This window comes from Microtus oregoni, unplaced genomic scaffold, assembly GCF_018167655.1.
Source record: "Microtus oregoni isolate MIOR12 unplaced genomic scaffold, Mior012 000011F_ref0000422, whole genome shotgun sequence".
Classification (NCBI taxonomy): Eukaryota; Metazoa; Chordata; class Mammalia; order Rodentia; family Cricetidae; genus Microtus; species Microtus oregoni.
In genome coordinates, this window is record NW_024543070.1 from 32,680,853 (window position 1) to 32,739,634 (window position 58,782).

The 58,782-nt window shown below is 44.6% G+C and overlaps 1 protein-coding gene across 1 annotated transcript; it reads right to left on the reverse strand.

Moving 5' to 3' along the window:
- Window positions 1–246: 246 nt before the first annotated feature.
- LOC121453587 (desmoglein-2-like) lies at window positions 247–30,383 on the reverse strand. Its single transcript, XM_041660459.1, has 15 exons — window positions 30,357–30,383; window positions 29,885–29,920; window positions 28,143–28,277; window positions 24,092–24,253; window positions 23,819–23,963; window positions 22,546–22,712; window positions 20,018–20,155; window positions 19,735–19,920; window positions 16,606–16,871; window positions 13,413–13,555; window positions 12,916–13,143; window positions 10,361–10,588; window positions 8,668–8,789; window positions 5,818–6,162; window positions 247–3,388 (listed from the first exon to the last, which is right to left on the reverse strand). The coding sequence occupies exons 1-15, from the start codon at window positions 30,381–30,383 to the stop codon at window positions 2,372–2,374; spliced, it is 3,345 nt and encodes a 1,114-aa protein (XP_041516393.1). The 3' UTR covers window positions 247–2,371.
- Window positions 30,384–58,782: the final 28,399 nt, after the last annotated feature.

Consider the following 58,782-nt stretch of genomic DNA (forward strand, 5'->3'; position numbering starts at 1 on the left):
TATGTCATCAACCTTCAAAGCAAACGTTAATTGTTATGGAATTCTTCATTTTCAGTTGACAGAGGCTTTGACTGAACTCTGGAGTGAGGGCTCCTGCCTTTTCCCGGGTCCCCACAATTTCCCCCATCATATTGAGATCATATTAAATAAGGAAATCCAGGAACATCTGCCAAGGCAGCTCTCTTCCCCAGGTAGCAGCACCCCCTGTAATATATGACAGATCAGTAGGGAGACCGGCAGAAGGGCCACTCTGAAGGAAGACAGTCTTTTTATTGAAATATTTTACATGAACACACACGCAAATACAGTCCTCCGAAGGAACAAATGTAAAAACTGACAAACTACCCAACCACCCTTTCAGGAACGAGGAAGACCAACGAGGAAGACCATACATGTGCAGATGAGAAGCGGGGCCCCAAGCCTACCCACAGAAAAAGTTCTAGACTGAGTTTTGGTTTCCTAAGCACATGGACCATAGTTGTAGCTTCACACAGCAGGACGATCCCTGCTGCAGCATGGCGAAATAACAGCAATTACAACGAAAACGAAACGAAACAAAACAAACCCACACGAAGCTTGCTGTGCGGAAAGTAAACAGTTCTAGGTTGCAGAAATCAGTTGGCCTCCACTCCCTAGCAGACCATTTGTAAAAACCCTTCACCAGTCAGTTAGCGGGGTGCATGGTATAAATGTTTTCACAATGGGGCACATGTAAACATTATTTCAAAAATATCTACAAAAGTTTAAGTGGAGAATTTCCATTTTTCTAGCAAAATATTGAGAAATTTGACTGTTTTTAACAGTTTTTTTTGTGGGAAGCATACATATAAATTGTTACTGATATACATAGGTTTTGAAACATGGTTTTTATTTTTTGTTTTGAAACATTGTTTTCAGAAACAATTTTATTTATAAAATACTTTCCACTGATGAGCTGAACAAATCAAATGACTTCTTTAAAGAAACAAGGCAAGGAAGCAGAGTGAAACTGATCCAATAATTCAAGGTTTTTATGGTAAAATATTTACTTCATGTATATCAACTTTAGTTACGTTTAGACGTTGAGTGGTAAAAATCAGAATTTAGAATTGTGAAAACAGAGTCCTTTTGATGTTTGAATAGTTATAAGCAAAGAGTGGTTTGTGGGACTCAGCTTGACCCCCAGACACTGGCTTGGTACCTATGTGAGGCCCTGGGGATGAAGAAGCAGTGAACGCAGGGTGGGACAGGGCCAGCCTCTTGACTACCTGGAATTGTGTAGGTGCAGTGCCTCTGGAGGCCATTAGGGGGCATCAGACCCCCGAGTTGGGATTAGCAGTGGCAGTGAGCCATTGGAGCTGGACGGCAGAGACTAAACCAGTGCTCTCTGCTAGAGTAGTAATGTACTCTTAACCACTGAGCCATCAACCCGGCCTCTAAGTGCATTAAATTGTAATATATAACAAATATATGCTGAGTGTTTTAAAAAGACTATTACCACATTACAGAAAAACTAAGTATGAATTTTATCCTAGATTATTATTGTTTTTTTTTTTTCTTTGAGACAGAGTTTCTCTTTGTAGCTCTGAATGTCCTGGAATTCTTTATATAGACCAGGCTGACCTCAAACTCACAGATACCTCCTGCCTCCTAAATGCTGGGACTAAAAGGCACGTGTCACCACAGGTGGCTGTCCTGGAGTATTTGACTGAATGTGAAATGCTTAATATTTTATGACCTCTGAGAAACAAGGAGAACTATGCAGTCATTTTTTTAAGCTCACAGGACACGTGTACATACATGCCATGTGTAGAGCAAATACACAATATGTATTCTTAGCTTGTCAGCGTTCTAAAGGTCCAACAATTTACACAATTAAAAGGGCATCAAGTTTTTTTTCTGTTTCTGCCTTCTGGCCTCCCATGATACTCAGGGTTCCAGTGTTAAAGAGAACCTGCATCAGAAGTAGAGGCCCAGAGTGGAGATACTCCTCTGGGTAGATGAGCTATTTGGTACCTGTAACCTATGAGGTTTTATAATATAAGGGGTGGGACTGTCCCTGCTGGGTATCAATGCATTGTGCAGAGACCCATCCTTCTAGACTGCATGAACTAGAAACCATGCCTTAATTTGGTAAGTTCCTGGAAGCTAATTTTTCTTGTCTGGTCTGTGAGTATTGCTTGCATAGCGTGCTAAAAGGCACTCAGGGCCCAATATCTTCCCTCCATCCCCTGAGTATCACAGAGTATTTCTGAAATGCAGCCTTTCCAGAGACACTGTGGCCCTAGACACATCCGTGACTTCTTTCAGTGTGTAGGCCTTTGTACGGGGCATGGGGACACACATCCAGCGAAGCCGGTTAAGCTTGGGCCAGACTGCAGCTGGTTTCTGTTTAGGAGTAAGAATGCTGCACGGTGCTGTGCTTGGTGACCCTGGTGGAAGAGGTGGTTACGGTAGAATTGCGATGGCCAGATTCCTCTGAACTATGCAGAGGGCCCAGGCCTCCCACACTGGAAACCACAGTCTTCCTAGCCTTGAGAGAGGTTTCGCTAGGAATCTGGTAACCGGACTGCAGTGTGGAAGCAGGGGTCACTACTCTTTCTGTCACTGTGACGTTCTGTCCTGCTGCCACACTAGGCATTACCAGAGTGGGCTGCATGGCAGGGCTGGGGGCAAGGATGCTCTCCCTTTCACTCACCATGACATACCGCGCATCTTTCAGATGCTGGGTGACCTCGACGGGCTTAGGGACGCTGCCATTGGGCTGGATCAGTCGTTCAGTAACAACGACATTTTCGCCATTGGCATAATGCTGATCTACCAAGGTGGCGGCTGGAGCGTACACCCTCTCTGTCACAATTAGGCTCTGCGGCTGTCTAGGACCCAGGATCACAGTGCTGGGTGGCCCTGTGGCGCCTGTGGCATAGGAAGTTTCTGTCACTATGATGTTACCAGAAGCCACGGGATCAGGAGCTGGTGGCACTACCTTTTGACTCTGCCTGGAAGACACAGAGCTTTCAGTGACAATTTCCTGCATGACTTTCTCTGTGTGTGCTTCGGGCAGAGGTTTCGAGACTTGGAAGCCACGGTCAGAGGAGTATGTGCTCTCTGAGCTGACCGTCATTTGCTCATAGTGTGAGCCCGAAGCTGGCTTCACGCTCGCTTCTTGGACAGGCTTTTGCCTGTGTTCAACGTCCACATCCAAATTGATCTTTCGGCCCAGGCAAACTTCGGCTAGTGTCTTGAATTTAAGCCCCAGGTCGTCTAAGAAGAGATCATCACGTTCTCCTTCGATAAAGCTGCAGCAGCCAATGGAGCCTCGGAGAGAGTCCGTCTCTTCCTGGGAGTAAACGAGGAGGCAGTCTTTGGCCATGTGGAGGTCGTCGTCCTCAGCATAGGAGGCCGCTTTCTAACACGGAAAAAAGAATGGGGCCGGATCATTACCGACACAAATTCATTTAAAAGCAAGGCTTGATGCTCCTGTTTATAAGGCAAAAGCTAAGGAAAATTGAGTCTAATTACAAGAAAACGTAAGAGCAACACAATGAGACATCCTACATCACAGCTGGCCTGTCTTCTCATAAACATCAATACTATGCAAGATGAAAAACCGTCGGGAGCGCAATGCCAGACGGAAAGTGAATAGTATCACGGTAACCCAATTAGACATCACACAGGAAAGCTAATCGCTTTAGAAGACAATTACCATTATTATGGAATTTACCACTGACTAAACTGAGGTGTAAACTGTGTCAATTTCAGTTTCTTAGTTTGTTAGCTGTACTGTGGTAACAGAGACCATGTGTGTGTTTGTAGGTGTGCATATGTGTTTGTAGGTGTGCATATGTGTTTGTGAGAGTGTGAGACAGAGCAGAAAAAACAGGTAGAAAATAAAAGCAAACGGAATTGGCTAAAGCCCATGTAAGCAATGAATAGGCTTGGAAATTTCTGCTATCTTTCAGATATAATGCTATGTATCCCAGGCTGGCCTCAAACTCAGTATGCGGCTGGGTCTTCCTGCCTCTGCCTCCTGCACGCTGCAGTTAGAGATGTGTGTCTCCATATCCAGCCGTTGATTCCTCTGACAATCTTATGAAAGCTTTGAAGTTCTGGCTCCCATCCCTCTTTTGGGGGAGAGACTGGACTTTGAACCTAGAGCTTTAAGCGCTTCCATTGAGCTAAACTTCTAACCCCTGCAATGCTACCAGACCTATTCAAGCACTGTGATACCCAGCGCTCAACCGTGGCCGTTAGATTCAGTCAGTTAACAGTGCTGCTATGTTTCTTGCATCCTTGCCAACTTCCTCTCTACTCTGACAGAATAGGCTCCATCCTGCAACTATAATTGTGGGTTTGTCTATTTCTCCAGGAGTTTTGGCTTGATTTGAAAAAAATCAAGGCTTTCAATTCTTGTTGTAAGGCAAAGACATACTTAGGAGTGGTCGGCTTCTGCATGAATTGACTAGTTTTCGTTTTGAAACAGATTTGGTTCTAGTAATGCATATATTCTGGATGAATTCTGTCTACATGTAACACTTGTTTCCAGTCCTGTTTTCAGTCACTAGTCTCAGGCCATGATCTCTGACCACCATTTTTCATGGAACTTTCTCCATGGTTTCGTTGTGAATTCCCATCAGAATGACATGTTTTATCGTATAAACAGCAAACATGTGGAACTGAAGAGATAGCTCAGTGCTTAAGAGCACTTGCTGATCTTCCAGAGGACACAGGTTTGATTCCCACCACCCACATGACAGCTCACAGCCATATGTTCCTCCAGTTCCTGGGATCTGATACCCTTTTCGTTGCCTGCATGTGGTGCATAGACAGACATGCAGGCAAAGCATCTGTACACACAAAATCAATGAATAAATTAAAACAAACAAACCAAAGAAACAAAACTGTAAGTAGATCTACTAGCCTGCCTGTTTTAGGCTATGTTCTCTGTCCTCCTTCCCGTGTTTAATCCCCCCATGCCTGCTTCCTCATGGAGGTTGTATTTTTTTGACCCAGGGTCACTTATCATAGCCACATGACTTCCTTTGACCAAAGAAATGCAAGTGTAGAAAGGGAGAGAGTCCGAAAGAGCCTGTGATGATTAATCTTCATTATTGACTTGACTGAATGGAGAATCACCTTGCCTACATGCCTCTATGTGTGTCTATGAGGCAGTTTGCAAAGAGGTTTGAATGAGGATGGAAGGCTCACCCACACTAAATGTGGGTGGTGCCATCCATGGGCTGAGTTCCCAAACCAAAGAAAGGAAAGAAGACCGTGAGCCGAGCACCAACCTGCACCTCTGCTTCCTGATGGTGGACATAATTTGACTAACTATCTCATGAGTCCATCACCATGCCTTCCTGGTGATGGTCTGCAGCTAACTTCTCCAGCCACGAGCCCAGCAGAACGCTCCCTCAAGCCCTGTCTGTCAGGTGTTTTATCTTAATGAGACAAGTAGCCACCAGAGCCCACATCTGGTTCTGCCACTGCCGTTTGCCCTGCACCACAGAATGGCAGCTTCCGGGGCTCAATCTGCTTTCTTAGTGTGCATCTTAGAATGATAATGACATGGAACAGAGCAGGAGGAAGTTGACAGTAGAAACAGGGAGAAAAGGCCTTTGTAAGAACTAAGCGGACTATGCAGCCATTTGTGAACGCATTACTTGGTGATCACTGTCTGTCTCAATGGACCCCAGCTCTCGTTCCCATTGCCTGTAAACACAACAAAACAGAGCCCCCAAACTTTCCCACTAATTATACCTCTCACAAAAAAGCTCACCTAGTAACCTAGAATTTCACATTTTTATGTAAATGCTTCCCTCTCCCTTCAGGGCTTACCTCTGTGAAGTAGCTTCTTAAGAATTCCTCATTCATCGCCACAGCAGCTCCTCGAGCCCCACCCATGCCTCCGGAAGCCCCGGTGGCTCTTGTTATCCTTAGTGTTTCATTGGCTGCTATGACTCCTGCTGTCCCCACTTGATGAGTGGCCCCGGCAGTAAGGAGGCTTCTGTGTTCTTCCCATCTTCCATCCATATCGGACATCTCATGCTGTCCTTTGGTAAAGGAAGCTGAGCTACTGCCTTTCACCAGGCTTTCCTTGATCATCGCGCCTCCTGCACCTCCTAGTCCATTTCTCACTGCTGAATTCTCGGCGTGATCCGCCACCAGAAGCGAAGGCACCACCTAGGGGGAAACACGGCTCAGAAATGAATTTGAAGGACAGAGAGTCGGTGTACTTGGTGGAAGATGTGAGCTAAGTGAATGTAAGGCGGGAGAAACTATTTTCTCCTCAGCAAATTAGGAAAACGGGGTGGGACACATCTGTTGGGGTCTTGTGAAGGATTTCTTCTTCCTGCTTCAGAGCTGACTATAACCCATGGAGGACCCAAAGCCCAGATTTCCTTATGTGGTCTTGATTTACTCTTTACCAGAGTCCACCTCCTCCTTGAGGTTGTCTGTGACAGTTAGAACACTCTGAAGCTTCAGCTGGACACATGGCCATTCAAAATAAAGAATCTATTTCCACTGCTACCAGATAGGAGTCTCTCGCCTTCTGATTAAAGAGAATGAAGAAGAAGAAGCAGTATATGCAACTCGTAAAAACTGCCTTCAGGGCAGTTCTTCATGATGTCTCAGCTGCTACTCCAGCGTGAGGACTGGAACTAGTGTCTGGGATGGAACCCATCTGTGGGGCATCTGGAAGGAGGTGGGAGGGGAGCATGTTGAAGTAGCTCCATGGTGCTTGATTCAGGACTGCACGCATTTACTCATTTATGTTTGACACAAAATTTCACTGTATAGTCTAGACTGGTCTTGAACTTGTGACCCTCTGCCACTGCTCTCCCAGGTACCGGGATTATAGGACTGTGTTGCAGCTTGAATATGAAATGAGCCCCATAGACTCATGTGTTTGACCACTTGGTCCTCAGCTTGTGGGATGCTCTGAAACACTGTGGAACTGTTAGGAGATGAAGCGTCAAGAAAGGCAGTGTATCACTGGGTGTGGACCACTTCCTGTGTGCTCTCTGCTTCCTAACTGCAGATGCAATGTCATCAGCCTCTTCACATTCAAGCTACTAAGCCTTCCTTGCTATGCTGAACTGTATCTCTCAAACAGTGAGCCAAATAGGCCTCTACTTCCTTAATTTGCTTTGTTACTGTTGCTACAGTAACAAGGAAAGTAATTGTGGTTTGAAAGAAAATGGTCCCCAAGGGGAGTGGCACTATTAGGAGGTGTGGCTTTGTTGGAGTGGGTGTGGCCTTGTTGGAGGAAATGTGTCATTGTGGAGATGGGCTTTGAGGTCTCATATAAACTCAAGCCACACCCAGTGTCTCAGATCACTTCCTGTTGCCTATAGGTCAAGATGTAGGAACATCAGCTTCTTCTCCAGCACCATGTCTGCCTGCTTTCACCGTATCTCACCATGATGATAATGGACTAAACCTTTGAACAGTAAGCCAGCCCATTAAATGCTTTCCTTTGTAAGAGTTGCCATGGTCATGGTGTCTCTGCACAGCATTAGAAACTCTAACTAACACAGCAATCAACATGGAGAACATCATGTTCTTCCTTGCCAATATTCAGCTTCCTGACACTTGCTGTTGAAACATATATCCTGCAGGAAATGGTACTTGTGGCAGATGAAGAGAGACCCTGGGTGAAGACACATTGGAAGAACAGGGGATCTGACCATCAAGCAATAGGAAAAGGGATTTGGGTCACTTCAAAAGCACCTGTGGGGTTGGGGTCTACCTCTGTCAGCGGACTATGCTGAGAACGGAAGGGGTGCTGAGAGGACCACTTAGTAGCGGGCAGAAGTTCCAAGTCTAAATTCCCACAGGCTCCTGCTCTTGTTCTACATAGCTTGGATCACCTGCTGACTCCTGGTCTGCATTCTCGTTAGCACAGGATATGCCACAGTACAGTCAAAGCCCCTCAAGTCTGCTCTAGTGCACGAGAATACACTATTGCGGGAACCTGCTGTTTAACCGAGGCATGTGCGTGAGATCCAATGACCACTGCTGGATAAGCATGTGCATGCAATTTAACGGCCATTGTTCTGCCCTCTCTGTCACACCAGAACACCAGCACATGCTCCCTGACGTTGAAAGGGAAAGGGCTTTCCCTCTCCAGCAAGCGTGGTCATCTGCTGGGTCTCTCTAATCAGTTCCACTGTGGCCCAGTCTTCCAGACACTGTCACTTCCTAGATGCTAAGGACTTTAAGAGTTGGATGCCAAGCCGGGCGGTGGTGGCGCACACCTTTAATCCCAGCACTCGGGAGGCAGAGGCAGGCGGATCTCTGTGAGTTCGAGGCCAGCCTGGTCTACAAGAGCTAGTTCCAGGACAGGAACCAAAAGCTACAGAGAAACCCTGTCTCGAAAATCAAAAAAAAAAAAAAAAAAAAGAGTTGGATGCCAGTTCTTAACATATATGTTTCGCAATTCAATAACTGTGTCAATCTCTCATGACCAAAAATATTGCAAATACCCTCTAAGTAAGACCCCTTTAAAATCATAAAATAAGGCTGGGCATGGTGGTTCACAGCTGTAATCCCCATACTCGGGAGTCCAAGGCAGGAGGACTGTTTTGAGTTCAAGTCTAGTCTGGGCTACAGAGCGAGATTGTTCGAACGCCCCACATCCTCCCGATGAAATCAGCGAGCGTCGCCACTGTCTGATGAACTGACCTTGTCCTCAGGAGGTGCCCCTTCATTATTCCAAGGGTGCAGCATCTCTATGGTCCCGGGAATGGGGGCGAAGCCTCTGGCGCCCTCTCCACAGTGGCATAAGAGCAGGAAGAACGGCACCACTGTAGAAAGCAAAGCAGAGTCCAGAGTCCATTTTCCAACGAAGGCCATACCGTTGAGCGCTCACACTGGACTTCCTGGAGCCCAGGTGCCACTTACCTGACACTTCATCTTCATGTTTTGTGTTTCTTCACTGTGGTCGAACCTTCCCAACTTTGCTTTGGTTGAATTACACCAAAGCCTGAAGGCAGACAGAGCCCTCTGACTCACAGGTTTTATTCATTAGAGAGAGCCTGTCTCTGGCTAGTGAGCAGAATACTGTGATTGGATGAGATCAGATGTAAATCAGAGGACCAAGGTAAAGACGAAATGTTTTAAGGCTACTGTAGAAATCTTTTTTTGTCAGGCTGCTATCTAAGAGATGTAGCAGAGCGATGGAAAGCAGCCAAGCATGGCGGCACGTGCCTGTGATCTCCCAGTGCTTAGCTGCTTGGGAGCCTGAAACCTTGTCTCTAAAGCTCCATCCAAAACACTTGCACACGCGTGTGCACATGCACACACAAATCCTGGGGGGTGGTAAGAACAGATGAAAACATCAACATGTTCTAACACACCAAAGCTATTGCACTTTACCTCAGAGTGGGGCTGGGTACGAGACCTGACTCTCTGACGCTCCAGTTTGCCTTTCAATTACCTAATACTATTTCCTTTTCTTTGGTTTCTATTTTTGTTTTATTTTCTGTCAAGTGATTATACAACCCAGACAGGCCTTAAACTCAATGTGTAACTGAGAAAGACTCTGAAGTTCTGACACCTCTGTTTCCTCTTCCTAAGTTTTGGGGTCACAAGTGTGCTGTACCACCATGCTCATTTCTATGAAATTTGGAAGTTGAGCCCAGGCATGTTAGGTAAGCGCTCTACCACTGAGCTACACAACCAGCTCCTATAGTAATCAAGTGTCATGGGCTGAGTGACAGGTTAGGCTTCAGAGAAGCTGAGATGGGAAGCCAGGGCGTGGAATCCCTGGGTAAAATATGCACACCCAATTCCATGGTAAGTCAGAACAAGCCACTCACCAGCAAATAGAACCAATGGGCTAGAGCGCCACTGTAAATTGTTGGGTTCTGTGTATTTAACTAGCCATCTACAAGTGTCTTTAACGGGTTCCTCCTCTTTCCATGGAGACAGCCCAGGCTGTTTTAGAGGCTGTCTTAGACGTCGTGTGTGCTCTGCCCAAGTTCAAGTAGACTGGGACTGCAGGCGACCTCAGGCCTTTGGTGGACTTGAGGGCGAGCAGGACTGTCTGGGCTCAGCTTGTTATTGCAAAGACACGCAGAGTACTTAGAAAAGAGTTGACTGTGTCTGAGGCTGGCCAGAGGCAAGCTGAAAAGGCAGGAATGGAGGCAGGGGAGCCTCAGTGACTTGACTGTGCAAAGCATGGTTGGATTGGAATACAAGAGCTTTGTAAAAATAACCTTATATCCACATGGCACATGCACATGGCAAGCTTTTCTGAAGACCTATGGACACTGTTTCTGGTACTGCCCCCCCCCCCCCCCCCCCCCCCCCCCCCCCCCCCCCCCCCGCAGAGCTTATCAAGATGACGTCACTCTGGATGGCTCTGAGGACTTACGCAGCAAGAGGAGCAGGGCCAGGATCATGAGAGCGATTGCGGCGGGCCCCAGGCCAACGTAGTTGTCATACTGGGCTGCTGCGCAGCCACCGCCCTTCAGACACTCACAGACGGTGAGCTGAAGGACCTGCGTCTCGGGGCAGCTGAAGCCCTGGCTGTCGGAAATGAGGACGGGGACCTCACTCCTCCCGAGCTTCCACTCGCCTTGCTGCAGCAGCACACTGGTCCCTGCGAGGGGGAGGCACAAGGGAATGAAAACGAAAATGAAAGAGAGACTAACCCACGGGAAGGGTCTTAGTGTAGCTCCGGGGGTGAGCGTTATCCCTCCCCAGCTCCCCATGGAGTTCATTCCCTGTGCTCATCAAACGTGTCTATAGATTTCAAAAGAAGTTTGGCCAGCAGAGGGGTAGGGTTAGACTCAGCTTTCCTGAGGTTTGTTTTTAACTAACGTGTGTGGCCTAGCAAATGCTGGAACAGCCACAACACTGTCCAGTCAGCAGGAATGCAGCGATGCATGACATGACATTTATATGAGTAAAATTTTCATTCAATGATGTTTATCTTACTGATTATTAAAAAATCAGCTGCCAAAGTAGTTTTCCAGTGTAGCAGAACCTGCACGCTGTCACCCCCAGTTTGGATAATTTTCAGCACAGGCCCATCTTATTTTTATCTCGTTCCACTCTTTTGAGACAATACCTTTTCTGTATATACCTATTGTTCTGTTTCTTTTCTTAAGAAATTTGATAATGGAATTTCACATTATTTTACAGCATTAGAATACAGTAAAAGACATATTAAAAAGGTAAAGAAAGATGTTAACTGATGTGAGATTCCCCTCAGTGTGCTGTGAATATATTTTATTACCATTGGTTAATAAAGAAGCTGCTTTGGGACTATGACAATGCAGAATAGAGCAAGGTGGGAATTCCAAGCAGAGATAGAGGAGAAAAGAAGGCGGAATCAGGAAGATGCCTTGTGGCCACCAAAGGAGACAGAAGCAGGACGGAACCTTACTGGTAGGTCATAGCCACATGGTGATACACAGATGAATAGAAATGGGTTAATTTAAGATGTAAGAGTTAGGTAATAAGAAGCCTAAGTTAATAGACTGAGCAGTGTTTTAATTAATATAATTTCTGTGTGATTATTTTGGGTCTGGGCAGCCAGGAAATGAACAAGCAGCCTCTGCCTACAGTTAGCACCCAACTGTTGAGGCAGGATAATAGCAGAGTTTGAGACCAGCATAGGCTACAGAGTAAGACCCTGTTTCAAAAATCAAGCAAACAGAAATGACAACAATAACAACAACAACAACAACACACACACACAGAAAGAGAGAGAGTGTTGCATTTATTTATTTATTGTGGGTGTGGCTATGCTTGTGTGTTCCAGTACCATGATCAGCATGTGGAGGTTAAAGACGGGTCCTGGGTGTGAACTCAGTGGTTAAGAGCTTGGCATTAAACACCTTCTCCTATTGGGTTACTTTGCTGACATTATTTCTTTGAGACAGGGCCTGCCTAGCGATGTAGATTAGGCTGGTCTGGAACTTGATGTGAGGTCGAGGCTAATCTCAAAACAGTTGTCTTGCTTCCCAAGTGTGAGGGTTGTGAGAACCACTGTACCAGACTTGTGTGTGTATCCAAAAAAAAAAAAAAAAAAATCAAAAAGTAACCTAACAAAACCTTCCTCTGAACTATTTTAAGTAAGTTATAATAACTGATAAGACGGTTGCTGATAATTGCTGTAAATTTTTCTGACATGAACACCGCTTGCTAAACAGTTTTCTGGGTAGAATTTTCCGCATTTGAGACTGTCCCAAGGACACTCAAAAGATCACATCAGCAAGAGAAATAAGCCCAAGATACAGTGACTGTGTCCACAGGCGCCGGGTTAGCATGAGCATCAGACCCTTTGCCAGGTCATGTCCATCACAAACTAGCTTTGTGCCTTTTAACAAGTTCCTACACCTGGGTAAGGCCAGCGTTCTCCACCATCAGGAAATGATGCGACTGAGCAAGGATTAGCTGAGACGGTGTGTGCAGAGGGCCTGGCACACAGTACACGCTCAGTAAACACATTTTTAAAACAGAATTATGAGTTCACTTTGTAAATGTCTGATTGCTGTACATGGCTCCAGTCTCCCCATCTTATGAGACAAAAGTGCTTGAGCTGAAATACTACTGTAGGCTGAGAGCCTCATTTCATAAGCCCCTTGAGAACTACATTGGGGATTACAGTGGAAGTACAATTTGAGAGAAGAAACATGGCCTACATTATTATTGTGACTATTATTTTTGGTATAGGGTCTCACTGTGTAGCTCTGGCTGGGTTGAACTCCTGATGGAGACTAAGCCGGCCTTGAACTCACAGACATCTGGTTGTTCTACCTCCCAAGTGCTGTGACTAAAGGTGTCACCATGCCTGGTCAGAAAGCATGGGAATTATACTAGAAGTAAAATTTGAGAGAAGAAACAGCCTATGTTATAAACAGCTTCGTTATCTACCATGCTTACTGCTTAGATTTTGATGTAGATCAATCATTTACGTACCTTCTTGGTGTACTATTTTCCACTGCTCTGCTGTTCCAGGCGGCTGGTCGAGGATGGAGAACGTGAACGGCCCGCTGTTCTGGGGTCCATCCAGATCCTTTGCGGTGACATTCACGTAAGGGGCATCCTTGCAGATACTCTGCACTGGTTCCACCAGCGTGGGGCAATTGTCATTGCTGTCTTCAACGGTGATAACAACAGTGCCAGTGATGGTTTTTTGAGGATGATCTTGAAAATAAACAGGAGAGTGTTCAGACTTCTGAGTCTATGGCTGAACACCAGCCAATCAGGTAAGGAGGGCGTGCTAGCTGCTGAGGGCACCTCCCATCTCAACTGGGTCTCAGATTTGAGTCAGTTCTAAGTCACTATGTAAGCAAGAATATGAAGGCATAACCACTGAAGAGATGAGACTTTTATACACAGAACACATGCTTCCTGTGCTGAAAGATAACATCTGAATGCATTTAGTCACACAAAACATCTGTTTAACAACTTACCACTGGATATGGCCACAACCTTTACAGTGTAGGTGCCATTCTGAACATATCTAGATTCAAAATCGGGAATCTTTACAAGCTTAATTTCTGAAGTGGCAGAATCCACGGAGACCCAGTTGTCTATGTCTTCCACTTTCGCAAATCTGTTTCAAAACAAACACCAAGTTCATCCTTAATTCTGGGCACACTGGGACTAACATCCGTACCTCCTTCAACTTAACTACACCCCATTGTGCAGGTACTTGTTATACACACTGGATTTGAATGTCATGTGGTAGTGGAATAGGCTTATGGTATACAGTATACTGGGATGTTGTCAATATTTAAAAATAACTTAAAAAACAGTGGTTGCCTCAACTGGAAGCACCTAAACATTTTGAGCTGCTGTATGTTGTTAGGAATGATGACTTTCAAGTGAACCGGCTAAAAGTGAAGACGACACATTCTAGGTTTCCTCTCTGAAGAGAGGAAAATCAGTGTGAAAAGCCAGCTACAAGGAGGCACAGGAAATATGCTCATATTAAGTTTTCAGAATTGTATACAGCAAGTACAATTGAGTTTAACATAATAAACTACAAACACAAGGCAAACACGAGTCTCTTGGTTCAATGAAATCAATAATTCATTTTCTAGTAAGTAGCTATTTAAGCATATGGGAACAGATGGCTGATCTATAGTAATATTTGTGTACACTATTTGGAAATAACCCACTTGTATGCTTGAACTGCCTTTTATGCCTGCTGTTGTTACTAGTAACTGATTATAGAGGAAGGTATGACCCAGAACTTGGGAGGTGAAGGCAGAAGGATCAGGAGTTGAAGGTTATTCTTGTCTTACATAGTGAGTTCAAGGCCAGCCTGGGCTAATGACACTCTGTCTTAACAAACAAACAACACCTAAAGCTGTAAAACTAAAACTGTGAAAGTAAAATGTAAAAAGCAGATGGCAGCACATTTGGGTTTTCACAGGTACTTCTGAATGCCCGTCAGGAACTTGCCTGCCCCGATTTTCCATGTCCATAGCCATTTCACACTAAGTCATCTAATCCACACGGCACAGGGCGTGTGTTACGTGATGCCATTTAAGGAGCTTTGCAACTGATCCGTGGTGGAACTCAGCATTTGGGCAGGACAAGCAGCTCACATGTTATAACCATAAATCACAGGATGGGTAATCAGTTCAATACCACACTATGACAAAATTAAAGACATGATTCTTTTGCTGTCCTTAGTATATCTTTAAAAGGATTTTATTATTTTAATATTGAATTATGTGTAAGTGTGCTTATCTGCGTGTGGATGTGTGCATGCGCAAGCAGATGCCCTCAGAGGCCAGAAGAGGGGGTCAGAGCCTCCGGAGCTGGTACAGGTGACTGTGAGCCACTGAGTCTCTAGGAACCAATCTGGGTCCTCTACAAAAGCTGCAGGTGCTCTAAGTGCCGAGCCATTTCCAGATCTTCCCGTCTTTATGAAGACTTCAAAAGCAGGAACTACTAATGAGTTAAATGGTTTAACTTAGCTGTGCCTCCCAGAACTTATGAAAACTCACAGGTGCAAGTGGATGGTTAGGTCACTCCTGTTCTAAAGTGCACGCTAAAGAAGGAAGGAAGACTCTTTTGGTAAAGAAGCATATTTTGTTTTCTTCAAAGAATGCACACCCTTTTCATAATAGTCACAGGCCTTGATACAAATAGCAAAAATTTAAAAAATTGTCAATAGTATTAGAACATACAAGCTTCTCAGCAAATGCAGAGAAAAATCACACAGAGTCCTCTAGTCTGGGGACTTGGTTACAGGTGGCCCTGTGGGGCACACAGAGTAGCAGAAGCTAAAAGTAGACCCTTGTGAAAGGGCGAATAAAAGATGCTTACAAAGACGTTAGTGGAAGGCACTTATTAGTACCAATTTGGGGAAGAGTCACCCACTCTATGGCCTATAGATTCCATTAATGGAGACTCAGGAAATATAATCAGACAGCTGGGGAGCCTTCCTGCCACAGCTGGTCCTGTTTTTAGATGTTTTATGAAGCGCCAGCACCCAGGGACACAGGCCTAAGGAAGGTGAGCACCAGAGCGTCTTTGTTATTGAGCAGAAGGTCCCCAAGCCTGTGTGTCTGAGCTGCAGGAGGAAGTCTTCAAACTCAACTACGTAACTTCATAAACAGCAGCTTTGTATAGAGAGATGCACTCTGATAATTTTAAAAGATGTTGGTGTAAGCTATAGAGACAGGGCACAATGAACTTCTGAGCACGGTGACAGCAAATGTATTCTTAGTAATGACCATTGTGACCTCTCCCACCCCCAACACCCAAGTTCCCTGGAAAGATGGTTCAGTGGTCAAGAGTGCTTAGCCATCTTGAAGAGGACCAGGCTTCCATTCCCAGCACCAACCAAGTGGCTCACAAGTGCCTGTAACTTTAGATCCGGGAGCCTGGCTCCCTCTTCTGATGTCTGTGGGCTCATGCAGACATGTGGTACAGAAATTTATTCATGTGCACACAGAGAAAAGCTCACCTCTCCTTGAAATAAAGTGGCTTAAATAAAGATTAATTCTCAGAATTTATTTGTACATAAATGACTACTCCCATACTGAAATGTGTGAAATTACATCCCCATCCCCTCAAGCTCAGGGCCTTGCATTTGCTAGGTAAGCAATCTACTTCTGAGCTAAATCCCCAAGCCCAGGAACGTGTGAAACTAGTAAAACGATGTGTGTGTAAGGTGGAATTTGTGACAAGATTCTCTCTTCATTCACCTATTTGAGACAGGGTGTCACTGTACAGCTCAGGTTGGCCAGGATCTCAGAATCCCCCTGCCTCAGCCTTCACAGTCCTGGTTATATTAGTGTGCTGGCATCTTTTGCAAGTGGTTAATCTTATCTGCTACTTCCTCACCTCCTAGTATGCTGGAAAATGAGAATTTTACAGTTATTTTCTGAGACACTTTCAGCCTTCTCTAGTAACCAGCCCAGCCCTGCTCCACACAGAGGCTGACGGAAAGATGGAAACTCCGCCTTCCTCTAACGGTAGGCTCAGTTTAGGAAGAACTGATTTTAGGGCCTTCCTCAAACAGTAATTCTGGGGTGTGAAGGAATGAGCTGCTATGATTTTCTAATGAGTTTTGAAAACCAACATTTAAAAAACCTGGCACGTAAGGTATTGAAACCTGGAAGCACACTCATAGCCACATCTTACTTTACTTTGGCTGCTTGTCCAGTGTCTTCATCAAAAACTTGAAATTTTCCGATCGACTGGCTGAGGCTGGATCTATCCATCGCCTCACTGGCTCGGACGGAGACCACGTTGCTCTTGAAATGGATGCCTTCAAGCACGTTCTTGACCTTGACTGTGATGGGGATGGGCGTGGGCTTGAACTTGTTCCTAACAGACTTGTGGAAAGCTGCTTTATTAGTGACAATGATGCTGAAGTTGAGATCCTTCATTGTCTCGTAGTCCACTTCCTAGAGAGACAAAGCCAACATTACATAAAATTCTCTTATTACTGCAGAGGAAGCGGAGCCCATGAGCACACGCAGAGACACATGATTTAAACCTGGGGACACAGCTGCACGGGCAGTCCACTGTCACACCGACAGCAACCAGCTGCAAATCCTATTAGCTTGAAATCCATAAATATGAAAGGTTTAAGAGGTTTCATTATTATTGTTTTTTTTTTATTATTCTTTGAGAATTTTACTCAGTGAATTTTGATCAGCTTCACGTCCACCTCACAACCTTCCAGCTCTGCCTCCACTTTCCTTCTCATTGAACTCTGTGTTTTCTCTCTCTCTCTCTCTCTCTTTTTCTCTCTCTCAACCCATGGAGTCCAGTTCGTGCTGTTCAGTTACTCTTGGGTAAGAGGTCTGCCATAGACTGTGTCTATGCCACGCCATTAAAACTGACTCTTCCTCTTCCAGCAGCCTTCAAATGCCAATAGCTCCCCAGTAACGGCTGGAACTTGGTACCCAACTTTCCCCTCCATGCCAGGAGTTTGTCTGGCTTGAGCATGTCTTATATATGATGTCACAGTCTCTGTGAGTTCACATGTGACAAGAAACACTATCTTTGAAGTCATCTACTACCTCTGGCCCTTACAATTATTAGTATTTTTGGAACAAAAAATATAGCTCTTTTGTGGCCTAGAACTCACTCTGCAAGCCAAGCTGGCCTTGGACGTTTCTCCATTTTTCTGCTCCCTGCAGTAGGTGGCCTGATCCACCATGTCTAACATAGCAAGTACTTTCGATTGATTTTTATAAAGGTCATAATTGTTTTCAGAAACATATATTTCTACTTTTTTTTTACAAGTAAAAGAATTTTTTTTTTTGCAATAGGGAAATTCATGGGCATTTAATAAAAATTAATATTTAGTAACACACGTTCCATGCGTTTGTTTTGATGAATGGGTGTGGAGTACATGGTGGCTGTGCTGGACAGTTATCTCAACACAAGCTAGAGTCATCTGAGAGGATGGGGTCTCAATTACGAAAGCGCCTCAATAAGATCGGGCTGTAGGCAAGCCTGTAGGGCCTTTTTAAAATTGGTGATTGATGGGTGTGGGTCACCCCTGGGCTGCTGGGGTCTTAGGTTTTATAAGAAAGCAGGCTGAGCAAGCCATGATGAGCAAACCAGTAAGCAACACTCCTCCATGGCCTCTACATCAGCTCCTGCCTCCAGTCTCTCCAGCTTACTTTTGGTAGTGGGTTTCATCACGACTCTAAGACAATGGCACAGCAAGCTCTCTTCCTAAGGTAGGGTTTTTTTTCTTTTCTTTTCTTTTCTTTTCTTTTCTTTTCCTTTCCTTTCCTTTCCCTCTCCCTCCTCTTTTTTTTTTTTTTTTTGTGACAGGGTTTCTCTGTGCAGTTCTGGCTGTTGGGAACTTGCTCTGTAGACCAGGCTGGCCTCGAACCCAGAGATCTGCCTGCTTCTGCCTCCCAAGTCCTGGAATTAAAGGTGTGCACCACCACTGCTTGTATGTTAAGACAGAGTTACATTGCACCTTAACATGCTAAAGAATCTGATCTTTCTTGATTTAAAGAGAAAGCCCAGGGAAATACATTTAAACAAGAGCCTGCTTCCTACCTTTGAAGTGCAATGAGCACCTTTCCTCTGGGCTGCTGAGTCCAAGGCAGATCAGCCTTCCTTCAGCAAGCTCTTGGTAAACTCTGCTATTTACAGCACCCATTATGCAGTTTGTGTGATCACCGTCCACATAGTGTATGCTCCCACTCTCCATTTTAGAAATAAGTATTGGTAAAAATAAATATTTAAAAATAATTAAACTCAGTCAATCTGTGACTAACTTTTGAGCAATTTAAAATTTTTATATAAAATTGATGTTGTTTTGAGAATTTTTATGCAATTTTTTTCCTGTGTTGACTTATATATAGCCTATCATTAAAAAAAAATCACCTACCCTAATTCACTTAGATTCTAGCCTTTCATCGCTTTTATCTCTGGCAGCGTTCTGAGTAGGGTAGGTGTGGGCTTGTGCTTCAGCGTATTCTGCATCTTCCCTAGTGACTGGATGATCTCGGGATCCCTTCCCTGTGCATTTGCTATTTGTTTATATCTGTCCTGGGATTTGCTACGTAGACCAGGCTGGTTTTGAATTTACAGAAATCTGCCTGCCTCTGCCTCCTGATTGCTGGGATTAAAGGCGTGTACCAACCACCACCACACAGCTGCTTATCATCATCATCATCATCATCATCATCATCATCATCATCATCATCATCACTATTTTTTAAGGCAGGGTTTCGCTTTGTAGCCCAGGCTGTCCTGGAATTTGTAATGAGGTCTAGGTTGGCCTTGAACTTTCAACAGTCTCCTGCAAAATGCTGGGATTATAGGTACAAATCACCATATCAAGTTTTAATTGATTTGGCACTAAGGATTAAACCAAGGACCTCATGCATGCTAGGTAGGCCGACCACCACTGAGCTGAATTACACATGCTCTCTAAGGCTACTTAATTCAGTTTTTCCTTCAGTGACCCAGGAGACATAGGAAAGCAGACTACCGTGTTCCAAAGTGCAGCCCTTACAACACTTGCGGTAAAATCACGATAGACTTTTGTTCAAATGGCAAGTTATGGAGCCCTGGCCCACCAAGCTCACGCTGGGTAGTCAGCTGCCTGAAAGTATGCCATGCGAGGCCATGTGGCTGGGATCTGAGTTCCTGACTTGGCCCCGTAAGGATGTCTCCGATCCTGAGCAAGGTTGGTGATGTCCTCATAAAGCACCCGTGAGAGTACAGGGCTCAAAATATGTTGGTTTCTCCAACAGCCGCAGTCTGCTCTGATGGTGAACACTCACAACTCACCTTGACAAGGGTCACAATCCCTTCATTAGTCTGCGTGTCAGTCTCAATGTGGAAATAACCCCCTTCATTTCCTGATGCAAATGTAAAATTTGCTAACCAGTTATCTGAGCCTATTTCATCTGCATCGGTCACTTTGATACGCATGACTTCCACATTGACTTGGTTTTCTTCCACAATCCCTTCATACTGCGAAACATAAAGAAACACACAGCTTTTATTAATGCAATAAGGCAATTTTAGTTGGGACTCAAGAAATAGTAAATCTACTATAAAAATAAGTTACCAATTTATTTTCCACCACAGGTATATTGTCATTGACATCCAGGATCTGAATCTGAACGTGAGCCTGCTGTACCGGTTTATCTGTTATCTGCCCATCGGCATCTCTTGCTTCCACCGTCAAGGAATAGCTGCTGTGTTCCTGCAGAACAATAAAAAATGAAGAAGACCCATCTGAGGAGGGAATTAGTACTTCTGGAAGCTGCCTTTCTGGTTTTGGTTTACCCTACCCTTAGAAAATGAATCACTGTCTAGTTCATTCACAAGTAACCTCCGTGGTCTGTTGTTGGTTTGGGAATACTATTTATATATAGTCAGAGCTTTTACAGAAAGGTGGAAAACCTGGGGGAGTTTTTGATAATCCTACTGTGTCACTGGGAACAGTCTGAGGAGATGGCTTCTTCAGACAAAGGTGGACTGTTTGAGATGTAGCTTGTTCTGTGCTGGAGGAGGCTGTGGGACTGAGGCGGTCGCTTTTGTTCTGCTCCTATACAATTTCATCCAAGTTAAATGCTAAGTCAGTTAGACTTGGCCAGGAGAGTTAAAACTTGGAAAGCTTGGTCCAGACTCCTGTAGAGAGAGGACTCCTAGGAAACATGTCCAACAGATGCCCTGATGTCAAATGTGACTCAAAAGTACTAAACAAACAAACAAAAAACTCCAAACCAAAGCCAAACAAAAAATAGTGTATTCTTTTCTAGAGGTGGAAGCAGGAGGAACAGAAGCTCCTGGTCATCCTCAGTTCCGTGAGAAAACATATAAACCACACCACAGCACAAAGCAAAACAGTAGAGAAAATGAACCCCTTTCTTATATGTGGTCTCCGGTTCAAGGCTCCATTCATCGAGTCTGGGGCTTAAGGGAATTAACAGTCACTTCAGTGTGGGAGGGTCCTGTGTGGGACAGAGGAGAGTCTCATCTCTGCGGTTAGCTGCTTGCTTGTCTGGACACAAACTTAATCCTTTTGAGCCCCAGTTTCCTTATGTGTAAGATGGGAATAAGAGCTGGATTTGCCGCACACGGTTTCTATGTGGATTAAACAAGATAAACCTGGAGGCTTCCCGAGGAGTGGCAGCTGTGACGGTCAGCTCCACGTCCACACCTCGGAAACAGCGGCTTCTCCGTGGAGCACTAGAGGAGACTTCCCCACTCGAGATTCAGGAGAAAGTGCATCAGCAGAAGTTAGAAGTCACTGAGACCTTACGTTTCAGAGAGATCTCAACAGGAATGCTGGCCAGGGTCCTTCCCATTTGAGCAGTTGACTCCCAAACATGACACACTGCGTCTGCTTCAGATTTATGTCTGGTAAAAGTGCTGTGTCCTTGGAACTGCTAACACTTTACTCTGCTATGCTGTTAACATTTTTGTGTATGTGGCACTTAAAGGTTATTGATCTCCCCTTTGATTAAAAAAATAGAATTAGGGATTAGAGAGATGGCTCAGTGGTTGAGCCCTGGAAGTTTTCTCAGAGGACCCAGATCTGTTTCCAGATCTGGTTCTCAGCATCCACAGCGGCTCACAGCTGCCTTATAATTTCCATTTCAGGGGATCTGATGCTCTCTTCTGATCGCTGCAGGCACCAGGCATACATTGGAGCACAGATATACATCAGTGCAAGCAAGATACTCACATACATAAAATTAAAACTCCTTTTGAATTAGAAATAAAAAAGAAAAAGGTCCGAGAGAATAATCCTCTAGGGAAAAACTCAAATTCTCAAAATTTCCTTTGAGATTCAAAGCAAGAATTTTCTCCATTATGAGCTTTTTGATTTTGATTTTTGTTATTGAGCGCAAGTCTCACTATCCAGCCTTGGCTGGCTTGGAATTCTCTTATGGAAACTAGGCTGGCCTCAACTCACTGGTATTCACCAGCCTCTTCCTCCTGAACGCTGGGACTAAAGGCCTGCGCTATCAGGCCAAGCGCTGTCTGTGAAGCTGATTTCACTATGTCACCCAGGATAAGCCAGAGCTCCCTATGTAGAGCAGGCTAGCCTTGAACTTGAGCAAGGCAGAGCTCCCTTTGTAGAGAAGGCTAGCCTTGAACTTGAGCAAGGCAGAGCTCCCTATGTAGAGCAGACTAGCCTTGAACTTGAGCAAGGTAGAGCTCCCTATGTAGCCTTGACTTGAACTTTTTCTGTCTCTGCCTTCTGAGAGATAGGAGTGCAGAAGTGCTCACGGTTTGAGCCATGTGGTGAGATTTTATAGCCTTCGTGCTAAGTTTTCCAATCTGTTGCTTACTTCACCCATTTCAGCATGAACACGACACACCTCAGTTTGGCCTGGTCACATTCCAAGAGCACACTAGCCACACAAGGCTACCGACTACCATGTCGGGCAGCGCATTCCCACAATAGCCACACAAGGCTACCGACTACCATGTCGGGCAGCGCATTCCCACACAATGATCCCTTTCCACACGTTATTCCACAGGTGAGGAATGCAGGACAAGTGAAAATTAGAAAAATAAAGAGTGGAAAGACTAAAAAGGAGAGAGTGTAAAAAAAGAGGGTGGTATGTAACATTAACTTACCTCTCTGTCCAAAGTAAAACTGGTTGTATAAATCTCGCCTGTGTCTTTTTTGAGGTAGAACACGGGAGTGTTGGCAGGCTCCTGAGAGACAATTCTGTAGGCGATTTCGGCATTGCGGGTAGTGGGGTCATCCGCATCCGTGGCTATGACTTTCATCACGAGTGTATCTGGCGTGAGGAATAAAGGTGTTGAAGTAAGGGTGCTTACAAATCCTCTTGGTCTTTCCTTACAGGGATCTATGGTTCTTATCAGAATGAGACTATACCACTGTCGGAAATTTAGCTGGATGGGGACAGAGAGATGGCTCAGGGCTGAAGGCATTTGTTGCCAAGCCTGACAAACTGAGATACTTGGGGTCACAAGATGGGAGGAGAGAACTGACCCTCACAGGCTGTTCTCTCACGCCAAGCATTTGTCACATGAATACACACAGAATACTAGGAAAGTTTTGAAAAATTGCTATATGAGGGCCACACATTTTAATCTTATAGCCAAAACTACTTCTTATTATCCAAGATCCTGGATGCTTATTCAGATGCAAGCAAATTAGGATTAGTACAACTGTTCTTTTTATTACGACCAAAGAGAGCGCTCTCCTTCAGGTCTTAGGGAGAGCATTGCACTGAACAATACCAGCAGCAGGTCTAATAGTGAAATAATACAAATCAGAGGTCAACGACACCCCACGTAGCCCCAAGCCAGGAGGCTGCTAATTTTTGCTCACAAAGTTTGACTAGAACACAACCCTGCCCATTTTACAGTGTCTATAGCTGACTTCTCCTTACAGGCGCGGGTTTGAACAGTTGCTGTGGAGACCTTACCTGCTGCATTAATCTAATCTATCATCTTTTTCAGAAAGGTCATGATTTTTAAGGTTCTTTAAATTTAAAATAACAAGAGGTCCAAACCTGAAGTGATGGATTTATTATCATCCTTCCTGAGTAATACTTAACTTTTACTAAAAGATAGGATTTTGTGTTTTTATATATGGGGGATAAATAACCTTGGTTTTACATTTCAACAACAAAAACCAACCAAACAAACAAACGAAAAGAAAGGAAACATATTTGGGTTTCAGGTCTGGAGAGATGGCTTAGTGGGTAAGAGCACTGGCTGCTTTTGCAGAGAACTCAGGTTCAGTTCTTAGCACCCACAATCAGGTGGTTTACCACTGCCTGTAACTCCAGAGGCACCTGCCCACAGGTGATGCACATACAGTCAAGCCCTCACACGCAAACACACAGAATTAAAAGAAAAGAAGCAATGTCCTTACGGGCAGCACTCAGTTCTTCAATAGACCCAACAAAGACATCCTGTTGGAACACTGGCTCGTTGTCATTGATGTCGAGAACTTTGATGCGTAGCTCTAAAGGCTTCTCCAGGTTGTTTCCTCTGGAGTCCATGGCATAGCCTGTCAGCTGAACCGTGATAGGAACAACAGATTTTAGCTAAACTTAATCTACTGCTGTGGTATAAACATAAAAAAATCATAAACACATAAAAACAAAGAAGAACAATGAATAAGGGTAAAATTTGTCCCTCTTACCAGAAAATACGGTGTTTCTTCCCGGTCAAGAATGCTGGTAACGTTTAGGTTTCCTGTGTTTTTATCGAAGACAAATATACCAAAAGGTGGCTCTGTAATTCCCTTCCCAGTGTATTTGTAGGTGATTTTTATTCCTTTTTCTTCTGCAAGGTCAGAATGTATCTAATGCAAAAAAACAGGGAATGTCTCAAGTTAAAACTTTTATAAGACATTTTAATGACAATGTCCTGTTGAAGGTGCCATGGTATGGACAGGAGGCAGGTGGCCCACGACATGTAGTGGTCCCGTGGAGCCATGGTCTAATTCCCTCTCAGCACACACGAGTGTGTGACACTGGCTAGTGGCCTCCCTGGGTTTCAGTTTCCTATCTGTGAAATGGAAACCAGGATAAAGCTCACCGTTTACAGCTGTTGTGGAATTAAGATATGGTTGGAGCACATCTTGGAGGGCAGCAGGTTTTTTCATCTTTCTTTGGTGTACTATGATAGAAACCAGTGACTTACGCATGCCGGCAGAGAGCTCTTACTGAGCTACACTTACTGGAAGTAGGTTTTATGAGATAAGATTTCATATAGCCCAAGCTAGCCTCCAGCTTGCTTGTAGCTGTGTAGATGACCATGAACTCCTGATCCTCCTGCATTTATCTCCCCAGAGCTGGGGTTATAAGCCTGACTCAGGGGGAGTATATTTTAAATATGGTACAGACAGGTAGAACACTGCAGAATAAAAATCACTTTCATAAATCCACCCATTTGCCTGGAAGGTATGAAGAGAGCATCTTCCCAGACAGGGGTAAATATAGCTAAGTACTTCCTCTGTTTGGAATAAATACGTTGGCAGATCAATACTGTTGCTAGCCTGCTGGGTGCCCTCCAGCCTCTTTGTTCTCCACAAGCGGTCTTATTCCTACCTATGTTTCATCAGTCGTGTTTCCCTGTGCTCCTCTCCCTAGGCTTCTCCGTGTCTGTAGTTTGTCGTCACACATCACTGAAGACATAGATCCCTACCGGCCCAACCAGCTCTCTGGACTGAAACCTTAGGATTAATGACACATTCTTCCCACGGTTTTCCAAATACCCTGGGGTGGGGCTGTGGGGAGAACTGCTTTTAGGTGGGGAGTTTGGAAAGTATGGAGAATTTCCTGAGATATTTTGCCTTCCGTATAAAGTATTTTAAGATGAATTTTATTTTTAATTATGCGTATGTATGTAGCGAGATGGGGGTAGGGGAGTTTGTGGATGTGAATGCAGAGGCCTGCAGAGGCCAGAGGGCAGCATCACATCTCCTGGCGTTGTAGTTACGGTGGCCAGGTGGTTGTGAGGAACAGGAGGTGCTGGGAACTGAACTCAAGCGAGTGCTCTTCCTACTGAGCCATCTCTCCAGCCCCTTGCTTTTTGTGAAAATTTTACCTAAAACAACGGTAATTAAAATAAATAAGGACAGAAAACACTTGTTAGACTCATAAGAGTCAGTTTTAGGGAAACCTATTGACAGACAGTATGAAGGTCTCAGATACAAAAAACAGCAACAAAACCAAAAGCAAGCAAAGTCCCACACTCAGCTTCTTGCTATACACACACGGCTTTGTGAAGCCACAGAGGAAGTCTCGACTTGAGAAGGCTTTTATAAAACAATTCGGTGGGGCTGGAGAGATGGCTCAGCGGTAAAGAACACGGACTTTTCTCGTAGAGGACCCAGGTTGGGGTCCCAGTACCCACATGGTGGCTCACAACTGTCTGTAACTCCAGTTTCGGGGGATCCAACACCCTCTCCTAGCTTCTGTGGGCACGGCACCCACATATTCATGTGGGAAAACACACATAAAATAAAAATAAAAAACAATGGTCATGTTTAAAAAAACAAATAAAAGTAAATACAACATGGTACTGGAAAAAGGAAACTGTTGTCTCTGGTTCTATTGCTGTATTGCTCTTGTAGAAACCCTTTACAGATAAGATGGGAAAGTCGAAGATCAAACTCAGAGGCAGGCGAGCATGCATTTATGTGGATGCTACTGAGCACCCACTTCGTAAGCAGGGCACTGACTACGTCCTTGGGCGCTTCTGTGCTAATGAGGGGAGTGGGTAACTAGCAAGCAGAGCCTGGCCAATGTCTAGCACAAACATGCTGTGAGCCAAACTCGTACAGGTAAGAGCACAGACAGAAAAGAGAGGGAGGTGGAGAGGAGGCGACACTCGATTAGGGATGTGATGATGCTATGTATTAAAAATCCCCCGGGGAACCGACTCCGGGAAGAGAGAACAGCAAGGACCCAGGATAGAGGCTGGAGCAAACAGTGGCCAGATCAGCACATGAGCTTCCACAGACCGGGCAGGGGGCATTTTCCTCTCTGCCCTTCCCTTAGCTGATTTCAGGCCCTCAGTAATGGGTGGGCATGCTTTGGTTTGTCTTCAGAAGTTTGCTCTTGTTAATTCCAGAGAACAGATGTTACATGGGTGAGGATTTGGCAAGAGAGAAATCAGGAAGACCAGGTGTGAGGTGGAGGGGACAGGGACCCTGGCAGTGGGGCTGAGGAGAAGGGGAAGTGACAGGGACCCTGGCAGTGGGGCTGAGGAGGAGGAGGTGACAGGGACCCTGGCAGGGGGGCTGAGGAGGAGGAGGTGACAGGGACCCTGGCAGGGGGGCTGAGGAGAAGGTGGAGGGGACAGGGACCCTGGCAATGGGGCTGAGAAATGGATGGTTTGTGTTGCGTTTTGAGGGTAAAATTGATAGGAACGGCTAGATTTCCAACTTGAGACCTAGGTAGGGGCCTCTAACTTTCCATCGAGAGTAGGAGTGGGGTCTATGAGTGCCACCCTTCCTGAGGAGGCAGGACTGTTCACGGTTGCTGGAGGAGATGGTGTCATTTCTAATGGTGTAGTCACTCTGGACAATGTAGGAAGACAGACAGAAGGGGAGCGGAGGGCAGCAGGCTGTGAAGTGACAAACTGCGGGTATGTGGAAAACTATGAAAGCATACAGGAGGTTCCACAAGATGGCTTGCTGGGTAAAGGCGCTTTGCCGTCAAGCCTGATGACTTGCCTTCAGTGCCCGGAACACACACGGCAGAGGGAGAGAACAGACTCTTAGAAGTTGTCCTCGGACCTTACATGATTGTGGAGCTTCTCCACTAATCCAATGTGAAAATAATGAATAAATACAGTTAAAAGAAAACAAAACAAAAACCGAGGCAGAATTACAGTGTTATTCACAGACATGGGAAGAATATAAGAACAGCGTTAAGGAGCCTCAGGAGGGGTGTGTATCCAGGTTTGTTCGGCTTACTCAACTTTGGTATTTAGTACGCAACACTAGGACTGCCATAAACTTTGTTTGAAAACTTTTGAGAGTTGTCAATCATGGATTGCAGAAGACAGGCATACACGGCTGTCCCAAGCCAAGAAGGACACATGTCAGTCACTCTTCCTCTCAGACCTCAGTTCCTGCAGCTGCTGCTTGTAATGACATTATCCTTCTATGAATATTGTGAGGTTGTGTATTAGACTAAGGGTGACCCAATGTCACATTCCCCAAGTTGTGGCTGAATCAAATCCTAAAAGCATGTATTTCAATGTTATTGATGTTGCTTTGTCTTCATTTTCTGTTACAAGGCAGGTTCTGGTCATTTTTAAACACATCTGGTAAGCACAGCACCTAATTTCCTTATGTCAGAAAGTGGACAGAGTAATTTCCATTCACCACAGTCTTATTAACCACACACACACACTCACATGCACACATACACACTGACATACATACACTCGCACATGTAGACACACACACACACACACTCATACACACTTGCACATGCAGAAACTCACACTTGTATATGTAGAAACTCACACACACACACTCATGCACACACACTTGCACATGCAGACACTCACATATACATTCACACTTGCACATGCAGCTACTCACACACACTCACATGCACACACACTTGCACATGCACAGACACTTACACACACACTCACACACAAACTTGCACATGCACACACACTCACACATGCACACCCTCCCCACAGCCATATTCCTCTGTGGCTGGTACCTTGGCAATTGGGTTTTTTCTGGAAAGGTCCTCTCCCTCCCGGAGAGCCACAGGAGCCGTGATCCACGCCCGCTTCTGCCGCACCAAGTGACTGTGCTTAGGGACCAGTTTGTCTTCTCTACTGGTGCTGAAAACCTGTTAACAAGGTTACCCTTCAATTATTACATCCCCAAAGCTGTAGTGAGGCATTCTGCCTTAAAATTAAATATAGTGCACATTTTAATGTTTTAGTTAAAATAAACCTATTTGATTAAAAAACAAAATAGTGCAAAACTTGAGATATGTTTTGCATTTTTTAACAAGCTGCACTTACGTAGAGGAAATGTATACATTCTAGCAAACTCTACAGGCACATGAGAGAGAGGGCCTCTAAGGTGTTAGAGTGGCAGGGTTCGCTTTCCATAGTAAGAAGAGGTTCCCAAGGCAATGTCCACAGAAGCCCAACAACCAAGCTAGTCCCTTACAGATTAGAAAGAATACTTTGTCAAGGGCTTTCTTTCCGACTGACAACTGAGTTTAACTTTCTGTGATGACTTTTGGGTTGAAAACACATGACTCTGTGTTTTAGGACTTTCTCCTCAGATATGGGCTGATACAAATTTGACCCCAGCAGGCACGGTTGTGCATGTGTAATCCTAGCATCTGAGAAGTATAGGCAGGATTCTAAGTTTGAGGCTAGCCTAGGCTATGGGCCTAGCCCAGTTCTACCAATTAGTAAATAATTAAGTTTGCCCTTTTCTTATCTTTAAAACTTGACATGGGAAAATTATTTAGAGTATTTTCAATTAGGTTTTATAGGGAGATTGCATAAATATTTTAAACATTTATTTACGTGTGCGTGTGCGTGTGTGTGTGTGTGTGTGTGTGCCGGGGGTGTGCATGGAGTGTGCATGACTACTTTAGTAGTCATTTCTCTCCTTCCTCCATGTTCTTGGAAACTGAACTCAGGTCCTAAGGCTTGACCGCAGGCGACTTTACCTGCTGGGCCATCTTGTTGGCCTGTAAATATTTTTTATCCAAGGAAAATTTCACTGCAGCTGACATAGTGTCTTAAGATCAGAGTAATTCCGCACCAGGTTCATCTCATCTACTCATGTTGTTATTCTAAATAACCATGTGTTTTATTTCACAGTGTTTACACTGCCACTCATTTTCCTTTGTTTCTAGTTGAAACTTTTTTCTTAATAAAATGTGAATTACAGCTTGAAATATTTTTCAATAAAAACCTTCATGCAATATATTTTGATTATGTTTTCCTCTCCCTTCTCTCCTCCCAGATCTTCCCAACTCAACTTCATGTTCTCTCTCTAAGAGCAGGTGAGGACATTAAAGTTTACAATATAAAACTGTAGAAATCCTATTCTTTACTCATTCCATGTTAATGTCTCCAGGAAAATCTGCCATGATCTCCCTGGCCACACAGCTCACAGCCATGGGTAAAGGACTTTCATCTCACTCTGTAGACCAGGCTGGCCTCCAGCTGGAAGGAAAGACCCATCTGCCTCTGCCTCATGAGTGCTAGGACCATAAATGTGTGCTCCTCTATGCCTGGCAAGGTCTTTTTTTTTTTTTTTTGTAGGCTGAGTATTCTTTGATGTGGTTTCCTCTGTGTTTGTTTGAGTGAGATGGTCCAGGTCAAAGCAGTGTAAATCTCTAATCTAGTAAGGCATAGCCAACTTGTTCACCAGAAAAACCAAGGCACTGGATCCCCAAAATGGGATTAATCTCCGATAGTTCCTCACCTCGAAGTGAAGTCCATTTCCAAAATCCAAGCAGACCTGTAAAATAAAATTACAGACATGAAAAATACGACTATCATTAACATCATTTGGGAAAAGAAACAAATTATAATGTTCTCCCTTACAAAAAACCAGACTCAGAGGGCAGAATTTCTTTTTTCCTTGGTCCACAGAGTCTCCTTCAGAGAAGACACACACACACACACACACACACACACACACACACACACACATCCCTATATAGTATATACACCATATAGACATATATATTATGCATACACATATGCGTATGTATTTATATGTCCATGTATATGCACGCTGACTTCCGGAGGGACACACTGTTCAGTGAGGCCACGTGCAATCTGAGAGCACACCTTCAGTCACCCCCTCCTCGTCCCCAGGCCGAGAGACGACCCAAGGACTTGCCACATTTAGCCACCAACTGTATACTTTCCTTTCAACTCAGCTCGCTCACATTCGCCATTTCAGGAATCGCGGCCATTTGGCTAAGCGTCCACCATTTTCTGAGGCTAATTAAACGTGTTTGTTCTGTCTGCAATGGCTAACCAAACCCGTCTGGGACTTTCTTATCCCAGAAGACTTGCCTTTGCTTCTGCTAACACTGAATTCTTAGGCTTGAACCCTTCTACGTCTGAACTAAAAATAGCTTGCCTCCATCGCCTTTGCTTCTCCACTGTGTGTATGAAGTAACTGTAATGTGTCTTCAGCTTGGATTTCTGCAGCCATGATTGCCTTTCCCCATGTGAGATCCACGAAGCTCACGCAAAGTGGGAATCAAGGCTTTCTCTGAAAATGTGCGTTCTCGGACAGCCTTCATACTCACGTGGTTTCCTGTGCAGCCCGCGCTTTGTGTTGACACTTAACCCTCTCTTTCCTCGCCTCATCTAAAAGGCTCTAAGGCGAGCCTCCGGGCAGAGAGGCGCTATGGTGGTGTCTGCCAAAATCTCCAGCATTTGAACAACTGGTCCCTGACTGGCGGCTGGTGGGCAGGATTAGGAGGTGTGGCCTTGGTGGAAGCGTATTGCTGTAGGGCAGGGTTTGGGGTTTCAAAAGACACGTGCCATTTTGAGTTAGCTCACTGAGGTTTGAGATAAAAGCTATGAGACGTTGCTCTAGACACCTGCCACCTGCCTCCACTCTGCCATCTAGCCCCAAGGGAATTTCCTTCTGTAAGTTGCCTTGGTCATGATGTCTTTGCATATAGAAAATTAACTAATACAGCAGCCTTAGTCAATTACCCACCTTCTATGTTATAGCCAGATATAAATTACTTTATCTAGTGAGCAATGGCTAGAAATGTCTAACTGAAATGTGCTCCCCAAACTTTTATATTTTTAATGACATGGTGGCTATGTTGAGATAGGTTATGACTTCGTATGCCATTAAAAATAGAAAACTTTCTTTCTTTCTTTCTTTCTTTCTTTCTTTCTTTCTTTCTTTCTTATTTTAGTGTGTGTGGGGGGGGCATGCGCGCACGCCCATGTGTGTTAGGGGGGTGTGCCTAGAGGCCAGAAGAAAATGTCAGAGTCCCTTGGAGTTGGAGTTACGGGTGGTGCTGGGAACGGAACTCAGGTTCTCTGCAGGAGCAGCAAGGACTCTTACCCTGTTGAGTCATGTCTTCAGTTTCCCATTTCATTCTTGTCTAAAATCTTACTGGCCCTAGCAAAAAAGTACACTCATGTGTTACTTTAGTATTATCATTGTAACCAAACAGCATTTTCCTCGATAAAAGGAAGTGATTTATTACTGTCTACTAAAAAGTAAACCGATCACATGAGAATCTTCAGTGATTTATTGAGACCGGTTTCCTAGGTGTTTGCTTAGAAACACAGATTAGAAGGTAGCAAAGACATTCCTCAAGTATGGGAACAGGCATCTCATGGGAGAGCAGTCATGACTCATTTCTTTCCTCCTAGGGAACTTGATGACAGGTAAATGTCACGCGCAATGCCTGGATGAGAAAAGTAAGCTTCTGTGTACTTAGCTCAAACAATGTTTTTAGATGAACCAGAAAAATCCTTCAAAAGCTCCCTCACGCCACAAAAGCTTAAATGTGTCTACTGTTAGGTCTGGTGCCTCACGTAAAACTTGGCCTTCCTGATAACAGGCAATAACTGAAATCAACCAGTTAAAACAAAACTTTAGTAGTAAGGAAGGCCAAATAGCACTGAAAAATGTGCAGCAGCTTTAGAAAGGGCTTCCTGCTCTGAGGCTTCTCTGACAAACGCCAGCAGTGCACTCTGGAGGACTGGGTGTCGCTGGCTGACAGCTCATCTGGCTGACAAGCCCTGTGAAATCTTCCTCCACAGCAGGTGACCTTGAACTTCCTTCTGTGGACCTGTGGTTCCATGGTGGGGTGACCCTCAAGCTTCAACATCTCAAACTAGTATCTTCTACTGAATATAGAAGTGCAAGAAGTAATTTCAAATTCTGTTTCAACTTGAAGGCACGGCGGTAGTGTGACATTTCCATGCTAGCAGGGATGTCTGAGAGGGCGAACAGTGGTCAGGTTTGGGTTCTGTACAGGTTTGGCTTAGCATGGCTGGTTGTTTTTTAAATTCAGACCCTCTCTGTGTTGGTTAATGTTGTCAACTTGACAGGATCTATCACCACTTCAGAGACAAATCTCTGGGGACGTCTATGAGTTTCTGGTGATCAGGGATAATCTACCCTCATTTGAATAGCAGCATTTCATATGGTGGGGTCCCAGACTGAATAACAGGAGAATGGAAGTGAGCGCCAGTGTTCATCTCTCTGCCAGCAAATGCAATGAGGCCACCAGCGGCCTCAGGCTCCTGCCCATCAGGACTTCCCCGCTGTGAAGGGCTGTACTCTCAACCGGTGAGTCAGAGTAAACCCGAAGTTACAGTGTGTGTGTGTGTGTGTGTGTGTGTGTGTGTGTGTGTGTGTTAGCAACGACAAGAGAAACTCCTATTAACTTTCAAGACCATTCTAGAACACTTTCACCCACCTGTCTAACCATGAAGAATATTCCAAAATTCTTTGTTTCCCCTTGAGCTATATAGAAGGCATTAGACTGAGGATGCTTGGTTCTGCTCAAGTCCGTTCATAAAATGAGTTCAACTTTGGATGAAAAAAGTAAACAAGATGAGATAAACCGCGGGTACTGAAGGCCACTTGTTTATTACTTCATGTCTGTATCAGCAGAGCTGGAGATCTGGCCCTGGGTAGCTTCGAAGGTTTGACAGGGCTTCTGCAGCCATAGGACCTTACAAGGGTGACAGAGGTCAGGACTTGGTGCTGTCAAGAGTGACATGATTTAGTAGCACTTTTCTGATAAGTCTGATGTGGACCAGATTTATTCTGAAATTTAAAAGGCCATCCTTTCTTCTTATTTTTTTTTATGAAGTGGGGTTAGTTTTTGTAGTTCTCATTTTATAGGTAAATGTTAAAACTTAGTTAAAAAAAAAAAACCCAACTTTGGGGACAGTGGTGTGGGAGTGGGTAAAGGCATTTGCTGCATGAGCCTGCTGATTGGACTCAATCCCTGGGACCCATGTAAAGGTGGAAGGAGAGAACCCACTCCATAAAACTGTTCACTGACTCCTACGTGTGCCATTGCTTGTGTCCTCCCCCTAATAATAATCACAATAAATAAATAAAAATCCCATTAGGTAGAATGGCGCACTCCTTTCATTCCAGAGCTCTGGAGGCTAAGGCAGGCGGATGGATCTCTGTGTCTGACACCACAGCTTCGTCTACATAGTGAGTTCCAGGCCAGCCAAGGACATACAGTGAGACCCTGTGTCAGTAAGTCAGTCAGTAAATAAATGAACTCATAAATGAATAAATAATCCAATTTAAACCTTCAACTTGTGAATGAGCCAGACAGCGTCCCTCAACAGTCGGTGTAAGGATGTAACTGTTGTATTTCTCAGATGCTAACTTTGAAAACTCTTCAACAGCAGAGGAAAGAGGACTCTGAACTCTATTTTCTAATTTATGAGCTCTGCATTTGGACCTGATGAATACTTGCCAGGTGACTAGCAAAGTGTATGATTGCCATAATCTCCTGTCTGCTCTTCAGACACCAGACTAATCTCGATGAAATGACTCTGACTTCAGATGAATCACCTATTGAAGTTGGCTCCAGCAGGAAGGCATCCACTCGGTGCCATTTTACTGACTCAGAATTCTGAAACACGAATTGAGCCATACTGTGCTACCCCATTCTATTCTGTAAGGAATTTTTATATCCAGTGAAGTTCTGTGTCATTATGGTTGGTTCCTAGACAAACTGACAGAAACCTCAAAAAAGTCAAAATAAATTTTCATTCAATGTGGATTCCTAAATTCTTCTCTAAAGACACCCCAATGGTTAGCAAAAGTAAGCTTTTCTAATGTTTAATCTTTTCTACTCCCATTTTCACCATACAGAGACGTGAAGTGTTTTTCACACTTGGGTGGCATCCTGATTACAATGAAGACTGCTCCGCCCACCCTGGACACTTCCTGTTCATAGTCTGGGCTTAGTCCCCGGCATGCATTTCTCTTCACTTTCCAGGTAACATTGTTGCTTCATAGCCTTGAAGGCCAGTTTTAAAAACCACTGCCTAAAAATCACAGGCTAGCAAGGAGAAAAGATAACAGCCTGAGCCCGGGCAATTTATAAACCAGATAATGAACGCTTTGATGCCAAGAGCTGTGTACAGACATGATTTCTAAATGGTGAAATTCAAGACCAGAAGACTTCATCTTGCAAGGGCCAGTTATGTGCCGTAGGATTGCTTTAGAACGTGTGTGTGTGTGTGCATGTGCGTGCGTGTGTGCGTGTGTGTGTGATGTGTGCCAGTGCCCATGGAGGCCAGAAGGTCCCCAACAGTTGAGAGTTGTCCCATGTGGAAACCTAACTGTTCCCCTTCAGGAAGAGTAAACACTCTCAACTGCTGAGCCATCTCTCCAGTCCCAAGATCGCTTTCAAAGGTATTTTCTCTATGGTTTCTATCTCTCCTTCAAGTTTACAAGTTTCACCAATCCTGGAAATTTGTCATTAAAAATATTACCATTTTATCGCCACATTTCTCTAACAGCCACAAATGCCTTTGTAATCAGGCAAAACAGAAGTTAAAGTGTGCAGTGTGCTCATTTTATTGGACAAATAAAAACTGTGGGTGGTTTCTCTCCATCTCTGTTTCTCTCTCTTGTTTTCTGTAGATAGTTATCTCTGAAAATTACTCTAAAAAAATAAAACGAGGGAAACTGGTCTTCCTCATCACTGAGGTTTAAGAATGCAGCCTTCTTCCTACCACTAGGTGGCACTGGTCTGCCAGGAAGGCCAACTCCAGGAAGCACGGGAAACTGACCCAACAATTGTCTCCAGAAAAGTGGACTGGCATATGGAAGGGCTTGGAGAGCTGCACGAACACGTTTGCAGGAGTCTAGCCATGGAATTAGGTACATTTTGCTTTACATTTCATCGAGGCTCCGTGCACTGGCGTGTGAGGGTGCTACACACATAGCAAGCTCTCTTGCCCACGCTCCTCTTCCCCACTGTAAGCTTCATGATCACAGGAGAGTGTGAGTGCACCCAGAAGACTGTTTTGCACACGCACAGTTCGTGAGTGTTAAGTGTGTGGGAGTCAAGTATTTCCTATTCAGTCTATCTAGGCACTCGATATTTATGCCCCCTCCCGCCAGTTAGCATGCAGAGTAACGGATCTCAGGTGACATTTTACGTGTACACGACTGCACTCTGGTCTACCTTTTCCTCCACAGTCCCAACCCCTTGTTTGTCGTTCCCCTTCTCTCCAAACAGCTCTAACTTTTGCTTTTATGACATACATCCCATAATTGTTTCCCTTCCCATTTTGTTTAGGCTTCTTCATTCCTACACAGCAGAAAAAAATAAAAAAAACCGACATCTTGAAATTTACGGACAAATGGAAGCATCTAGAAAACAGCATACTGAGGGAGGTAACTCAGACCCAGAAACACAATTATCACATGTACTCACTCATAAGTGGTTTTTAGACATAAAGCAAAGAAAACCAGCCTACAATTCACGATCCCAGAGAACCTAGACAACAATGAGGACCCTAACAGAGACATACAAGGATCTAATCTGCATGGGAAGTGGAAAAAGACAAGAGGTCCCGAGAAAATTGGGAGCATGGGGACCACAGGAGAGTGCAGAAGAGGAGGTGGGAAAAAATATAGTTCAATAAAAACAATAAAAAAGAAAAACAAAACAAAACTTTTGTGCTCCACAAAAATATCATTTAAATGGAGATTCTATGTGTGGGAGGAAACATGTCATTTTGTCTGAAGTTGGCCTATTTTGCTTAAGACAATGATCTCCAATTTTATTTGCAAATTCTTCAGTGAAATTCAAATTGCTTTGCTAGCTTCTCAAGCACAGGGAGAAACAAGCTAATTTTGAAGGATCGTTTCTGTGCCTAAGAAAATTAGTGAGTTTCCAGGCATATGCAACAAGGACACCATCTAATGACTCTCAGAGTTTTTAGTTAGGAGAGAATAAGCAAGTCATTATTCCTCCGAAGACGGAAGGGTCCACAGACCCCACGGAGGCCCGAGACTCCAGACCAGATAATCCTGACCTCTGTGTCTATGAGATTATTTCAGACATAATCATATCAACAGAAAGTTGTAAGTTGGGCATAGTAAGAGATGAACAACAACTGTAAAAATGATTTCAATCCTGTACAAAAGTAAAAGTTATTTAAATTGTATGCATTGTTTATACCTTGAGCTCTTTATTTAAAAGTTTTCTACCATGATTAGCCAAGGCTAATTACAACTTCTGGGACTAAAAGCTGCTGAGGGAGGCAGTCTTAACTGTGTGACAACCATCTGCAAACAAGGTTCTGTGGGAGGCAGAAGGTACTTCCTGCTGGCAGGGAGGAGGTGGCAATGGGCATGGCTTTGGAGAGGGCACAGAATTGGTCTGTGTAGATAGAAGACAAATCAAAAGACAGAGATTTGAAGTCATGCAGAAGAAGTGCTGCCTCCAGCACCCACTGTAAGATGGTGGTGGCAAGGCGAAATCAGACAAAAGTGTGAAGGACTTTCTCTGACCATGAGGAATGAGTCACCGCCAGTTTCGAATGGGGACTTTGCCCCTGGGCTTCTGAAGGATTCTCTGCTATTACAGTGTGACGAAAAAGGCAGTTGACAGTTTGAAGATGAAAGGAATAAGCCAGGAGGAATGGAAGCAGTCCTAGGGTAATAAAAATGAGACAGATGGGTGGGGGTTCATCCTTGGTAATGCCCTTGGTGTGGGGACAGCACTGGAAGGAGGCACAGGAGGACTAAGGCTTACAGGTGAGTATCTGGAAGGCTGAGTTTTCAGGATGCATTGGAGCTATGTTAAGCTAGGATGCTGAGGAAACTGATTAGGGAGCGACAAACAGTGGGGTGCCCAGGTCAGAGATACTCAGCCTGGCCACCACTAACCTCCCAACCTTCTTGCTCCTGTGATCCCACGGCCTGTACCCTCTCAGCTGCTGCCACCTACTCCGTCCCAGCTTCTAGTCCTATGTGGTGTCTTCCAGTGAGGCACTTATGACTGCCCTTACATCCTGTTTGTTCGGAAAAATTGGGTTACAGGCAGAACTCACTAAAGACAAAAAGCCACAATAAATCATTCCTTCTTTGGATTGCTTCTGTGGGCATGCTGCTCACAGCACTGTGAAGCTAAGTAATGTCCTCCCAGAACACCCACTTGGCAAGGAACTTTTCCGGCCTCTTCCCTAAGCTTGGAGGCCGAAGACCTACATCCTAGACACCCTTCAGCCTCATAGTCTGTGTTAAGGCAACATGTGATGTGGGATTTCCCTCTGTATGTTGTCTGTATGTTTTATTACCATCGGTTAATAAAGAAGCTGCTTCGGCCAATGGCTTAGCAGAATAAAGACAGGAGGGAAATCTGAACAGAGCTAGAGAGAGTAGGTGGAGTCAGGGAGATACCTTGTATCTTCTGAAGGAGAAAGATGCCGAAAACTTTATCTGGTAAACCACAGTCTTAGTAGAAACACAGATTAGTAAAAATGGGTTAATTTAAGATGTAGGAGGTAGCTAAGAATATGCCTAAGCTATTGCCCAAACAGTGTTATAATTAATATAGTTTTTGTGTGATTATTTGGGTCTGAGCAGTTGGGAAATGAACAAGCAGGCTCCACCTATAAAAGTGGACTCCTCTAGCTCCTCCAAAGAACAGGCCTTTGGGTTTGTGCTTAGTCCTCTCAACCTAGAATGCTCTCCCTCTTTCTGCCAGCACATCAATTTATATTATCATATTATAAATTTCAGATCAATTTCTCATATCTTGGCTGAAACTATCAGAGCTGGGCTGGTTGCTCCTTCTGTCCTGTGCTAATCGCTGTTCTCTTCTCACCCAGGGGGAAGTTCGTCATTTCACTGTACCATTTACGAGACTGTAGGCATCATGTGGGCAGGGAATGTCTGTCTTTGCTATAGACTTCTTGTGTCTAGCACACTGCCTGGCACTAAGAGGTTATACATAACTGGTTTCTTTTCTTACATGCACTTCTCATCTTACCATGACACCCTGGCACCCCAAATTCCTGCATATTAATTATCAAACCAATTATCAATGGGTTTTGAAGCAAAGAAGCTAAACGTCGTACGAGGCACACTTCTGAAATGTTAGGATGAATTGAGCTGGGACGACGTCTTTCGTCATAGGCACACGGTTAAAGAGTGCTCCAAAGCAGCTGAGCTTCGTGGCAGCCCTGGGGAAGAAGTCGCAAGTGGGAGGCCTACACACAGCTGGCTCATTTCTACTTTCAAATTGGGAACTGGAGAAACGGCTCTGTGGTTAAGAACATTTGCTGCTCTTGCAGAGGACCTGGATTTGGGTCTCAGAGCACAGTATGGTGCCTCACAATTGTCTGTAATTCCAGACCCAGAGGACCCAACGCCCTCTTCCAGCCTCTGAGCTCTGTATGTGTGTAGTGCACTTACATACATGAAGACACAGTGCTCACACACAAAATAAATAAAACTCTAAAGACTCTAATTTGATAGAATTTGACCATTTTAAAAGGTATCAGCCCAGGGCCAGCAAGATGGTTCAGCAGTGCAGGTGCTTGGTGCAAGACCAGCGTTCTGAGTTTGATTCTTGGAACACGCATGGTAGAAGTGGAGAATGCTTGTCCTCTGACTTCCACATGTACACAGTGGTCTACATGTTCTCTCTCTCTCTCTCTCTCTCTCTCTCTCTCTCTCTCACACACACACACACACACACACACAGGGTCTAGTTATGTAATTCAGGCTGGTCTGGAACTTACAGTACTGCAGCCCAGGGTAGCCTGGAACTCATGACTCTATTGCCTTAGCTTCCTACGTGCAGCGATCACGGATGTGTACCGCCAAACCTGGCACTAATGTGTAACATCTCGCCCATGTGGGCACTGGTATGCTTTTAAGTATTTTGGAAAATATAGACTAGTAATTCTCACCCTTATGCTAAGGTTACCTGAAGTGTCTGTAAATACATCTTTCTGGACCTCAGCCTTAGACAACTTTAGCTTAAGAGTTCCTCACTATAAGGGAGAATTTAGACTGGCACAGCTTCATTGGTAAAGTCCGCTGACTGAAATTTATAATTAAAAAAACTCTTGGCATTTCCCTATTAACTCATTTTTAGAAAGCAAAACACATGAGCTGTCCTTTTCAAAATTCACGGATATCTGATCATTCCTATGAGCATCAATGTTGACTGTGCAATTTGTACTTTATTCTTAAATCTGGGCAATTTAGTTGCATGGCTTGCATAATTATCTAATTACTGGCAATTTGTGGAGCCCACTTGTTAAACTGTGCTCCTAAAAGAAGGTGTTGAGATGTTAATGACTTGCAAACAAGGGTCTATGCAGATTTAGCTGAGCCCCTGAGGGTGGACCTCACTAAGCATTACTGGTATTCTCACAAAACCTGGGCACAGACACATGGAGGGTACAGAGTAACCGCGTGCGTGAGGACTAGAGTGGTAAGCTGCAGAGAGGGAGGGTCAAAGACAGCCTGCCAGCTGTCAAAGGCTGGAAAGAGGCATGGAGGGGATGAAGGAACCAGGGCCCTCTGAGCTTGATCCTGGGCCTCCCAGCTCTAGAACTGGAAGATAGGAAACAGTTGCTGGTTCAGGCCACCCAGTTTTAGTACTTTCTTAAAGGCCTGGCAAACCAATATACCTTTACATCCACAGCTACCTGCCCTCTTAGAATGGCTTTAAATGTATACAACATACTGCATTATAAGCCCAAGTATATTAGAATTACTTCAGAATTTATAAACTAAAAAGGTTATAGTAACTTCACATACTTTGCTACTGAAACGTGAGTTTAAAGAGTATGCTAGAATTTATTAGTGGAATTTAAAATGAATGGTATCTTGAAATAACCAATATATTAAAATGTTGAGCCACGTTGTGAAGATGCCACAAGTTCTGCTAATGTGGACACATCACCACAACTTAAACAAATACGAAATCTCAGCTAGAGGATAATGGGAATACATGTGTGCGTAGGTCCCCGCATGGGAATACACATGCACATAAGTCCCCGCATGGGAACACACATGTGCACATAAGTCCTCGCATTGGAACACACATGCACATAAGTCCCCGCATGGGAACACACGTGTACATAAGTCCCTACATGGGAACACACATGACATAAGTCCCCACATGGGAACACACACGCACATAAGTCCCCGCATGGGAACACACGTGCACATAAGTCCCCGCATGGGAACACACATGCACATAAGTCCCCGCATGGGAACACACATGCACATAAGTCCCTGCATGGGAACACACGTGTACATAAGTTCCCGCATGGAAACACATGTGCACATATGATCCTGCATTTCCAGACATCACCTGGGTACTCTTGGGTTTTATTCAGAAACTCTCTTTGTCGTTTTGACAGATTTGGCCTAAACCTGGCTGAAAGTCAACCCTTACTTTGTGGGTTCTACCAGAGACTGCTGCAGCTCAGTGCTCAACATCTGGGCCTGGGCACTCTCAATAGAGTACCCTTAACTGAAATGCTTGGGACCACATGTGTATCAGATTTCAGTTTTTTTACAAAACCAATATATCGGCAGACTTTACCGACAAAGCATCTCCAATCCAAAACTCCAGTCTGAAATGCTCCGAAAGCCAAGGAACTTGGGTCACTTCAGTGAGGACACTCCACCTGTACTCCCATGGCACTCGAGGGAGGCTGCCTGGCTGCCCTTCTCCCGGTGCACAGATGCGGATGACCTGAGGTTTTGTAGCCTCTGCTGAATCCGTGGGTGCCCGGAGGAAAGACACAGGCATGAAGCCTCTTCTGCGGTCCACTAACAGTGTTCGCTAGATTGTGGGTGTGACAGTGTGACCCCCCGACCTCAGCTGAGACAGCAGCTCCCGGAGAGGCTGGGTCTGTGATTCTGAAATTCCAACAGCTCAAATGGGTGTAGATTTCTGCAATCCTTTTTTCCATATTGAGTGAAACTATAATGTTCTAAAATAAATCCCTTTTGTGTGTGTGTGCCTATGATATGTTGATCTCTCTCTCTCTCTCTCTCTCTCTGTGTGTGTGTGTACACTTGTGTAGGTATGGGGCTAACCTCATTTGTTAGCCTCATGGGTCGTGTTTCTTAGGAGCACTTTGTCTTTGGGGACAGGGTCTTTCATTAAACCTGGAACTTGCGGAGCTGGCTGGGCCAGTCACCCACCAAGTCCCAGGGAGTATGCCTGTCTCTGCCTCCTCAGCACTGGGAATATAAAGGAGCACCTCTGCACTAGGTGTGCTTTTGAATGATTGTGGGAATCGAACTCAGGACCTCCTGCTTGCAGGGTAAACATTTGTTCAGCTGAGCTCTCTCTAGTCCTAACTTTTCCCCCTGGAAGAGGCTAGAGTAAATGCTGTCATACACGCCTGAACTGACCAAACTGGCTACAACTTCCATTCCCTGCTGTGAAGCACCCACCGCTTCTGCTTTCCACCCCTTACCAAGCATGGCCGGGCCAACGTCTACAAACTGAGAGCAGAACGCTGGCATGCCTCCTGATCTTTTCTGTTTGTGTGTTTGCTTTTGTTTTTATTTTTTTGCCTACTCTTCTTGGGTCACCACACCCCTTCGGATCCATATCACTGAAAGCACTCTAGAAATACACAGACTAGCCGGAAGATTCTGTCCCTTTCCAAAGGAGTAGCCCATCATGTCTAAGCAAGTAAAAGCCTATATAAAATGCTAGGCTAGAAACCCTCACCTCATCTGTTCCTCTGGGAGGCTATGAGCTGGCTTGCTTACTATACCATGTGGAAATTAAATGAAGTTTCTTTTCCTATAAGGAGATAATTTGTATCGAACATTCCAGGTGAGCCAACGGCTGTTGGCTTGATCTTTGAGGGATAAAGTTACTCCTCAGGCCAAAACAAAGCCCAACATTATGTCATAGAAAAATCTCATGAAAAATTACCTCAACAACATGGGAAAAGCAAAACCAAAACAGACTGTACCAACAGCCTGCAGTTCCCGGTTACCAAGGTGTCTGTGGAAAGTGAGCTGGTCGAAATCTTTAGATTGAATTTACTCATCTTTTTTTTTCTGCTTTGCCTTTTTTTTTTTTTTAAAAATCTATTTTCTCCCTCCACCCCCTCTCATCTCAACTCCCTTTCATCTCTCCCATCCACCATCATAACTTTAAATTCATTGTTCAGAGGCAAAAATTTACAATAGGGTGAAAATACTTGCTTTTTAAATCACAATAATGATGTAGGAAAACGAGGTGTGATTTTGTATCTAATCTCTCCGAACCTATTTGTGAAGTCTCGGCGATATGATCCCATACTTGATCAAAACCCAGTGGGCAAACCAATGAAATTAAATTATATGCAATTTTGTTAGCTAACAAACAAACTCAGCCATTTAAAATCCAAGTTGATCATAGAAACCAAACGTAAGAGAAATCTAGACTCTGGGTTAGAGCCCTGCCTCTACTGAGGAAAGCCCTTTTCTTTAAAAAAGTCGTTTCTGAGAACCCACTTTGATGGAGTTGGCTTCGATTTCCCTCTAAATTACAAAAGCTATTAAACATGTTCGTGTTAATACCGGGAAAGTACTAACCGTTCAGGCGAGTGACCAAAGCTCCTAAAAACTTTAAGCTTTGAAAACACCACTTTTAAAGAAGCTATTTTTAGTTGCCGTTTTTTCACTCTAGGAACTCAGGTCTTTCCTGGTCTCCCGGTTCACGGACATTATCAGTAGCTTCAGGCGCTGGGAAACTGCGGGAAGTTTAGCAAACTTGAAAGAGGGTGCGCATGAGGCTTCCCACTGCCTCCACGTTTCCCAGTCCAGAAGGCTCCAAACCAAGTCCTGAGACCCCAGGAAGGGATTTCCCTGCCCTTGGGCTCACCGCACCCACAGACCACAGTTAGAAAGGTCACTAGGGCCTGAATGTGACGGTCAAAGAGATCGTGATTGAGCGTGAATTCTGCCCACTCTGCTCGCCGCAGGTCGGGCCCAATGCTGTCCCACCGCGGGGTCGCCGCAGGTCGGGCCCAGTTCTGTCCCACCTCGGGGTCGCTGCAAGTCGGGCCCAATGCTGTCCCACCGCGGGGTCGCCGCAGGTCAGGCCCAGTGCCATTCCTCCGCGGGGTCACCGGGTGCGTTCCTGACTGGGGCGCCGGGGGGCGGGGGGTCACTGCACTTACCACCAGTAGCAGCAGCAGGGCGCACCGGCCGCCCGGGCTCCGCGCCATCGCCTCGCTCCGCCGCACCCTCGCCTCCGGACCTCGCCGGCGCCCCACGGATCCTCCAGACCAGGTCCCACCCGAGGCCGCCCCTCTCCGCCTCAGCCCTGCCCGGGGTGCGGTTCCAGGTGTGGCCGGGTCAGAAAGGGTAGCCGGGGGCCGGCCCGCGAGCCTGGAGGTGGGGAATGCGCTCCGCGGGGAGGTGCGAGCCAGTTCCCGCCCTCCGCACCTGGGGCAGTGACGTCCCCTGCTGGGGACCTTGAGTGGCTGGCCCCGCCCCGTTGTGTCTCCGGCCTGATCCCCCCCTCTTCCTCCGGGACCAGCTGGAGTAGAGAACTTTCTAGCAGCTTGTCAAGACCCTAGGACACAGGGTCTAAGGAGCGGGACTCGGAACCCACGATCGCAAGGCTGCTGTGGAAACCGGCTGGCGGTGCAGGAATGAGAGCAGGTGGCGACCGGGAGACACGCGGGCCACGCGGCGTGGGGCCTGCTGTTGCAAGCGAGGCTTCAGTAGTGTCCCTCTAAGGGCCTCTCACTCATCTCTGTGGCCCTTTCCAGCAGGTTTGCAACTTTTCTGGCGCAGCGAGGAGACCCAGAAGGCCGTAGAAGGCTCTCATAGCTGGACACCAGAGTCAGGTCTTTGTCCTGCTGAACTCGGTTAGTAACGTCCAATACAGTGAGCTGCTGTAGGAATAAAATCACAAAGTCTTTATGAATCTTTCTGCAGTAGCCAGCACTTTAGGGCTCAGTGATAGCTGTTAAAATTAAAACAATATTATTGCAAGAGTAAGTGAGTAAATGTTAAACTGAACTCTGTTACATTGTTATTCTAATTACTATTATTTTTAGACATAGTCTCACTTGTAACCCAGGCCCACCTCAGACTTGAGATCCTCCTTCCCCATCCTCCCTGTCTGGTTCTGTGATTACAAGTGTGCTACCAGGCCTGGTTAAATGAATTCGTGAAAAGCAGAAACTGAATATGGGTGTCCAGACATTGACGTCAGCACAGGTTAGAAAAATCCCCTTTAGCACATAAGAAGTAAAGTATTATGGAAAACACTCAGGTAAATTTGAATATATGTGCATTAATTATCTGTACAAATATATTTTGAACTAACACAGTACAGCATCTAAATAAAGGTGTGTGCCATAATCTTTAGCTGATGGGGGCTTTGCAAGTTTTAATTTTCACATCTTATTAACACTTCTGTTTATTTCTGGTTGCTATCACAGTAGCAACCTCTATGTGCAGAGGGCTGATGGGAAACTGGAGCCGCTAAATTTAGCTCAAGCAGCCTAGTTACTGCTGTAGTCACAAGTGGCTCCCTCTTTTCTCTGAGGATCCCCTACTCTTTGCCCCTCAGTTGCAAACTGACACTTTTCACAGTTCAATGCCATCCTTATCTATGTTATTGTCAGCAACTGTCCTGAGTCTGCAAAGCGTCCTATGAGCTGAGAAGCACATCCTCTTGTTTATAAAAGTTTGGTCTCTGGCCGACTTACCCTGTTTTGTATATGGTGGTCGGTAGATGAGCTGGTGGCAGATGAGTTTCTGCTCACTGTCCTCCTCAGTGGAGCGGACCCCTCTACCTGGTTACACAGTTAAATGTTGAGAGAAGAGTGTCTTTCAGTTTCTATGCCTTCCTCTTGAGCTAGATGGGGGTGGGTACTCCATAACCTGCAGTAATACTCGTTCTTCACAATGCTGGAAGAACTAACCGGAGACAGCAGGACTTACCAAAATACGTCTGCAGACTGTCCCAGGAAGCTTCCTCTCAGCTCTATCTAAGAGCACTCTGGTCTTTGAGCCCTGTAGACATGTATTTATGCTTCATTATTAAGACCACAGGAACTGTTTCCTAATGAAGATAATTGTAGCTTCCAGTGTAAGAACTAGTGAATACAAATTTTATTTCTCTTGAATTATTCAACAGCCTATGGGACTGTCAAAGTAAGCTTCAGGCAGCATCCCTCTATAAGGTTCTGTCCCAGGACCTGCAAGGTGTCAGTCCTACCTGCACCGTGTGATGCCATCACTTTGCCAATTCTGAGCCTAGGGTTCAGTTGAGGGGAATTTCTGAGAACCAGATAATTCATATCTACCTCTTTAGCCTCTGATTTCTTCACACCTGGATGATATTAAACTTATTTAATAAATCTCTGCCTATAAAGCTAAGTGTGGTCCTTTCCAATGAAGCAGTAAAGATGACTTCAGGATAATGGAAATGTTGACAAGATGTGAAAAATTTAAGTCCTTGGCTCCTTCCTACCTAAAGTGGTTTAAGATTATGGTACACATATTTTCTTTAGATGCTTAAGCTTATTAGCTCAAAACATATTTTGTTCTAATAACTATATTAAAATATGTTGAAATTGGCCTGGAGAAATGACTCAGTGGTTAAGACTGCTTGTTGCTTTTGCAGAAGAGCCAGGTTTGGTTCTCAGAACACACGTGGTAGATCACAACCATTTGTAATGCCAATTCCTGGGGGTTTATCTTCTTCTGACCTCTCTGGGCACTAGGCACACACATGGTGCACATGCATACACACAGGCAAAACATTCTAACACACACACACACAGGCATTAAAATTTGCCTGTTTTCCGTAGTGGGGATGATGATGATTTCTAAGTAATTAGTCTTGGGTTCACTCCTAATATCACCTAAAATAAATGTTTTAAAGGTCAATAAAAAATCGTGTATCTCCTCCCTACCATCACTGCCTCCTCTTTCCACTACTTGGGAAGAGTTTTATAATTGACGTCTTTTAGCTAAAGGTCAGAATGTAATTTCATTGACAATCCTTCTAAGTGCATTATTAGAGTTAATCTTCCAGACTTTGAAACCCAACTTGGATGTTGTCATAAGAAAATACCCCCAGAAAATCACGCAAGGCACAAAGTTGTTGTGGTCAGTAGGCTTACCTACAGAATTTTAATTAGTAAATGATACCAAGTTGGGGATATAACTCGGTGGTAGAGTGCTTGCTTGGCTGGTACTGGTGCCCTGGGTTTAAGCCCTACCTTGCCTTGATGCCATAACCAGATAACTGTCAAGACGCAGCTTAAGGAAGAGGGGAAGGGTTTGCTTGGCTCACAGTTTGAAAGGTAGAGTCCATCATGACAGGGAAGGCATCGTGGTGGAAACTAAAGTTTTGGTTCCACTGAGTCCTCTGTCAGGAAGTGGAAAGAAGTGAGGCTGGGCTGTAAACCCTCAAGGTTCGAGTCCAGCAGCCCACTTCCTTTAGCTAGGCCCAATCTCCAGATGGTTCTACCACTGCCCAGAACAGCGCCACCATCTGGGGACCAAGCAGCTAAACACATGATTCTGTGGAGGACTTGACATCCTATCCATAACACTGACACCATAAAATAGATGATAGAAAGATAAGTCTAAGTAAGACAAAGACAGAACAAAATATGGAATACCTCAACGTAACCTAGAAGGACAATACAGGGAGGAATCTGCTTTTGGTTTAGATTTGTTGGGGAAGGAATGGTTACGTAATCTCTTTCTCTCTCCGGTTTTTCCCCCTTTTAGTTATTAAAAATGATTTTACACTTATCTTGTCATTGTATGTGTTGGTGGAGGTGCGTGTATCAAGGCTGGAAGTAGAGGACACACATATGGAGTCGGGGGATGGCGAGTGGGTTCCTGAGAGAACTGGGGTCCTCAGGCTCGGCAGCCACGTCTTCACTCTCTGAGCCATCTTGCCTGCTTTTTCTTAGCCCTTCCCTGCCTGCTCACACAATGATGTGTCTTTTGAGGCATGTTTTCACTTCCTTCTTCTTCCCTGACACCGGGCATAATCTGCAGCTGTTTCTATTGTGCAGATCGGTCACAGTCTTTCTTTCAAGCTTCAAACAGGAGCCATTACTACACGCGTGGATGTTGCCTGGGAACCTCAAACAACCATGATGATGTGGTAGAGCTGTCACTCAGCACGCCGACAGAGAAGGATTTCTGTCCTGTTGCCCCCTCCCCAGAGCAGGTGTGCTCATCCCTCACCTGCTTGTTAGAGTGAGTGGTGGCCTTGTCACCTAGCTACCCAAGCCGGACCCTCTCTATCATCCTCAATCTCGCATTAGGACTCCTGAATCCACAGCGAATCCTACTCCCTGTGTGGAGCAGCAATCGCTGTGATACATGGCTGTTTCACCCAGGTCAGCGGCTCTCCCAGCCTGCTGTCTGAAGACTGTTAGTTCTCTAAGATAGCGACTCAGCCCTAGTCAGTTTCATAGAGGAAGAGCGATAAAAATTCGTTGGACCTAGCTTACAGGCCAGAAGGAATTAATTAATTATAAGTGAAAAATGAGTATTATGAAGGATAATGCTTTGAATACCATTCGTGAGTGAATTGATAGGTTAGTTAAAAAAGCTGCTCTGTGATGTGTATTTCTTCTTCTTCTTCTTCTTCTTCTTCTTCTTCTTCTTCTTCTTCTCCTTCTCCTTCTCCCTCTCCCTCTCCCTCCCCCCTCTCTCTGTGAATGTAATCACATGCATATACATGTAATCTGTGTATGTGTGTTTCCTCAGCAACCCTGCAGCCAAACAGAGAAGGTGTGAGTCAGGTTGTGGAGCACCCTGGCTGATGGCTGAGAGATTTAAGTATCCAGGATATACATGGAACTGAGTGTGGCTGGGAGGGGGAGGGGGAGGGTGAAGCCGTCAGAGTCCAGGAGCCAACTGAGAACAGAGTTCATCACCCTGAAGGTGGAGAAGTTAACAGAATTATTCTTCCTCTCAGTCCAGGAGAGGGAGCCGTGTCCTATGCCCCAGAGGCCAAGGTATGAGCGTCAGACACGTCATAGCCGGGTCTTGAAGTGTCTGGATTCCCTCACTTTGTGGATCAGCAGCCAAATGCAGGAGCTTAGGAAGTGAGAAGGAAGCACTATAGGCTAAGAGCTGCTGATGGAAAGGTGGGCGGAGAGGTAAAGTCAGCAGTGGGAGAGCTGGCAGAGCTCAGAGGAGGCAGCAACATTGTGAATAAACAGCACCCGGGAGGCAGACGCAGCCCTGAGCACTGGCAAGGACACCGATCTTTGAGAAGAATGACATAGTCTACCGCAGTGAGTTGGTGTCTCACTCATCAGCTCCCCACACCTTCTGTGTGAGTCATCACCCTAGGACCCATGACTGTGGGGACAGAGTCCCTTAACCCAAGTATTTTAAGGAAACTGTTAGTTGATCACGAGGAAGAGGAGAAATAGAAAAAGATGCAAAAGTAGCAAGGAGAAATTTGTGCAGTGGGGGACAAAGTGTTTACTTTTGGATCAAAATATTTTCCAGTGTGACCAAAATGTGATCAAGCTGTCTTGTGATGTATACAGAGCTGGCCTGGGAAAGCCCAGGCAGGTGGTACTGCCCTCCTCGCCTGACACTCCCTCCCTCTGTCATGCCTGCTGAAAACTCCCTTGGCATCCAGTGAGTGTTGTGGAGAGGTGGCATGTTGACCCACTGTCCATGATCTGCGTGTGACTCTTCCACCTCAAATGTACCCTCTGTGCTCCCCCCAAGAGCCTTTGTTCCTAGTGGCTTTTCCCTTTGCACGATCTGTGCTGATAATTTCTTCATTCTTCATTTTCTTTGTTCTCAGACTTTATCTTCTCCATAAAGTCCTTTTCTGCCCCGCGGCTTTAATGGTATCACTGCCCCTCTTCGTGCTTCTCTGTACCCTGTTTCTCCTTGGCACATCACATCCTAACGGTTTATATTTCTCTTACTACATTGCCCAGAATGCAAACTCTGTATGGGCTGGGATGTCTCTCTCTGTGTTTCTGCTGTGTTTCCAGTTTCTCTTGGAAAAGCACCACTGTGAAAAAACACATGCATATGGGAAGGGGCTTGCAGAGAGAAGTTTCCAGGAGTGGGAGGGAAACAGTGGAAGGGAGGGGTTGAGAGTACCCAGAAGCCACTGCGTGCATCCTTGAAAACGTCAAAGAACAAATGTAATAAAAAATTAAACAGGTGCAGTCATCCAGTAACTATGAGTTAAATATATGAATGAAGAAGTGAATAGGCTTTTGAAAGTTTTTGGAAGGTGTGTGCATACGTGTGTGTGTGTGTTTGTGTGTGCGTGCATGTGTGTGTGTGTGTGTGTGTGTGTGTGGTGTGTAATAAGGGCAAAGTGGGGAAAGAGCAAGAAGATCCCAGTTTCCTGGAGCTTATGGGTAACTCTCCAAATGAGGGAGACGTCCCCATTTGTTCAAAAGTGACTGGGAAACTGGGAAGCTTAGAAGCCACTGGCAAACATATGTGTCCACCCAAAGTGTGACAGTCAATCGTGACTGTCCACTTGACAGGACATAATGTCACCATGGAAACTCACGTCTGAGCTTGCTATGAGTTGTTCCAAAAGATCTAACATTGGAGGGTCGCTTGACCCAGCATGTGGGCGGCACCATCCTACTGGCTGGGGTCCCAGACTGAACAACAAGCGAGGGTAGCCTGCATTAGCTTTCAATCTCTCAGCTCCCTGTCTGGGGATGCAATGTGACCAGATGCCTCAGGCTCCTGCCTCAATGCCTTCCCTACCATGACAGACCATGCTTTTACGCTGCGAACCAAAATAATCCTTCCTTAGTTGCTTGCCTTTGTCAGGTATCTTGTTACAGCAAAGAGAGAAGCAGCCAAGACCCAGGAGGACAGAATGAGAAAACATGAGCAATTGGGAAAGTCCCGTTCTGTCTGGTATCAAGCAGAACAGACCTTCACTACAGGAATCCAATACTAGGAAGGTTGATTTTATCCACTCATGGTCAATCTATGGCTTTGGTTTTGCCCTGGGATTGTTTATGGGAATTCTTAGAAAGATAAAGTCACCAGTGATGGTCAGGAATGAGAGGAGGGTGTCCTTGGTTGCTGACAGTGGCCTGGAATCCATCTGCGGTCTGACAAAGAGGGTAGGGTTTTACGGGAGGCCAACAGCAGTGTTTATAGAAAACATTCAACAGAAACAAACTACTACTGACCAAAGATGACTCATGGGCCCGTAGAAACACACAGAAAGAAACCGACAGAAGATAAAAAGAAATTTCTTGGATATTTCATTCACTTGTACACAGATAAGTAGCATTTTTCTATATAACAAAAACCACACCAACCAATCATCTACCAACCACAAAACAACAACAACAAAAGACCCAAAACAATAGCAACAAAAAGCTAAATAGATACCATGTGATAGTTTTGGAATACAGCCCCAGAAGGTCTTGACAAAATCATGTTGTGTTGAAAATCTCGTTGAAATGACCTATCATGATGTCTTAGATCATAGAACAAACACACAAAAATCTCAAAAATAAACCTCTTCAGGCCTTAAAGAAAATATTTATTTTAATCCACTTTAAAGATTGTTTTAAAATATACAAACATGAATATGATCTCTTTAGAATGCTGACGTCTTTTAAGCTGATATGTAACCCTCATGTTCAGAAGTCCGTGGATGGTTGACTCTGTTAAGATGCTTAGAGTGCAGTTAAGGGTGTGCAATGGTGATGGTTCTTCTGGGAGTCTAGCGATGCTCGAAGATGTGCCTCGTATGCCCCAGGTTTGAGTCTAGGTGCTGAAAACAAAGATGTCGCTGGCTTGCATTCTTAAAAGGAGGTAGGAGGTAGATCCCACCAGGATATGAGAGATAAGTGTCCATGTGTTTTTGTCCTTAAGAGGGCAAGAGTTTGTTCCTCCAGGGAAGACAGTGGAAACCATTGCTATGGGGGTTATTTGCACTAACTGTTCTGACGGGAAATGATTTTCATGACTTCCAGTTTGACATTGTGAATGGCATTTCTATTCAGTAACTCTACTTTTGTAGCAAAAGTAATCGAGAACCTCAGAGCAGGAAACATGGCAGTCAAGTCAAGTCCACTTCTGTGATAAACACACAGGGAACAGGAACGCTGAATCAGCCTTTTACATACTATTTGGGAGGGGCAGCAGAGCCTTGTTCAGCATCTCAGGAGAGTGGTTTTGGTTTTTTGAGCCTGGGTTTCTTCGTGTAGACCTGACTGTCCTGGAACTCACTTGGGACACCAGGCTGGCTTCAAACTCACAGAGATTTGCCTGCCTCTGCCTCCTGAGTGCTGGGATTAAAGGTGAGCCACCCCAACACTCAGAAGAGTTTTTAAAATTTGTTTTGTTAGCGTTATTACAGCTTTGTTTTTGTGAACTTGTTTGGTTTTCATCACTTCTGATTCTTCCTCAAAATAGAGATTTTATTAAGAAAGAATTATGTTCAAATATTAAGCAACCAATGAAACAAAAACTTGATACCGGGTCTGGAGATGTAGCTCAGTTGGTAGACTCTTTGCCTAGCGTGCACAGAGCCCTGAGTTTGCTCCAGAACTACATGAAGTCGGTGTCTGGAGTATACCCACAGTTCCAGCACTGTGAAGGTACAGTTAGGAGGACCAAAGTTTAAGGTCATTTTTGGCTACATAATGAATTCCAGGCTAGCTCTGGATACATGAGGCCTTTCTAGAAAGGGCTTATACAGAGGAAAGGAAGTTTTATACAAAAGAAATACATGGGAAAGCTTTTTACTTCACAATCACAATAACTCTTACTAGCTTGTATAAGGATATTATGGTTAATTTTCAGTACAAATCATAATGTTTATTACAAACATGACTGTATACCTTGAAAGGTGACTTGTCATTTAGCGAGGTAATTGTCAGTTAACTTCTGCATAATTTTCTACTTCACTCACTACCAGACTGTCTCTCTTAACCTTTACTGAAGCAACAATATCTAAGTGATGTCAGACCTTTGGAATGAGTCACACAGGTTTCATGCAAATTCAGCTACAATAAAGGTAAGCCTAACAACAAAAACTTGTTTTGATTAATTTTCCAGTGGGTATGTAAGAGGAAGAAAGTCTGACATTATTTTTATTTCTTAATGTTGGGATTAGAGCTGTCATCTAAATTAATTGGTTAATTGGATGTCAAGTGAACAAGTTAAGCAGTGCAGTATTCCAGGGAGGCCTTGGAGTTAAACAGACAGAAATTCACATGAGGATATGTATATGAAGAATTCTGTGGTTGCTAAGAGCACGTGAGTTTTTATTAGTTAGCACTGTGAGACAATCAGCCTGTCTCAGAATTTTCAGTAGATGCTGTGATGTTTTCAAAGGAAATGGTCTCCATAGGGAGTAGCACTATTGGAGGAGGTGTGTCCTTGTTGGAGGAAGTGGGTCATTGTTTTGAAGTCTCCTATGCTCAAGTTATGCCCAGTGTGGAACACAGTTCACTTCCTGTTTTTTGCAGATCTTGACTTAGACCTCTAAGCTCCTTCTCCAGCACCATGTCTGCCTGTAAGCCTTCATGTTAGGCCATGATGATAATGGACCAAACCTCTGAAACTGTAAGCTAGCCTAATTAAATGTTTTCCTTTATAAGAGTTGCCATGGTCATGGTGTCTCTTCACAGCAATAGAAACCCTAACTAAGATACCATCTTAAGAACAAAGTCAAAACATGCAACAGAGGATAATTATTGTCCTAGAATACATACCCTGAGTTTCAGTTTAGAATTTGGTAGGATATTGAAAATGACCACCTTCTCCCAATAGAAGAGAGTCAAATCTGATTTCTTTTTATTGTTTTGCTTTAAAGATTTTATTTATTTATTATGTATACAGTGTTCTGACTGCATGTTTGCCTGCGGGCAAGAAAAGAGCACCAGATCTCATTACCTATGATTGTGAGCCACCATGTGGTTGCTGGGAATTGAACTCAGGACATTTAGAAGTGCAGCCAGTGCTCTTAATCACAGAGGCATCTCTCCAGCCCTCTGATTTCTTTTATTTCTCAGCCTCTAGCAGCATTAAGCCAATTGGTCAGAATGGGAGATCTGAGTTCAAGGTGTTTATTTACACAGAGATGGCGCTACACAGACAGATAGTGAATATATGATTTATTTGGTTTTCGCATTGTTTTGTTTTTTGAAACAAGTTCTCCATTTATAGCCCTGGCTACCTTGGAACTCATTGTGTAGACTCTGTAGATGAGGCTGGTCTTGAACTCACAGAGCTCTACCTGCCTTTGTCTTCTGAATCCTGGATTAAAGGTGTGCGCCATCACTCCAAATGTATGCATTGGTTTTGATGAAGAGTTTCATGCTCAGATTGGCCTAAATTCAATCTGTAGCTGAGGATAGCTCATTCTTAAATGAGCCATCCACCAACAAGTCATCCCCCAGGCTGGATTTGAGCATATGCATAAAAAAAGGCCATTACCTCCACCCTAGGCCCTTTGGCCTGGGCAGGTGGAAATCAACCCTGAGCCCATGGTGCTGCTTGGTTGGGCACCATTATGGTGAAGGAGTACAGAGTGGGGAAATGGGAGACCGAGGCAGAAGGGTTCATGTGCTAGGGAGAGAGGCAGATCTGGAAAGGCAAGCGTGGTGAGGAATGGTCCAGTGTGGGTGAACCATGGTGATGTCTGGGCCTGGGCTGCTGCTAAGGGCCGTGTCTGGGTCCATGGATCTGCTGGGGCCTGCAGTCTGGGCTGACAGCTGAGGTCATGTTAGTCTTTGAAAATCAAGCTGCTGCTGGGGCCCTACAGATCTGGGTGGCCCTACCAAAACCAGGGCTCAGCAAGAAGTTTAAAAATAATTAATATAAAAATTAAAGAAAAATAAAAAGAAACTGCCAAAAAGGAAGAAGAAGAAGAAGAAGAGGAGGAGGAGGAGGAGGAGGAGGAGGAGGAGGAGGAGGAGGAGGTCGTGGCGGGGTAGCAGTGACACAGGTCTTTAATTCCAACCTTCAGGTGTCAGAGAACTCAGATCTCTGAGTTCGAGACCTGCTTGATCTTCTGAGTAAATTCCAGGATATCCAGGGCTACGTAGAGAAACCCTGTCTCAAAAAACCAAAAGCAAACAACCTCCCCTAAACAAGCAAACAAAAATCCCGGAAGACTGTGGATCACATGGTATCAGTGGTTTGAGATTCTGTCGGGCAGGCAGTCAGCATGTCTAACTTAGAGTTTGTTCTGAAGATTTTACATGCAAATACAGCTTTCCAAATCTATTTAATGACTACAAGAACCTGATGAGGTACAGGTGGGTATTACCTCTATAGTAATAGTCTGTAGACATTAAGCAGCTCGCTATGAGTTTGAATCCTAGTAGCTTGTCTCCAAAGTCTGAACTGTTGTTAATGAGAAACTCAGAACACACGTGGAAGAAAACTGAAACTATTTTTAAGTTTATCTTTTGTTAATCATTAAAATAGTTATTTCTGATTGATTAGAAGGGATAAGATTTCAAATTTTTCTCTAAATTTTTCCCATAGCAATTTAACTTTATGAAAATTGTGGTGGACTTTCTTTGAACAATTCATTATTTCCTGTCCTTAGCAGTGTCTCTGGGATTGCTTCTACAGTGGAAAGATCGTTGGTTAGTCAGAGTTGGTGAAGGTGGCCATTCCAGGTATCGGCACCTACAAGAAGCCCTGGGAGAGTTTTGGCCGACAGAATAGGTCTGCGGTTACCTTGGCCATGTATTTGTTGTTAGTCTCTTTCACTGAAAGACTAGTCCAAGACCAGCATAAAAGAAGATTGTGTCTCTATGAAGAACAACAAAGATTTTTGTTTGTTTGTTTTTAATGTCAACTTGGGGCCTGGAAAAGTCACCCTGTACTTGAAGCACTTCCTGCTCTTGCAGAGGACCCCAGTTCAGTTCCAAGCGCCCATGTTGGGGAGCTCATGACCACGTGTAGCCCTAGTTTCAGAGGCTCGGCCACCCTTCTGTGACTCTGCAGGTACTGCGCTCATGTGCATATATGCACACACAAATGCATAATTAAAATAAAGATAAAATCTTAAGGATAACTTGGATATCAGCTTATAACTATAAAGGTGGCTTCTGAGGAAAAATCGTGAATTTCTACCAGCCGTGAAGATAGGAGAGATGCTGAAGAGAATGTGTTTTAGAACCTAATTTAGAGCAGTTTTGAAGGGACAGGAAAAGTTGGCCTCATCAATAATAAGGTCTGGTCAAACACAGACTCTTGATGATACCTATGTAAATGAAGTTGGAAAATCTAGGTTCTTCTCCTTCTCCTTCCCCTCCTCCTCCTCCTCCTCCTCCTCCTCCTCCTCCTCCTCCTCCTCCTCCTCCTCCTCCTTCTCCTCTTCTTCTTCCTCCTCCTCCTCCACTTCTTTTTTCTTCAACAGATCTTGCCTCAAGCTTATTTGTAAAAACAGCATAAGGTCCTGATCATCTGCAAATATTGTATTGATATTCATCCATCTGTCTTCACATTGGCAGACTGAGACCTTTTTATGGGGCCTTCACAGGGGCCTTGGCACCTTTGGGAGCCTGAGCTGGAGCCGAGGCCTCTGCCTTGGTTTGAACCTTGGGCTTTGTTTTTTGGAGCTACAACCCCTGGCCATGTAGCTTCTCATTTGCTTCTTAAGCTTGGCATGAGCAATGAAAGCGAGACGGGTGAGTTTGCCGCTGGGGCCCTTTGGCATCTAGGGCTTCACCACATGGAGCTTCACCAGGGCCTCGACTGCCTCTGCGCATGCGCTCATGGCCTTTGCGTTATTTGCCTGTATCTTCTTTAGGCCTTTTGTGCTTCTTGCCAAAACACATGTTCTTCAGGAACTTGGGGTCGACCCCTTAAGAGATTCGTATATTTGTGACCCGGGGTTTCTTGATGCCATTTCTGTGCCATTTTCGGGACTGGTTATGTGTGGTGTGATTTTTGGACCTGGCCACGGCTGGCTGGTAACTGGTGGCTCCTGAAGCGCCTAGGACTAGAAGAGCGATTGTTCTTGTTTTTTTTTTTTTTTTGTTTTTTGTTTTTTTTTTTTTGTCAAAAAAACTAGAAAGCACACTGCATGAACGCAGAAATTGTGGGCACGTATTGAGATTGACTGTCTGGCTCATGGATTTGATAGTGAAAAGTCTTTTTTAGCTACTACAAGCTATGTGGTGATTTGAGGCAGGTGTGTGTGTGTGTGTGTGTGTGTGTGTGTGTGTGTGTGTGTGTAAGCCTGTGTTTTGCCTTAGAATTTGGATCATATAATTCACACTTCAGTTCAAGTCAGTTCAACATGTTAATAATAACGACTTCAGTGCACTGTAAGGTAAGAAATGTTGGGTGTAAGGCTGAGGATACGATGGTCTTATATATTTGGCTGGAACAAAAGTAAAGTGGCGGTGGCTTCAAAGAGTAAGGCAAATCCAGCTGTTAAAATGTGCCGTTTCTCGTGACCCATGGGAGAACTCCTTTTAACATATTATCTTTATTGACTCTTTGAGAATTTCATACAATGTTTTTTGATTGAAAGGACTCTTTTAAGGAAGTCATTTTCACACAGTACATTTCATGAAATCTCTTCCGTGTAGTTTGTCCCTAGCTCTTTAGATGACTCTTAAACATTTACTGGAAAAAAGCCTGTGACTTCCAAATAGCTTGTTTGGGTGCCTATGACATCTGTCAGCAGAAGCCATAGTCACATTCGGCTTAAAGACTTGTTCTGATCTATCTATCTATCTATCTATCTATCTATCTATCTATCTATCATCTATCTATCAATCTATCTATCCATCTATCTTTCATCCATTAATCCATCCATCCGTCACTTATCTTCATTTATTGTCTATCAATCATCTATATTCTATTATCTATCTATCTATCTATCTATCTATCTATCTATCTATCTGCCTGCATGTTTGTCTGTCTGTCTGTCATATATCAGTCATCTGTCTTGTTCCACTATCTATCAAATTACCATTTATCGATCTATAAATACATCTCACATATCTGTCTATCTATCTGCATGTCTATGCTTATATTATATTATACATGTGTGTGTTTGATACAGGGTCTTGCTTTGTAGCCCAGACTGGTCTCAGAATTATGCTATTCTCCTGCTCCAGTCTTCTGAGGGCTGGGTTTATAGATGTGAGCCATCATGTCCCACACTTTAAAGGATTTTCCCCAGTACTGGAAATTGACTCTGAGCCTGTCACAGTCTGAGCCAGTCAGTCCTCTGTCACTGAGACACATCCTCAGATGGCTTTCCTACTTATTTTGAGACAGGTTCTCACTGAGTTGTCTAGGCTGGTTTTGAACTTGCAGTTGCCATGCCTCCACCTCTGGGGAAGCTAGGATTATAGAACTGTGCCACCAGACCTGGATACTTTCATCTCTGGGCTCTGTGTTTATATTTCTAACCATTCTTGTTATTGTCATTATTTTTTCCCTACTCTTTCTAATTGTTTTTTTTTGATTTTCGAGACGGGTTTCTCTGTAGCTTTTGGTTCCTGTCCTGGAACTAGCTCTTGTAGACCAGGCTGGCCTCAAATGCACACTGATCCGCCTGCCTCTGCCTCCCGAGTGCTGGGATTAAAGGCGTGCGCCACCACCGCCTGGCCCCTCTTTCTAATTTTTCAGGTATTGCTCAAGTCTTAGAGTGGACATTGAAGAGCGTCTTCCAAATAGCTGTTCCCAGAGGAGGGCGACTGTAGATACACTTTTATGTGTGCTCCACTTTGCTGTGTAACCTGGGAGAGATCGCCCTTCCAAGCCTCTGTGTCTGTGATTACAGTCTAAGGGTTCCTGGAAGAGTATGGGGCTCTCCCAGCCACACGGCAGCACTCAGCGGTATCAGTTCCTATTCTGGTAACTGCAACCATCGGTACAGCTGCCCCAGTGCTGTTGTATAAGCATCACATCGGTATTTCTTTGTCTTATATTTGTAGCAGAACTTTTTAAAAGAAAGAAAGTAAAGACACAAACATGAGCATGGCTGATATTTTGGCTGTGGACTGTAACATGAACGCTGGCTTGTTTGTTGTGGTTTTTGTGCCGCCCAGTACCCCACAACTGCTTAGCCCCAAAGAAAATCACACATAGGTCTCCATAAATTATAAGCTGATTGGCCCATTAGCTCTAGCCTCTCATTGGCTAACTCTCACATCTTGATTAACTCATTTTTCTGATCTATGTTAGCCATGTGGCTCAGTACCTTTTTTTCAGTGGCGCAGATCACATCCTGCTGCTTCAGTGATCTAGGTAGGAGTGGGAGAAATCAACTTCCTCCTTCCCAGAATTCTCCTGTTCTCATTACATTATTTCTACTTCCTGTCTGGTTTTCCCACCTATATTTCCTGCCTGGC

Bases quoted from the DNA above. Each gene is read 5' to 3' on its own strand.
- LOC121453587 (XM_041660459.1), bottom strand. From the start codon at position 30,383: ATGGCCGCGATTCCTGAAATGGCGAAT. The intron at 24,254-28,142 runs GTACCAGCCACA...TTTTTGCATTAG, and splicing joins GAAAAAACCCAATTGCCAAG to ATACATTCTGACCTTGCAGA. The intron at 8,790-10,360 runs GTAAGTCCTCAG...TGCTTTCTACAG, and splicing joins GGCCCTGCTCCTCTTGCTGC to TGGTGCCGTTCTTCCTGCTC.